The sequence below is a fragment of the Gossypium hirsutum genome, chromosome D10 (assembly GCF_007990345.1).
Source record: "Gossypium hirsutum isolate 1008001.06 chromosome D10, Gossypium_hirsutum_v2.1, whole genome shotgun sequence".
NCBI lineage: Eukaryota > Viridiplantae > Streptophyta > Magnoliopsida > Malvales > Malvaceae > Gossypium > Gossypium hirsutum.
This window is the reverse complement of record NC_053446.1, coordinates 25,761,394-25,833,482: the sequence shown is the minus strand read 5'-3', so window position 1 is coordinate 25,833,482 and position 72,089 is coordinate 25,761,394. Positions and strand designations below refer to the sequence as shown.

The window sequence follows — 72,089 nt, the reverse complement described above, 5'->3', positions numbered from 1 at the left end:
CCATATAAAAAGTCATCCCAACTCTGTTAATTTCCCAAGCTTGAAAATTTACAGCTCCGGTGAATTGAAATTTAATAAATTTCACCATATCCGTGCATGTATCATAAATTCACACTTACTCAACTTCGCATGCAACTTCTAATCTTTCAAAATCTGCAACATAATCCTCAAATGCCTGTCGTGATCCCCTTCAGAACGAGAATACACAAATATATTGTTTATGAAGACAACCATAAATTAATCCAAGTACGAATGGAATACTTGGTTCATCAAATCCATGAACACAAGAGTAGCATTAGTTAAACTTAACGGCATGACCAAAAACTCATAATGCCCATACCGAGTCCTAAAAATAGTTTTCTGGCTATCAGACTCCTTCACCTTCAAATGATAATCCCCAGATCTTAAATCAATCTTCGAAAACTCTATTGCATCTCAGAACTGACCAAACAAGTCATCAATTCGAGGCAAATGATACTTGTTCTTGACAATCAACTTATTCAACTTCTTTACAAAAAAAACCGATGCACCCATAGAGATACACTCGGTCGAATGAACCCCCTGTCAAGCAACTCTTGCAACCGAATCTTTAAATCTTTGAACTCTTTGGGAACCATGCGATAGGGCACAATGGACACCGGTGCAATACCAGGATAAAGCTCAATACCATACTTAACGGTGTGAATATCCTGAACACTCAACTCCTCACTAACCGAATTCATCACATAAGCTAAATAAGCTTCACAACCTTTTTCGATCAACTTCATAGCCTTCATAGCCAAAACCACACTAGAAATAAATCTCAGTCTTTAACCCATAAAAACAATTTCCAACCCATCACTATTCCTCAAAGTAATTCGCTTCATTTCAAAATCTACCTTAGCCTTATGCTCAGTCAACCAGTCCATACCAAGAATCACGTCAAAACCATAGAACAAAAATTCCATAAGATCAATAGAGAAAATGTGCCCTTGAATCATAAGGAGGCACCTACAATAAACTTTGTTCACTACCACACTATCATCAAAAGGACTAATTACTGTCACACCTAAATCAATAGTCTCTACAGGAATCCCTTACTAACAAGCCAATTCACTCAAAATAATGGAGTAGACTACAAATTGAAAATACATGCGATAACATTAGTCGAATCTTGATCCTCTAGCTCCCTAACAGCATAAACCCGAGCTGGAGCTTCAGAATCAACCTTTGTAGCAACAATAAGAGCAATAATCGTTGCCCAACTGGTCTCCTGTTACCTCTACCACAACCACGACCTCTAGTAGGCACAGAAGCAGGTGTCGAACTCTAAGTCTATGAAACCTCAACTTTGTTTGGGCAATCTCTCAAAAAATGTTTCTTTGAACCACATATAAAACAACCACCTATCATCATATGACACTCAGTAGGATGCCTGCACTCACAATGTGTACAAAGTGGCCATACAGAACCACTCGTCGAACCACTAGTACTATCCACAACACTGCTCTACTATCTAGACTGACTTGGTCGAGACCGACGTCTCTCACCTCTATTAGAACTATGATTATCACGTCTTCTCTTAGGTGGTTGACTAGCTGTACAATTAACATTCCTCTTACCAGATTTAGTAACCATAGAACAAGGCAGATCAGTCAAAGTCTCCTCAACTACCTTACCTTTTTCAACTAGCTCACCAAACATGACCGCATCCTGGGCCACTAAATGAACCTGAATCTCATGATTAAGCCCAAAATAGAACCTCTTACAATGTTCCCTTTCAAAAAGAACCATCTCAGGAACGTATTGACTAAGTCGCACAAACTTTGCCTCATAATTAGCCATTGACAAATCACTCTGAACAAAATCCAAAAACTCACGTTTACGAGCCTCCTTATACTACTCGCCCATAAAATTCCTCTTAAAAACCTCAAAGAAATAATCCCAAGTCAAATGATTAGTAATAATACCTTTCTTAACGGTATTCCACAAAGGACGAGTCTCACTGTCGAGTAGGGACATAGTACAACCCAACTTCTCCTCCTCAAAATAGGATATCTGCTCAAGGATCTTTTCAACTCCTTCAAACCAGTACTCAACTACAGTCGGATCAATTCTTTTTACCCCATAAAATTCCTTACCACCCAACGCCCATAGATGTTCAAACGAAAACCCTCAATTAATAAGTGTAGGATTGACAGGTGCAGAAGTAGGATTAGCACCAGCAATCCGCTGAAACACTCCAATCATAGCTTCTATTAAAGGGCTAAGACCCTCATCAAGTATGTTCACTTTATGTGGCGGTATAGGAGGTACAGAGGATGTACCATCCACTTGAGCATTCGCTTTCACATTAACACGTATGGGAGGCATATCGAATCTAATTGAATACACACAAACAAAGGTGTGAGTGGGGGAAAATGATCCAAGTCATGTTCCTGCAAGCAAACTTTACAACTAAAGGCAATTTGTTCATGTTCCTACCTCACATGCAATTCTATCAAAGATATTTCAAATAGTTCAAGCAGTCAAAGTAACTTAAACACTTGGGTTTCGCAACCTCAATCCACACAACAATCACCTAGGTCTAAGTGTTGATGAACCTAGGCTCTGAGACCATCAAATGTAACACCCTATAACCGACCGATCGTCGAGCCTGAATATTAGGATGCCACACCACCATATTATCAACAATCATAGTCAAACGTCTCAACAAACATGCGTTTAATGTCACATTATTAGTCTTAAGCATATATAGAGCTCCTAAGTCATGAATACTCAAGCAGCGTTAAATTAAGCCATACAAACATCAACTGAGCTTATTGCACAATTACAACATCTATATGAACCATTCAGCAAAATTTGAATACAATTCATATAGGTATCGATACTGAAACTAAGGTATCAATAATTTCTCTAAATGGTATCGGTACCGTTTGCAAAATCAATACCAAAACAACATTCTGTTTCTCACTTAAAATTAAAACCTAAGAAATTATCAGTACCTTCCTTAATGTATCGATTATTTTACCCCGAGTATCAGTACTTATTTTATGGTATCGATACCAAATTGCAATACTGACTTCCTGCACTTTCGATACCTCTATTTCAGACAAAAAATACAACATTCAAAGGTATTTAATCCATTATAACTAAAAACTAATCAACAAGCATCTGTTACTTCATCAAACCTTCATCAAAATGACTAAAATAACAGTTTCAAAACACCAAAAACATGTCAAAGCAAGTATCAACATAACAAATTTCAAGTCTTTAAAATCTAAAGCAATAAAGTCATGAAAACATCGTAGATATCATGGAAAAACTAGCAAAAAGTCTACCACATCCCGTTGATTTCCCAAAACAAAAACAAATAAATAAACACCTATGAAATAATGCTAAAGTCTTACTTGGATCAATCCCTTGGAACCACATCGCTCACACCGGAACATAACTAATCTGTAACGGTTTAAAAAAGAGTGGGTGAGCTTTACAAGCTTAGTGAATGATCAAAATAACTACCATGCAAACATGTCATCATGCATTATCGAAACAACCATATAGCACAATCACAACATGTCAACCTTTAATACCATATTACTTACTCATGCATTATTCATTGATCCATTTACATAGTAACAACATACTCATTTAGGCATTTTTCACATTACACATATTTAAATTTTATTATAATTTGACACTTGAGTTATGAAACATAAAGTGGGCTCTATCACTACACATCGGATTCACAGATTTTAACACACCAAATGACTCATAAAGTCGAACATATCCCAAAAAGTGAAGCATATAGCTAGCACTCTCCAATACACCAAACATGTCCTGGTGAATGGTGCTTAGCTCATATTCCTTTATCTTTCCAAATTTGTTCCAGGCCTTAATGCCCAAAATACACAACACTTATAGGTGACTACTCACAATCCGATGGCACGCCAACTATATCCAACGGTCTCAAAGATCAGAAAGCCAAAATATTTGTTATTAAACACACATATTACTTACCGTTTTCTGGAATTTTTACCATATATTCACATTATTAGCACAACATAATCATTGTCACTTGGCACGTATAACATGCCTACAATCAACTCTTTCACAATAGCTATCAAAAGCTTATTTCATATATGATAGTATCACATTTAAATCCATAATTCACAATGTAATACCCCAAAAATTTTTACAGTAAGATATTATCTTTGATATAATAAAATAAGGAAATAAAGCGTCAAAAAGGGGAAATTTTGGAGTTATGTCAACATTGGGACGTATATTATGACATATTAGTTCAAGAAATGATTAAATCACAAAAGTGAGAAAAGTTTTATTACCCAAGAGTAAATATTCAAAATTTGAGGGGTTAAAGTGTAAATAAGAAAAAGTTGAAAGACCAATGGTGTAAATATTTTAAGGGTGGAATGATCTAGAAACTAAGAAAAATGGATGGATTAGGACCAAATTGAAAAAGGTGAAGAATTTTGAGGGACTAAATCATAATTTTACCAAATTAAGTGATGACTCAAGGATGAAATTTTAAAAGATCATGAAGGGCAAAGTGGTCAATTAGAAGAGAGAGAAATCTAGAAGATAATGATGATGTTGGAGATATTTTAGATTAATAAATAAATAAATATTAGTTTATTAATATTTTAATTTGATTTTTTATGATATTTTATTATTTTATTTAGTACATATATATGTGGAAAGAAAGATGAAAAGCCACCATCCCACCATTTTTCCATGCATTAACATGAGAAGAAGAGAGAAAGAAAGAAAGTTTTGCTTTCTTTACAATTTGGTCCTCTCACCAAAAATTCACCATTTTCACTTAGAATTCAAAGAAATTTCCATAGCCACCAAGAGAGAAAATTGAAAAGGAGACTATAAGGAGCTAGAATATCAAGTTAGATTCAAGAAATAGAGGCTGGAGGAGAGAGAAAATCAAGTTAAAGATTGAAATCAATAGAGCAAGGTAAGAACATCAAGATTTCAATATATTTTTGAGTTTGATATTAATGTAGGGTTTTATTATATAAGGTTCTATGTTCTTGATATGTTAGTGAAGAAAAATAAGAGAAAGTGATGGGAAATACTATAAAGAAAGGGAATAAGGGTGTTATAAATTTAGTAATCAACATTTTGCATTAAAACAGTTTTGGACAGCAACAGTAGGTTAACTTTGAAAAATCACCATAAATCATGAAAATTGAATTAGAGGATGGAAAAAATATGAAATTAAATCTTATTGAGTCTAGTTTGTCGTAGAATAAATGTTGTAATCAATGAAATTGTAAATTATGAGATATAATAAATTTTGTAAGACAAAGTCAGAATAAATTTGGGTTCCCCTATTCTGACTTTGGAAAATCATTAAAAATTGTAAAAAAATGATTATGAGTTATAATTTATATGATTAGAATACTTAAAAGTCTATTTTCAAAAGGAACAAACGAGAACATCATCTGAATCCTGTACAAGGAGATAATTAGATTTTAGTGAAGAAATGTTGAAATTGTCAAATAGCAGAATAGGGATGACTTTAAAGAATAAAATCTACTTATTGGAGAAACTAAAAATTCTGAAAATTTTATGGTAAGAATATATGTGAGTCTAGTTTCAAAAAAAAAATTTATGGATCTCAATTTAGAGCTCTGTAGCTTAAGATATAATTAAGTTAGTGACTATGACTCAAGTGAACATTTTGTTATGAGTAAACAAGTAAATAGTGGTAATATATATATCAAGGATGTGGAATGGAGTGGAGGAGGAGGAAAAATAATATATGTGAATATCCAACTAATATGAGTTTATTTTAAAATAGCTAATTTACATGTTTTGGTTCAGGGACTAAATTGAATAAAAGTAAAATTTTAAGGGTAATTTTGTAAAAATGTCGAAAATGACCAAATTGCATGAAATGAATTTTTTTATCATTTAAATTAATAAATTGAATGAAATATTAATTTAGATCAAGATTTGGGTGCAAATTCGAGAAAAAATGGAAAATTACCAAAATATCCTTGAATTTTGATATTTCTGCAATTTAGCTCGGTAAGTTCATGTAACTTGAAATGTATGTTATTGATGTGAATATGATTTGAATGTTCATTGTATGAAAATTGATGAAACATTGATATATTTGATAAAAAAGAAAAAAAAATCCTAGTTGAATGGAAAGAAAATTCGATGGAGCTCTGAAAAGGAATTGACGGTAAAAAGGATCTAGCCCGGTCAGGTGATCCTATCCTGACATAGCCCTCCCAAATAATATGTGTGGAAAAGATCTAGCCCGGATGGGTGATCTTGATATAGCCCTTCCGAAGAATATGTGGAAAATGGATTTAGCCCGGATGGGTAATCTGAATTAGGGTCTGAATTTAGCCTGGACTGGTAATTCAGATCCAAGCTCATTAGAATAATTGTCGTTGCAGGGGATTTAGCCTGGACTGGTAATCCTGACAATACTCTATGAGTTTATATTACAGGGGATTTAGCCTGGACTGGTAATCCCGCTATAAGAAATGAGATTCGCGGGAGTGTGCTCTCTTGCAGGGGATTTAGCCTGGATTGGTAATCCCGCTATAAGAAATGAGGTTCGCGCGAGTGTGCTCTCTGAATTAGAAAATGTGCACACATGAATATGAATTGACGGACCCGAATTTGTACACTAAAGTGTACCCCTGAAAATCCATCGAAATTCTGAGAAATTCAACGGGATAAAAATAGAAAAAGATAGGTACTTAAAATCATGAAATTAAACTTGAAATACATAGAAATAATAATTATTTGATATACTAAAATATGACATGGAAAATACATGTATGTGAAACTTGCCTAATAATTATGCATATTTAAGATTATGAACTGTTACTGGAATAAATATACATTGAACTTATAAAAAAATTATGGTACATGAAATATTGTCATAATGAATTGAAATAGTTTATATTTAAGAAGAAACAACAAGAAAATAATATGTATCATGACATGTAAATATGAGACTATCTTTGATACGTTGATACAAGGAAAATTATGTGTATTAAGACGAGTAATAAATTTAAGTGAGACATGGCGAGAAAATAAGTTTATCAATATTGAAGTACGCTAACCAATGTTGTTACTTGAAGTTTAGGTAAGTGTCAAATTACTGTTGAATGGTAATATGTTTAATTATAAGGTGCATTGGAATGGTAAGTGCTTAGATGAAAATATAATTGAGCTTATGAAAAGATGGAAAGGTTTCAGTTATGCAATTTCTTATGAAAAGATTTGTTATGTGATACGACCATATGAATCCTGCACCTAATTCAGAAATAATAAAAAAATCTAAAATCTATATATACATAGGATTCTGCGAAAAATTCCCTATGATTCTAATTTAATCCTAATAGGTTCCTAGTAAATGTTTTAGGCTTCGAGGGCCCAATAAAGGGACGCTATGATTATTTTCAGAATATGAATAATAAATGATTCAGAATTATTGAAAATGATCAGTCAACTCCGATAACGCCTCGTGCTCTATTCCGACAACGGATACTGGTAAGGGGTGTTACACACAATACGCAATCATATATTAAATCAAAAGTATAAGAAATCTTATACTTTGAATTTAGAGTAGAGGTTTATGCTACTTCTAAATTCCTAATAACGCAATGAATCGTGTTTACAAGCAGTGATTCTAAACACTCACCAATTATGTTTTTTTGCCTAGAGACCAAAAGCTCAAACAAGTCTTTGCCTAACTCAAAGAAGGTCCTAACGAATCCAAAGCTTCAACAAAATAAATCACACAACAACACAACCAACAATCAGTTAAAGACCCACCTCAAACAATTAAAAACATAAGCTTAAGTTAGGTTCTCTTGTAACCGAAACCTTCGACAAAGCAAACTTGAGATTCAAATATCTCAGTTCATACTTAATCTTTTTGCCTCAAACGAATTCCATTCATCTAATTATTCACCTACAAAAAATTCTCAACCTTTAAACTACACAAAACTACCCAATTCATGGTATTAAAATTTTCAACAAGTTTGTGGAAATTTTAAAGAAAATCCATTACAACATTGGAAATCTTTAACGAAACTTTAACCTCAGTTTAGAAACCTTCTAATCTCATCAAAACTAATTGAAAAACACTTTGAAATCATGTTTTTTATTCAAAATCCTTAAATCTACCATTAACAACCCAAATTTCGGCTTTTATTTGAAATATGTGATTTAATGGCTAAAAACTAAATTTAAAAGATTGAAAAACATTAAAAGGAAATAGGAAAATGATTCGATGCCTTTGATTGGAGAAAAAATGAGAGCTTTTGGTTAAAATCTTGAAAAAACCCGAAAGCTAAACAATGGAGAAATCTATGGTGTTTTTGGGTATTTTTCTTGAGATTTTAGGGAGGTTTATGACTTAGGTGATGATAGAAATCAATGGAATTTAGGTTTGCAAAATAAAATTGAGTGGGATGTGTTTTAGGGAAGCAAGGGACGACAACTAAATTAAAAGGGGATGGGGTTTCGTGAATTGTATTAGGTAAAGGGGAAATATTAGGTTGACTTTAAATTTTGATTTAATTACCTTTTAAAAACTCAAAATTCAGACCCTTTTACAAATCAGTCCACTTTCAAAATTATTACCCATGACTCTATTTGACATCGTTGGTAGGACATTAATTATTACCAATTATCATCAAAACATATTATAACAAGAAACATAATTTTATCATAATATGATTCCATAGTCACCAATGTATACACATTCTAACATATTTCAAAATAATCAAGTAATCAAGTTTATATGTACCTTAAGTTTACTCGACACCTTTATCGAAAATAATAAAATTACATTTACAAGGAAATCAACATTTCAAAATCACATTTCAATCATATAACATTATAATATTTATTGATAATCATTTCATTTAGTTATGACATTTAAATCTTACTAAAATTAACAATCTCTGGTAACATTCAAAGCCAACTACAATCTTAGTTCATATTATTTATAATTTTCATCCCATATACTCAATCAAATTACACCATTTTTACTCCCACATCTCGTTCATACTTATTGTAATATCAATTCATACCCAAGCATAATTCTCAAGATCACAAACACTATTATAAACACTTCTAATTCGAGAACATATACATGGTAACTTACCATTCATGTTTAACTAAGTAAAATCCACCTAATAGTAATAAATGTAAGGTATTTAAACATGTAACATCATAATATCTAAAATATAAATATACATATTTCCAATGTTATCTTATAGACTCAAATAATCCATTTTATACATACCTTGGACCATGTGTGACATCAATGTTATTCAATTATATTAAACTACCTAACAAAGTGTAAATTAAAGTTAAGTTACAAAAACACAAACTAAAACTCTTGTCCATCGTCCATTTCGCCTTTGACCCTAGAAATTTTGACTTTGTCTCAAATGTGCGAAATAATTCGATTACAAAAAATTATATTAGTTCACATATGACAAAGGCTAGCCAACAACCAAGTGCATTTGCAATATTTTACAATTATTAGGTCATTTTTTACCTTAATGTATAAAAATCCCGTATTCTATAATCTAATCGATCGAATCTAAATCCAATTTCATAACATTACTCTAGGGACTTCAAAATGTTGTTTTATCATTTCAGTCCCAAAGTTCTTACTTCTTACACTTAGGTCCCTAAAAACTCATAATTGGCCATATAGTTAAAAACTTAAACCAAGTTTTGATATTGCTTAACTCGTACCATCACTGACACGATCTTCTCATTTTCTAAGCTTAGCTTTCAATTTTTCATGGTTTTCAAGTTTCAAACTCTCTAGGAACTCAATAATGGTAAGCTTGGCTACATTCAACAATCATAAAACCTACCTATTGGGTTGAACTTCTTAAGTTTTCTAGACTAAAAATCCATAAAAACATCAACCAAAAAGTTCCCTTACCTTGGTAATTTGAGGAATGGAAATGGAGGCACAATGACTTAAAATTTTCCATTCTTTCTTATGTTTGCCATGGGAAAAAAAAAAGAGAATGACTTGTCTTCCTATTTTCTATCTATTTAACTAATATATAATAACAAGTAAATTTAATAAATAATATCCAATCGTTAAGATTTAATGCATGAAAGGTTAGTGAGATTAGATGGCCAAGATCATGCCTATCAACTAACCATGAATTGGTCATGTTTTATTAGCATTTTAGTCTTTGGTGTAATAACGATATAATGACTTGCTTAAATCCTTAATCAAATTTTACTAGTTTAGTCACCTTTTAATTTAGTCCCTGTATTATTTTTATTATTATATTTAAATAATTACTAAAATAAAAATTTTATTTCTCTTAATTACTAACATTTCTATTTACTAATTTCTTACTCACCTCGTAATTACTATATTAAAATTTTTGAACGATTCGATTTAATAAATCTGGTCTTAAAACTAACTTTTTCGACACTAACAAAAATTGGATCACTATAGAATACCTCACTCTTCTCATGCAAGCTAGCTAAAGAAAGCAATTTACGACCTTAAACAGGCTCATCACACTTGGTACTTTAACAGCCCGAATTTGGGGCTAGTCGAAATAGTGGTTTCAGGACCACAAATTCGACGAGAAAAAAAATTATTTTCATTACATTTTTATGGTCTACGATTTCACAAAATAATTTCTTGAAAATTTCGTTCGAAAATTTTGACGTTTGGGAACTCAATTTAGTCAAAAGAACTAAATTGTAAAAAAGTGCAAAATTTGAGTTCTATATGTTAGAGGTGTCCAATTGTTATGAAATTTTAAATTGGAGGTATTTATATGGTAATTAGACCATTGGTTAAGTTGGTGGACAAAAATGAGTATGGTTAGCCATGTTTCCAAAGTTTTTCATTAAGGGCATTTTGGTCATTTAGTTATTAAAATGAATTAAAAACAAAATTAAAAGTCAATTTTAGTCCATCTTCTCCATAAGGCCGAATTTAGCAAGGGGGAAGCCAAGGTTAGGGTTTTCAAGCTTCCAAGCTCAATGGTAAGTCCATCATTGCCCCGTTTTTAATGATTTTTACGTTTTTGAGATTACCGTAATATGATTTACCTATTTTTACCATTTATTTGAGCTAGAGTTGATGTTTAAAAATTTACCCATGGATAATATGCATGTATTTTGATGTTCTATGGAAAAATATGAATGTTTGGAGTGTGATAAACGATTTGTACTAAGTAAATTTCAATGAAAATGCCTAAAAAGATTAATTTGTAAAAGTTATAAAATATGTCACAAGTGTGTGAATAAGTGAGTATTGTGGACTACTATAGTTATGAAAATGGTTCCGCTAGGCCTAAATGCAAGGAAATTGAGTAAAATTTATTTTACGAGCCTAGGGGCAAAATCATAATTTTGTGAAACTTTAGGGGCAAAAATATAATTTTTCCAAAGCATGATTTTTGACCTGGAATGAATAGTGTGAATATTATATAAGTTAAATATATTGTTATAAATCAAGAAAGACAAGAAATTGAAATTGAAATTGATCGATAAAAAGAAAAGTGAGAAAAAGTGAAAAATTCCCGAATGAACCTTTGGAATAAAAAGGGATACGAACGAAGTGACAGAAATGATCATATGTGTGGCACGGATTGTGTGTAGGCCACTATGTAAAAGTGAAAGTGATGGTCACTTGTGTAGTAATATGTGCAGGCTACTACGCGTACCGGAATGATAGGTCGCATGTGCAGTACTATGTGCAGGCTACTATGCGTACCGGATAGTTTCGATCACGTGTGTAGTACTATGTGCAGGCTACTACGTGTGTCGGATGGTAATGGTCACATGTGTAGTACTATGTGCAGGCTACTATGTGAACCGAACATCATTGATTAGTAAGGTGGTTGCTATGTATTGATTCCACCGGACATCATTGATTAATAAGGTGGTTACTATGTACTGAATCCACTGAGTATCTGCTATTATTCCGAAGTGTTCATTGGGAAATTGACTAAGTGTAATTGAATAATGAATATAGGTGTGGAATTGAATTGAATATCAACTTAGAAATTGAAAAGTGAATTTTGAATTGAATTATGATTGAAAGTGAAAAAGTGAAATTATGAAAGAGTACATTTAGCAATAAAACAGTTTAGACAGCAACAGTTGTGTGACTTTGAAAAATCACCAAAAATGGTGGAGATTGAATTAGAGGCTTAATAATATATGAAATTGAATCTGAATGAGTCTATTTTCACATAAAAGAAACAAATCAAGCAAAAGAGTTATATATTTTTATATATTTTAAGTTTAGTTAGACAAAGTCAGAATGAGTTTGGAATCCCCTGTTCTGACTTTGGAAAATTGTCAAAAATTGTACAAAAATAATTATGAGATAAAGTTTCTATGTTTAGAATCGTCAGTGAATCTATTTTCAAGAGAAACAAATAGAAACAATATCTGAATTCTGTACAATGAGATAATTAATTTTTAGTAAAGAGAGATCAGAACTATCAAACAGTGAAACAGGGGAAACTTTAAAGAATAAACTATACTACTTGGCTAAATAAAAAATTATAAAAATTTTATGGTAAGAATATATGTGAATCTAGTTTTGGGGAAAATTAACGGTTCTTAATTTAGAGCTCTTTAGCTCTGTGTAAAAAAATTTTAGTGACTTTGACTAGGAGAGATAGTTTTAAATATACATGTAAGTGAATAGTGAAACGATAGAAAATGTTATTTCTAAGAGTGTTATGTACATTAAGGATGTGGAATGGAGAGGAGGAGGAGGAAAATTTGAAGAACATATGAATTATTTGTGTATGATTGGTCATATGCTCGATTATAATCGATAAACGATTGAAAAGAAATGATGTTCATAATTGTGCATTATTAGTTATGGTTAAAGTTCATGTGAGAAAATAAAGTTTCATAGTATGTGTATGTGGTATATTTGGTATATGATTTGGTATGTAGCAATGTCAGAAATGGTTTATGAATTAACTCATGTTGATAAGTTTGATACATAAATAAATGTGGTGCTTATCCATGCTTATAATGCTTATACTATATGTTTATTTGGCTAGCATGTTTGGTGTGTATGCTTAGGCTTTGGCCAAGTTGTGGTTGAATTACGCCACATTAAATTTATAAAATTATGCATTGAGATGGTAAATGCCTAGATGGAAATATGCTTGTGATCATAAAAGGATGGTAAGGTTTAAAGTTTGTAATCTTTCTTAAAATAGTTTATCATGTGGTTAGTCTTCAAAAAGAACTAGCTTGTGACTATGGTTGAGTGTAATGTTTATATCATGTATGATATGCATAGGAAACGGGAGGGGAAATGAAATTAAATACTAAGTTCATGCTTGAAGTGTAAAATGACGCAAAAAGGGGACGTTAAGTTAAACGATAAATATGTATTAGTATTGAACTTAATGAAATTGAACTGTATGTGAATTAAATGGAAATTGCAAATGATATGATTTGAATTAAATGAATTATTGTGGTATTGAAATGTATATTCGATTGAGAAATTGAATTGAATCGTGAACATAAGAATCGTGAATTAAATGAAATGGAAATAAAGTATTGAACTGCATGAGTATGTATTGGGTCTCAGAAGCCCTATTTGTTACAAATATAGTATTTTGAAGTTATAACGTGAAGATTTATAAAAGCATGTTAAAAATTTGAAGATTTTAAATTTGAATGAAATTTTATAACTAAGTTTAACATGTTTATAAGTGTATGTGTTCTGGAAATGCCTCGTACCCTATTCCGGTGTCGAAAAAGGGTAAGGGGTGTTACAGGTACACTTAACTTCAAAATTATTTAGCTACTGTGGGTTTTTCAAGGTTCATATTTGACTCATCCTTATTTATCCTTCATAATCATGGATTCATTGCTAATGTGATAGTCTATGTTGGCGGTATTGTTTTTAATGGCAATACTAAAACTGGTGTCAAATCTATTATGATGGCCTTACTAGTCAATCCTCTCTCAAAGATCTTGGGCTTCTTTCATAATTCTTGTGAGTTGAGGTAATTTACTCCTCCACTTTCAATATTTTATCCTGAAAAAATATTCGAGATATGCTCAATGAATTTCATACGGATTCAAGAAAGCCTACAACCACTTTTAAAAGCTCCAACATAATTTTTACAACTCCTACTGGTGCCATTACTAATGGATCTTATTATTGACACATCCTTGGCAAGCTTTAATATAGGTTGTTTACAAGACTTGACATTGGTTTTAGAGTCAACAAACTCTCGCAATTCATGCATTCTCTTAAAGAGTGTCACTGTAACGTCCCTAACACCCCCTGAGATGATATCAGTGTCATTTTGGAGCTTGTACGTGTTAGAATTTTTGAAATAGATAATAGATATTATTAATATTAGTGGAAAAGGTTTTTGGATACCTTAGGGAATTAATAAGCCTTTCGAATTGGGAGAAATTAATTTGAGGTGTTGACTTAATCATAAACATGTGCAAAGTGTTGAGGTAAAAGTGTGAAAATTAAAAATAAAAAATGATTAGATTAGACGGATGGATGGTAAAAAGAGGAAGGACTAGAAGTGCAATTTAACCAAGAAAGCACCATGAATTGTGGATGAAATTGAAAGCAATTTTGGGCCACAAAATGTAAAAGGTGATGTTAGATTTTTTTTCTTTTTCTTTACTTAAATATTTTAATGTTTTCAAGTGTAAAAATTAGATAGAAATTTGTTTTCAGAAAGATTTAGCAAATCTTTCCAACATCATCTTCCACTCACGTCACCTTTATCCCCATTTTAGAAAACTTTAATTTTATTTCATTTTGGTTCCATTTCCACCATTACCAACCGTTTCAAGCTCAAAACTTTAAATTTCTTCCAGAGATTTTTAGTGAAATGTAATAGCCCATTTTTAGTAGTGTCAAAAATAGTGGTCTTGGACATAATTTTGATGAGTGACTTATTATTTTAATATTCATTTAATGTCTATTGGATTATTTTAAGGTCGTATTAAAATTTCGTTAAGAAATTTTGAAGTTTAAATGGTTAATTAAATAAAAAAGACTAAATCATAAAAGGTGTAAAAGTTGAATTCTATTAGTAAAAAGGGCTAAATGGCTATGAAATCTTAAAATAACAGACTAAGATGGTAATTATACCAATTGAGTTTATGGTGGATGGCTTTGATGAGTAAATGCATGAAATTTTGTTAGCTTTTAAAGGACAAAATAGTAATTTAAAAAATATATAACATAAACTAATCAAATAAAACTAAAGTAGCCATCTTCAACCTTTAATTTTTCTTGTTTCAACCGAAAACCATAGCAAAGGAGGAGCTAGGTTCAACCAAGTCATTTTGCTAAAGCATGGTATGTAATTTTTGCCTATTTTTAGTAATTTTTATGTTTTTGAGTTCATTTTAGCTTAGTCTAGCTAGCCTGAGGGTTAATTTGTAAAACTATTAAAGGTTGAGGGACTTGCCATGGATGTTTTTGAATGTTCTTTGATGTTGTTTTTATTGATTTGTAATCTTGGTTGTAAAATAAACAGGTTTTGTTAAGTGATTGTTGCTGAAATTGCATTTAGGAATTTATTTGTGAAAATAGTAAAATTTCATGGTAAAATTAAGAAATAATGATTTAGGTTGGTTGGTATGAGTCCCTATGAAATTTGACTAGCTAGTATAGAGGATTAAAATGGTTAAATTTCAAATTATGAACTTAATGACTAAATTGTAAAAAGTTAATTTTAGGGGTAATTTCATAATTTTTCATAAATATGAATTGTAGATTAAATTGAATGCTAGAAGTACTTAATTGAATGAAATTATCTATTTAGATCAAGATAAACAACATCCAAACTTAAATCAAGGAAAGACTAAAACTTAGGATTAGTTTCGGATTCTACTTCTACGACCCTAGTTATCGAGGTAAGTTCGTATGAATTATGATCATATTAATGTTAGCTAAATGATTATTTACTGTGTTGTTGTAATATAAACATATTTGTAAATGTATATGAATCAATGGTTGAATAATTAATGGGCAACAAATCTCGTTTGAACTGTAAGAATTCTTAGGATACAAATGACATGTCATTAGGGATTTCATGTTTTGGGTGCTGGTCTGGAATGTCCTACCGAAGTCTGAGGTCCAACATTTGTTGCAAATTCTCCACAACTCGTGTGAGCAGTATCGTGTAGCTTACATTCCAACCCGCAACTCATGTGAGCAGGTCAATTTCACAGCTCATGTGAGCATTATTGAAAAGGAAAGGTTATGATTATATTGAAAGGTACACTATGTGTGTGAGTATTCCCGAGTATCCGATGCAATTCTAAATGGTTCAACAGGTAAGAAAAGAAATGGCATGGTAAGTATACAATATGATATTGAATCATAATCTATGAAAAGGAAAATGTAATAAATGATGTGCATATGCAAATCTACTATTGTTATGGATGAGTTCATATGTATCATGGATGAGCTTTCTAACTTGTGAGTTTGATGATTGGTAATGACATTATGCTTAATCTATGAATTGTGCTAATGAAATGGTAAGATATGTTTAAGTTTATATGAGCTTACTAAGCACTCGTTACTTAGGGAGTTACTTTCCTTTGTTTTATAAATTATCGGAAGCTCGTCAGAGACCTATCACACTATCTAGCAACCATTTCGGTAGTTTTTGAGTCATTTGGCCAAAGTTATATATGGCACGTATAGGATCTTTTGTAATGGTAGTTTATGAATGTGTTAATGGTTGACTTGGTATGTAATGCCTTGTTAAGTTAAGTCATTTTGAACTAGGTTATATGCTTGAAAAGTAGCTATGTTGCTTTGGTTTAATCCATGATGTTTTGTTACAATTGTAGTGTCTTTGAATGGCATATTAGTTAGATGAATTAGGATGTTTGAAATAGTATATTTAGGTGTGTTTGAATGATGTTTAAACCCCTTGAATGTGTGCTCAAATGGAATGGTTCGTTAGATTTGGTTTGGCCTTGAAATGGCATGAATTTAGGGTAAAGTTTTGGATCACACGAGTTGTCACACGGCCGTGTGACATACATGGCCTGGCTACATGGCCATATTTCGTTTGTAAAATCCTAGTATTTTAAGTTAGTGATTTACACGACCTGCGACACGGCCATGTGTGGCAAGTCAAAGAGTTACACGGCTGTGTGACCCTACTCAGTGAGTTACACGGGTTAGGACATGACCATGTGTCCCTTGTTTGATTGTTACACAGCCTGGCCACACGGCCATGTGACCTCTATTTTCCAATTTTTCTATCTTTTTCTTAAAACTTTTGTTTTGTTTTGATTTAGTACCGAATCGCTTTTAAGCTATTTTAGGGCGTCGAAGGCTCGATTTAGGGACCAGATGTATATGTTTGATATGATTTTGATTGAACTTAATTTATTAAATGTTATGATGATAAATGTTTTTCGATTTATTGGTAATGCTCTGTAACCCTAATCCGGTGATTGAGACAGGTTAGGGGTGTTACATGAAATCAATAGAAAAACCCCATGGCAATCTAATTTTCTTGTGAAGTTAGCTAGAGTACATTTTTGAGGAGAGAGAAAAGAGAAGTTAGTGATTTGAGTAAGCTTAAGGTAAGTTTGTTGAAGTTTTCTTAAAGGATTTCATGTTTATCTCATTAAAAATCCATGAAAATAGTATGTGATTATTGTTTTGATATTAAATATCGTGTATGTTTGTTATGTTAATGAACAAAAAAAGAAGTGACGTGAACAACAAGTGTAACAGCCCTAACCCATCTCCGTCACTGGATTAGGGTTATAAAATGTTACCATTAAAACAAAACAAAAACGAGCTAACACAATTCAATTTTTCTTAAAAAAATTATTCATTAAACTTGTAATTAAAACATGATATTCATACATAATCAGGGTTAAATTGAGTTTACAGAAGTCTTAAAATAATTCAGAATGAAGTAGGGACTAATTTGAAACATTTAAGGAAAACATGGAAAAAATGTAAAACTGAGGTCACATAGCCATGTGACAACCTGAGGCTAAATGGTGCAAGGCCATATAAAACTCCGTGTAACAAACTAATGTCATGTGCTAAAGGCTCACACAACCATGTCGCCAGGGTGTGTAACAAATTGTGACTATGCGTGCAAATTGGTACTTAAAATACACAGACCACACCGCCGTGCCATCAACTCGTGAATCAGTCCATGTGCACCTAAAGGTCACTTTTCCATCAAGTTAACCCAACTAATCTCTCTTAATCCATAAGCAACAAGATGCAAATGTTCAAACTTGTTCCAAAACACATTAAAACATGTCGAACTCATCACAATATCAAGCATCCGAAGTGCCTAACCAATATGCCATAAAAGGTACCTCAATTCAAACAATTTCAAGCTACCAAAAATTTCCACTTAAACACCATTAAATATCATGTGCATATGGCATACAATCAACTAGAATTATCAAGTACCAACCAAGCCAAAAGTCACTACCATATTTACTTAGCCATAAACACACCATAACGTGAATAAATACATATGAAGTTTAAATCACCTACTACTTGCCACTTATAACCTAAACCAAAACCAATCAAAAGTTCTATCAAGCCATTGAACGGATAGTGTAAGCTCTGACTTGTCTTCCAACCTACCAAAACTTCTGATAATATACAAAGAAATCAAACATAATAGACGTAAGCAAACCATTTCTTAGTAAGCTCACAATAAACTTTAAATCTTAACTTACTGAATATGATGTAACTTAAACTTGTTATACATAATTTCATAACTCAAAAGCATGAGTTCATTATTTTCCTATACATATCATAAGTCTTACAAGGTTAGTGAGTTCATATATGAAACATGTAACTTTATCATGTCAATAAACATATACAAGTAATCACATATGAGACACAACTCAACCATCACATATTCATTTAACATTTCACATTTCCATTTCAAGAATCCATTTCAAATATCCATTTTCATATAACCATTTCATATATCCATTTCCACCTAATGAACCACAGTGAATTAATGTTGGATACACGGGAATAATGCTCACACAATCTATGACGTTAAATGCTCACACGAGCTGTGACGGTAAATGCTCACACAAGTTATGGGTTAGGATGTTAGGCTACGCGATGTTGCTCACACTAGCTATGAATAATCCACAACAAATACAGGATCTTAGCCATCAATAGGTCATCCAAAACCAGCACTCGAAATGATAATAACCCTAATGACATGTCATTTGTATCCTAGGAATTCACAAGGTTCATACGGGCCATGATTCACATTCACATTCACATAATTGAATTATTTATACATTACTTCTTCTCATGAATTCATCTACATAGTTTTCCATTTTCATTCATAACCTTTAACTATAATATCACCACAACTTAGTCCAATTCACCACTTACCATTTATCAAGAAAATAAAGTCAATCACAACATATATAAACAATTAATAAATCATAAGAACAGAAACTAGTTAATTTAATCAATATGAGAACTTACCTAAACCGAATTTGCAGCAAACACAACACCAATGATTAATCCGCTAAATTTCCTTTTCTATGATTAATGCCTAGTTGATTTGTTTCTTGAAAAATCAAACTTATGCATATAAGTCCTTTTATTAACATTTTACAATTTTTCCCTGAAATTTCACCCTTTATGCAATTTAATCCCTATATCAAAACTTGCACAACTTTCCCAATTAAACAAAAAACATCAATGCCAAATTCATTATGGTTCCTCAACAGCCCCTAAACAACTAAATTTTACAATTAAACCATGCAAATTTTAAGAATATAACTATTAAGTCCTTAATTTCAAAACCAACCAAAATTACTTTAGAAAATAGTTTAAAATCATCATCAAATCCCAAACTAAACCACTAACAACAACAAAGCTTCAAAACCATCAATGGCCAATTTTCAAAACTTTATTAATATTGCAAAATAATCCCTGTTCTAGATAGATTAAGCTACAACGATTTCAAAAACATAAAAATCACTAATAACGGGCTTGAATTTTATACTATGCAAGAAGAAATGAGCTTGGTCGAAAAATAGCTTAAGCATCCATGGAAGAATTAGTTTTGAAAAAAATGAAGAAGAAGATGATAGTCATTTCATCTTTTGTTTTATGTTTAATTACTTAATTACTAATTTACCCTTAATTAACTTATAAAATTTATTTATTAACTAAGCCTAAACCGTCAAATTCCATTAAAAATGCATAATTATATTTAAGGTCTTCAAATCATAAATTCATGATCATTTAGCACAATTACCTAATAGTAATTAAATTTTTTTAGCTTTTACAATTTAGTCCTTTTTACTTAATTAACTATCTAAACGTTAAAACTTTCGAACCAAAATTTAATACGACACTATAATAAACTTGTAATTGTCAAATAAATAATATTTACTGACTCGCTAGTCGGAATTAGGTTGTTACAACAAGGGCTTGATAAAGGGAAGGAAGTAGAAAAGAGTGAAAGGAGAATAAAAGAGCTCATTCCAAGCATTTGATTGTAAGTACCTCAAGAATTTTACTTTACCTAATTAAAACCTAAGTGAAAACTTGATAAATTGGTTTTAATGATAGTTATGAGATTTCTTTATATAAGAAAATATTAATATGTATTTTGGAATTTAGTTGAAAGTGAAGATGAATTCTTATAATAAATTGAATAACCTATGTGTAGTGAATTTGGTGAAAAAGGACTAAATTGTAAGTTGTATAAAAATTTGATAAGTGAAATACATTATAAGATAAATCACTTAAGTGAAGTGCTAAATGTTGATAAAATAAATGTCAAGTGAAATTTTATCATTGTTGATTTCTATATAGATAAGGACTAGGTCATAATAAGAGCAAAGTTAGAATTACTTTTATTTGTTGAGAAAATTTAGTGAAATTAAATATGTAAATGCCCATATAGAAAAAATAAGAACTAGTAGGATATAAATGGCATGTCATTAGGGAAATTTTCATGCGTGCAAGTGATAGTGACACTTCGATGCAAGTGACAGTGGCACTCTTGTGCAAGTGACAATGGCACTTCGGTGCAAATTATTTATTTTTCACATATCCTATATGCTATATTAAGTCTAAAATTCGGTTACAAATTTTAAGGGTACGTGTATTTAACAATAAGATTGATAGGTGACTTATGAAATGTAAGCTTGAGACTTTATTGTAGTTATCTTTTAATTAATTTTATTTATGATGGTGTTTATTTCATAAGTTCTTATACATTTGTATTAGTTAATTTTTTAATGAAAATTTTAATTATTGATGTACTCAGACTCTTGATTTGTTTGTGTGTGTTTATAGTTGTTACAATATTCCTACTAGACATGTTAATGCGAATGTGAACGCTTCGGAGGATGGAACATCCTCTACACCACTTGTGCCACCTTGAAGAGGAAATATACCAGATAAAGGTGTTGGCCCTCTGAAGTAAGCCATGATTGGGGAATTCCAGCAAATTGTTGGTGCCCACCCTGCTTCTGTCAGTCGGGGACTGCCACTCAAGCATCTACGAGCTTTAGGTGGTAAGGAGTTTAGTCAAGCGAAGGTTGCCGATCTGACTATAGCAGAGTATTTGCTCGAAAATGTTGAGAGGATCCTTGATCAGATGCCCTACATTGATGAAGAGAAGTTGGACTATACCATATCCCTACTCGATGGTGAAGCATATCGTTGGTTGAATACTATGAGAAGAGGAATTTTTGTAGACCGTTTAACTTGGGATTATTTCCTAGAACTGTTTAAGAGGAAATTTTATAGGCGAGCAGTACATGGAGGCCCGAAAATGTAAGTTTCTTAACGTGATTTAAGGTAGTATGGCTGCGGCTGACTATGAGAAGTACCGATGCAAAAGGTTCTATATTAGGCTGAATTAGGATATCTAGGTTTTTCTAGTGGCTCAAGGTACTTAGATTTTCAATGATATGCTTGAAAAGGCTACGGCTGTTGAGGAGACTCTAATTGAGCCACCGAGACCAGTAGTAACTGAGTCCAGAAAGAGGGCTTTTAATCAGTCTGATGCTTTGGGTGATCGAATAAGAGATACTGAGAAACGCAAAGGTCGGATAAGAGTGTACAACGCAGTTGTGAACAAATAAGTCTTTTCCACAGAGCACGACAGCGGTTACTTCGATATTTCCAATTGATTGGCTGTCATGTGAACATTATAATAGTAGATGCCTCAAAGAGTGTTAAAGGCTAACGGGGTCATTTCTTTGATGTGGATAAATGGAGCATCGATTGAAAGACTATCCGAAAAAGGCCATGACTAATCAAACACAAAATTATGCATCTATTATAGACCGAGATAGAGGAGGTAACGACAGACAGACTGGACAGAAGATCATTGCTCATACTGTAGTTGTTCAGACTAAATCTGAATGACCAACTCGAGTTTATGCTATTAGGGAGTTACGAGACCGAGAGTCAAATGACGAGATTGTATACTTTTACTCTGCAATCAATTCCTTTATTCTTGTTGATAGATTCAAGTTTTACGTACTTGTACTATTTGCTCAGAAACGTCAACTAGAAATAATTTTTTCAGGACCCGAAAAATCCAAAAAACCCTAAAAATCTTAACGTGGGAAAGACGGCGAAATCGCGTCCCCAGGGGTGCGCCACGTTGCAGCAAATGGAGTCCATGTCAAAGCGCTTTTCTGACGTGGACAGATATCGCGTTCTGCAGGCCGCGCTTTGTTGCCACGTCACCAAAGCACACTGACGTGGACGCGATTTAGGGGAAAGGGGCCCATTCCGGTAAATAATAAAATACCGGGCCTATTTCGATAAATTTAAAAAAAATTGGCTTTTTTTGGTAAATTACCCGCATATAAGATAAAATAATGTCACATCAACATTTAATTATATTTGCACCACCACGTTAGCAGTTAATGTTGATCGTTAGTTAACTAACGGACACATCATCATGTTTGTTAAAAATAGATCAATTTGACCCAAAAAACCATTAGGTGTTAAAGTGATCCAAAAAAAAAACATAAAGGGCCAAAGTGACCAAAGAGTTAAACATTAGGGACTATTTTTAACGTTATGCCTAACCAAATTAAATCTCAAACACTTAATTATAATTTCTTAACCTAAAATTTTTTATTTCTAATTATTTTAATATTTTATTTAACTAGTCCTAATTATTTAATTATCTAACATAATTACGGTTTCCTGTTCACTAACCCCCAATTTACTAACCTGTTTCTACTAACCCGATTATTGGGATTTGACACAATTGTACAATTGTCTAAAAACCAAGCTATTTCTCTTGCACATTAAAGTTCATACATGTCTTTCCCATTTCCCTGCCTAATATTTGAAAATTTAACAAACACCAAAACTCTCTGTTTACTTCCAAATCAAACTCTTCAATTTTACTTTCCTTTCTCCTAAACACCAAAATCTCTCTCAATTTTTAAAGAAAACAATCAACAACGTTATTAATTTCTTTATTTTTTTTCTATTGGACTTTCATAGAATTCAATCTTTAGTTCATTTTTCTTCACCAAACAAGGTAAGATTCTGTTTCTTAACTATTTTTATGCATCCTATTTTTTAAAAATCAAGGTTTGGTTCTCTAGAATGGGTTTTTACGAGTTTAATGGATTATATCGAAAAATGAGGTCAATAATAGCGAAATTCATATTTCCAAACTAAACTTTTGTTTCTAAGTGATTTTCAACTTATTTTTATTAGATTAAAATGTTTCTAATCTTTCTTTGACTAATTGTTAAGATATTTGAAAGATTTAGCAATTTTTCATTCAAAATGTTCATAAACATCGAAATTTTTTTGGAAAATTAAAATATGAATTTCTAGGTTCTTTAATGGTTTATATATGTTCTAAAGTGATTGATTAGATGTTTAAAATCAATTTCAAGCAACGAAAATGAGATCGGATTTAGAAATTTAAGTTTCAGGTTAACTAGTCGAAACTTTCGTTTTCAGAGGAGCTAGATTGGATCTGCATTTTTGTTTGATTTTTGTGGTGTTTTTTTCTGTTAATGACATATATGTATTGTGTGTATTATGTATGAGAAGTCTCGGATCCGTCAGAGCCCTTTGCGAGCAAGGCGAATGGCAAGGTGAAGCCTATTTATGCTTTCGACTAGCAAGGGAAAGAAAGATTGGTGAGTGTTATGAAGTCACTGCTGGTATGTGCGATTCATAGTGTTAATTGAGAGCTTAGTATTAGCCTAAACCCCTATCCTAAGTTTTGAGAGTAAGCATTTTTTATACTTTTTGCCTTGTTTGTAAAATCATGCCTAAGAAAGATGAATTGTGCTATATTATGCTAATGCAGCAAGCAATATGAGAACTACATTAATGTGATAGATGATTTATTGATTTTTAATGAACACAAATGAGGTATGATATTTGATAGCTCAATGAGCATTGTTGTAGCACTTGTAAGTGCAATTAAATATGTATCCGATAAGTATGCATTGTGAATGAGATTGTGATGTGAAATTGATGAATACGAATAAAGGTTATGTGTATTAAAGCAGTCAATAAATATGTGTAAATGTGGATATTTTGGCCTTGTGATCTGTTGAAACCATTGGATATAGTTGGCTATATGTTACACGTCATGAGATTGATTGGTGTGTTTAGAGAGTGTTAGGTTCATGCTATACTTTTATGCAACTGGTATAGACTCTATGAGTCATTGGTGTGATAGAGATCCATTTATCCAATGTGTGGTGATTGAGTCCACTTATGTGTTTCATAATCTCAAGATGCCAACCTATCATGATGTGAAATATGTGAGCTATGAAGTGTGTGATTATATTTAGAAGTAAATTCTAAACTTGTTATACATATAAAACATGAAAACGATTCTCTGACTTGATGAAAATGAGTTTGCGAATGTGCCTTAGTATGCTCTTTCTTAACTTATGCTATTGTTTATGCTTGTTAGTACTTTTGAACATTCACAGAGCTTGCAAAAGCTCACACTCTTTCCCCAACACTTGTAGGCTAGTAGTGCAACCAATTAGTGTAAAGTAGGCAAGGAAGTGATTCGCACAAGGCATCGTGGTTAAGTATTTTTTGTGGTTTTGAACACTTTGAATAAAAGAAATGTGGGTTGTTATTTTGGTACTAGACTCATGGACTATTGATACTGTTTTTGGACTTTGATCATGGATATTTTGACGCTTGAGAATGAGGTTAAGGATGCATGCTATGTTTTCTTGATGAATATGTAATAAAGAGGTACATAAAATGGTTAGGAAGTGTTAATGGGCATAAATTGGTATTTTGGAAAATCGAGCATGTTTAAAAATGCCAAATGGTTCAAAATGGACATTTATGATCCTTAGGAAACCTTAAGATACTAATTGATATGTTGAGTAGTGATTTCTTAGAGTAAAAGTTTGGTTGCTAGCATGATTGTTACATCATATGTCAAATTTTTCTATGATATGTTATGGTGTATGTGAGAATGTTCCAATTGGTGTATGATCGTAATATGACTTGTTCACATAGCGTTTAGGCCTCTAATGTACGAAATGGTAAGTGGGGAAGTGTTTAAACATCGGTTTGCCAAATTGCAGGTCTGTTTGCTGTAGAATTCAAATCATGCTTAGCAAATAACAAAGCATACTTAACATAATACAGATCATACTTAGCATATAGCATATTAATCATACGTACATAAATCATATTTAGCACTAACAAAACATCAAAAATCATGATTTATAGCCTAATTTGTATCATACGAGCCCTACGAGAAGCCCACATTCGACTCGTACGATAAATACGGCCATAGGGAAAATTCTCAAAATTTAGACCCACACACCCGTGTGGCCCACGACCTACTTGGCTCTACAAGTCCTGGAACATGGTCTCACACATGCATGTGCGGCCCACATGGCCTAATTAGCCTAGACCGTGTGGCTCACATAGTCGATACACGACCATGTGGCATCAACAGTCCATTTTTAAGCTTTTCATCATTCGCGAGTTTTCGAGTTTTTATTACACACCTGATCTAATTTTGATACAGAAGTAACCACTGGACTTCCAGAACCTAAACACGACAATAAAATCACCAATTGAGATAATTCCAAAACCCAATTGACAAAGATTGATATATCAAACATCAAAATTAAATCGAAGAATTTTGATCTAAATCCCCAAATTAACTCTTTACTTTCAAGAAACAGTAGCCCAACAACGATTCTAGGTCACTAGAGAATTAAATGTCTTGCCAACTTCACTTATAAACTCAAACAATTAATATACGAAACCTTTAACCCACACTAATAAAGAAGAACAACCCACTTACTACAAGAGACACTTAATGGCACTTACACAATTAATAAATAGTATGATTACACTTCAACGACAATCGGATTTGCAAAAATAAAAAAGGGAAGAACAAGGTGTAGAACAGCACAAGAAAGAAAAGAAAGAAATTTGACAATTGGAGAAAAAAATGGACGTGGGAATTGAGGGAGAGGAAAAAAAGGAATATTTTCCTTTTTAAAAAAGTAAATACAATAAAATCCAAATATTTTAACAACCAAATCCCATTCAATAACTAACCTAATATTCTAATATCCTATCAGACCACCTGCAGATAGAATTCGATTTAACCACAACCACCACATGGGCGGCTCAAATAAAAATAGCAAAAATATTGCCACTTTGGTCACGTAGGGATTCAATCACAAGACCAAAGAGTAAGCTAATACCTTACCACTGAACTAACAAGCTCATTCTGTCATAAGTTAACAAAAATAGTGTTTAAGTCAGAAGAACATAGATAGGGATAGGAACAAAATTTGTAAAATTTTCCAAAGGTGAGATTTGAACCCATGACCTCAAACACACAATCAAGGCCCTTAACCACTGAAGCAGATACTTAATTATGATGAATTTAAACAAATCAAAATTTTAAAATTTTGGGGCGTAACAATTACAACTAGGTCCTTCTAACTCATATCTCTGTTTTCAAAACTGTTGAAGATTTTTAAAGTTTCCATTGATGTTAATTGAAGTTTTTGAATGTTTATGGTAGACTTTGAAGCTTAGAAATAAAATAGGATTAATTTGTTAAGTAAATATTGTTAGTTTTGAGTTTAGAGACTAAATTGTGAATATCTTGAAATTGGTATGAATTTTTTTTAAAGCTGTGATAATAGAAGGTTGTATATGGACATAATTAAAGTTGGTTTAAAATTTGAAGTTCAAATTTGGAAGATATGATAAGTTCAATTTTAGAGACTAAATTGAATAAAATACAAAAATTTAGGGGTCATTCAGATAACAAATTTAAACTGATATATACTTATATAGGATGATATAAGATTTTTGGAATTGATAAATTGAATCGAATTATTGAATAGATAAAAAATTGGACCAAATTAAAGATAATTAGGGAAGTGGCAAGAGTTGTTGATTAGTCCTTAGAGAGTCATTTGTTTGCTGTCTTGACCAGGTAAGTTCATACGATATCTTTTCTATTAAATTGTTATGCATTTAGAATTATAATTGTAATTATGTTTAATTGTAATTTTTATTATTTACGATTGATAAAAAAGGTGAGATAGAGAATTAAATTGAAAATGATGAATTGTAAATTGAAATAATTATGAAATTGACCTTAAATTGAATGGGAATAGGATATTTTATGTGTGATGAAGTTCTGATTTGATGAAATCAGTTGATTTGATTTAGACCTTTTTTATAGTGATAAGGACTAATTTGAATATATGTGAAAAATGATATAATGTTATAAACGTGAAATTCAATCAGTATGGTTATGTGATGTGCTATTCTGTTTGAGAATTGATTATTTGGTTGATGGAATTATGTAATGAAATTGAGAAACTGTTACCCTATTAAATGCTTGGGCAGAGTCGGATATAGTTGGAATGTTATAAGGTAGGAAAAGTTCTGGGTTATATGACTACGTGTCAAGGAGTGCTGGGCACCCTATTTTTTCGGCTATACCAACTAGTGTTGGGCACATATATTTTTCAATTTTCCCGACCAACGCAAGGCCCAACATATTATTTTCGGATTTATCCGACGACACTAGGTGCCAAATTACTATGTTGGTTGGATCTGTGTATCCGTCTAAGTTCGAGTCAGGTTAATAGGGACATGCATAATGTAAATGAAATAAACAATATTCAAATTTATTTGATACAGTGATTGGATCATACATATACATATTGAGAATTAGTTATAAAAGCCCAAGGGGCCAATATGGAAACGTTGCAAATCGATGAATGTGAATTGGAATTCGTATTATGAAACGAAGTAGTAATTGACATTGGATTGGCAATTGATATATATTTAGTATATATGGTTGACATTAATTTGAAATGGGACATATTGCAGGTAAATAGATCGTAGGATATGATTAAAATAGTGAATTGATTAAATGATTATTTGTTTTGTGAATGATAATCAAATGTTAAATTAAGTGAATTGAAATGTTATATGATTGAGTTACTATATGGTGTGATAAATGTTGAACTCGCCTTTTGTAACACCCCAAATTTTGGGCCTAAAAGAAATAGGTTTTGAGCAAGGGAACAGTTAGGAACTGCACATAAATACTTAGTTGTGCAAGAAAGTGGTTAAGTGATTTAGAAGTGTTTGGAGGTGTCTGAGAAGTCAGGGGTTCAAGCCTTGGCTTATGCAAATTTTTTATTTTAAGTGAATAAAATCCTTGGATCTAGATAGTAGGTTCTTAAATTATTGTGGTTAAAATATGACACAAAAATAGCTTGTGGTCTAGTGGCAAGGTGGCGTGTTGTGTAACTATGAGGTCTGTGTAGGTAGTGGAGTTGGATTGAAATACTGCTAAATGGAGTTTGAACTTATAGAGGGATATTTGGAGAGATTTAAAGAGAGAATATTGGGATTTTGGGAGGTTGTTGTTGTGGAAAGATATATATCATCATCTCATTTGTTCCTGGTCGAGGTTGATTGGCACATTGCCTGGAACCAAGGGTGCGATGATCATTGATTTTTAGAATAAGAGTGTTCGGAACGAAAGAATCTGCAAATCGCATCAGGTGTATAACCACCCCACTGTATCTGTAGAACGAAAAAAGTCGAAATACGGTGTTGAGACCACACGAGTGTGCCGGGCTTAGGCCGTAATAGGCCACGTTGGGCCGAAATGAGCCGTGTGGGCTAAATGGGCTCTTAGGCCTCACATGATGAAATCCACGATTTGTGGCAAATACTAGACTGGGCTATGTAGATCTCATAGCCGCGGCGAAATCTGGGCTGAACGGGCCGCACGAGTGTGTGGGCCCACTTGGGCCGAGTAATGGGCCTTGGGCCCATTTATACTGTTATGACCATTTAGGTTACCTGAGTCGCTTGAGGAGACTGCGGACCTTCTGAGAGGTCGATATCTGCACCGATACCCCAAAATAGGTAAAATAACCAAAATACCCCTAAAGGGTAAAATGAATATTTTACCTCTAATAGATGAAAATGACAAAAATACCCCCATAGGGTAAAATAACTGAAATACTCCCATAAGGTAAAATGAATGAAATACCCCCATAGGGTAAAATTACTATTATACCCCTAAGAGATAAAATGATTGTTATGGCCTTATGTTATGTATGACTGATTTGCTCTATGATATGTATGACTATGATTGGGCATGACATTTTGCATACATGTATGATATCATGTCACGACATGTTGCATGGGGTTGGGTTGTTATATTTAGAGGAAGTGTACTGTACTATTAAGGTTGCATGGGTCGCCCAAGACGACTATGGACCTACTAGTGGCTTTACCACATATACTATTACTGGCAGCTTTGCTGCGAGATTGGTGTGTTGGCTGGCTGGGTCGATTTTATCCCTACATAATGTGTTGGTGGTACGGAGTGGTGTGTTGGCTGGATTGGGATGGGTTGCATTATTGCACTACACTGTTACTGTATTGGGCTAAGGCCCACACTGTTATTGTATTGGGCTAAGGCCCACACTGTACTGTCACTGAATAGGGCTCAGGCCTAGACTATTACTGCATGCTATTTACTGAGTGACTGATAGGGGATTACACACTGAGTTGTCATAAACTTACCCCTCTGTTTAACTGTACGGGTAATTCCCAATTGTAGGTGGATCGATGCTGCGAGGGACTCGATGATGGCCACACAACCGCATCAGTTTTCATTTTTAGCTTTTTATTTATAAGTAACTGGATTTTGGTATTTTTATGTAAAAAAACCTCTTTAAAGTTATAAAATTTAAATTGGGGTTTTTTAGTTTGATATAAACTGCTAGTTGTAGAAAAAGACGGGCTTTCAAAATAATTATTATTTTCAAAGACACGAAATTTAAACATTAGAGTTTTCAAAAGCTTTCGCGATTTTAGATCAACCTTTTATAACAATAACAGATAACAAGGTAAACGTTTTTGACTAGATGATTTGTTAAATAATAAAGGGGTTTTTAAACCTAGAAACGAATTTTTACCAACGAGTTCAATTTTCGTTAAAAACCTCAGTGTGACACCGCCAAATTTGGTCATAACTCCTAGGTCGGGTTTGGGGTGTTACACCTGTTTTATATTTGATTTTCCATGATGGGTAAACTTTCCAAGCTAAGTAGCATGTAGAGTATATTTATAACTTGAGGTAAGTTACTTGGTTTTATACCTGTGAACTTACTAAGCATTTGTAATGCTTACTCCATTTGTTTTCCCTTTTCTTGTGGGAAGTGTGTCTAGCAGATCGTTGTGGAGCTCACATTATCCTGTTATTGCTTCAGTAGTATTTCTATCGTTTAAAGCTCAGTTTTGTGGCATGTAAATAGGTTTCAATATGGTTAAGTATTGATTTTGAAAGTTGATGAAATGGTCTATATTTATAATACTTGTTTTGAATGTGTGTATAATAGGTATATAAGGCTTAGAGTGTATATGTGTGGTAATTGGTTGTAATGAAAATGCTTGAATGACATATTTGAGGTATATATCTATGAAATGATAATATCATGAAAGTGATTATGGTTGAGTTAGTTGGTTGATATGGTTGAAACATATGTGATGAACGGTTAATGGTATAACATGTTTATAAATATGTGATATAAGGTAATATGCACATAGGATGATTATGCTTTTGCAAGTCAATAAATGTGTTTGGGTATAGTTATTCATGTATAAAAGCATATATGGTAACTTGTTAAATGATGGATGTTTTGTTTCAAAGTTTGGATGATGTTATGCATATGAATTCGTAGGTGCTTGTGTTTTGGCATTTGTTGAGTTTGGACATATATATAAACATGTGCATACGGTAACTTTAGTAAATGTTGAATGGTATTTGTAAATGTGAATGGCGACCTCAAACAATGATATGTATGTGATTTAGCTTGTGGTATAAAATGATCAAGTGTTTTGGTATGGATTGTAAATTTATATTGATGGTTATGTTGGTGTCAAATGCGGCATATTGGTTGTATGTTAGTAATGGATTGAATGAGTTCTTTGCAGGTTAATTGTGTACCTATATGTATCTATAAGCTAAGATATAGGTTGGGCATTAAATGAACTTTTTAACTTGTGATTTTTTATCATTTGGACAAAAGTATCGATACTGATTATAATATCAATACCTATCATAAACTTATTGGTATTTATTCCTTTAGTATCGATACCTAGTTCCAAAATTTTAAAAATTTATAGTTTAGTCCTTTTTCATGCTCGAATCTAATTTATTGTATTTTAAAGCTCAATTTAGTTCCGTTTTCATTTGTAATATTTAATGTGTGTATTAATATGATCATTTAATGTTTTAAATTTCATGTCAGTGTTTTGGAATTATTCTTAGCTTCTCGTAGCTCAGATCCGGCGACTGGACCGGGTGAGGGTGTTACATGAATTCGCTGGCTCACTCAATCTGTAGTTGGCTTGAGAAGGAGTTGAAGGTTATTGTCCAACATACGTTAGGGAAGGTAATAGGTAGTTGATAAAATGGATGTAATGGGGAAATTGTTGAAAAAACGGGTTTGAAAAACACAGCGAAAAATAAATTTAGAGAAAACAGAGTTTTAAATTTTTTTCAAAAATAAAATCTTGGTTGTGATATTTAAAGTAATAAACACTTAATTAAAATTGTACATTTTCAATTCATCTAGGACAAGCGCTTCTTCGACCGAGTAGTCTTCTCCGCTATCCTCAAGCTCACATTTGCCAAGTGTGGGCTCGCTTCGAATCAGAAAAAACTTCACAAAAATTACTAGTGGGGTAATTTCACAATTCTCTAAACTTTTGGGCTAAATTATAAATCAAAAAAAATATCTCTAGAAATTTTCTGAAATAATCTCCTTAGAAAATTTTCTCTTTACAACTTTCTCTTGAATTCAAGTGTGTGTAAAATAATGACCGAATGCTCTTTTTATATAGGGAGAATTTAGAGAGTTCAACTATGATTAAACTTAATCATTTTAATATTAAATTAATATAATATTTATCAAGATAAATATTAGATTAAATTTAATTAAAAATCTTATTAAAATAATAGAATGTTTATCTACAAAGTGAACATTAAATTAAATTCAATATTAAGATAATCACTTTAATATTAAATTAATAAAATATTATTAAGATAAGTATTAATTTAATATTAAATTATTAAAATAATATTATTTTTGGAATAGTTAATTTGAAATCAATTTTTTTGGTAGAGCCTCAATAGGAGTGTAACTCTTCCACTGCTCAGCCACCGAAGATCAATCGCCGCCGACTATCGGGACGTCGCTGTCGCAGCCGCCGGCATTGCCTTGTCCGGTGATGCGGGTGCGACACCCTTACGGCACTATGAGTTGTTTCGGTCCATGTAAATGACAACCCGACCGCTTTAGTCTAACCACCGATTGGACCGTCGTCCAGTTTCACATACCAGGCCCAGTTCAACCAATTTTTGGGTCTTGGTCTCGATTTTGAGCTCTCATTCCCAATTTACTATCTCAGGTCCAACTTTCAAGTTTAATTACCCATTGGGCCAATTGTCTGACTTGAAAATTAATTTCCACAAATATCATATTAAATTTAATTAATTTGATTAATTTAATTTTAATTTATCAAAATTAATTTTCTAAAAATCACTTAAATTTTTCAAATTAATTTTTCAAGAAAATTCTTTAATCAAATTCTCTAGTTGAACACTAACGACCACCTAATTTAATTTCAAATCGAATAAATCGACTCAATTAAATTATTTCCAAAGTCGTAGAATTTTCTTCTGATTCAAATGCAATCCAATCGAGCTTTTGTTGAGCTAGTAGAGGGACCAATCAGACATATACAGTTAGGCTCTAGTAATTGCAATTATGTCCAGAAGTATAGTTTCGATAATTCGCAATTACTTAATCATGGAGTCAGTCCACAAGAAGTACCATAATTGAAAGCTCCTTATTGTATACTCTTTATGAAAGCAATTCATCCATCTACTTTGTGTGTTACCCACATATGATATCTTTGATTCCTTTGAGTTAAATTCATGCACTCAATACAATCTTATTTTATCTCATTGCCACCATTGTGTCTTCTTAATGATTAATATGATCACTGCCAACAAATGACTGTGACAAATTGCTCGTTCGAGAACGAGCAACCCATGGCCATGTTCCATATTTATCAATCCATACAATGCTAATGAGAGAATATCATTAACTCTTTAATTGAGCTACGAATTCCACTATTGCTAGTAAAATTATGCCATACACAAGTCATGTACCCAACATACCGGTTGTGGGATCGATCATCTTTAGAGCATAAGCCTCCACTCATATCAAAGCACATGAGTTGCATACGTATGGTCAGTGACTAACTCAGGATTTAGGTAAATCACACCATGAACGTCACAAGTGAATTAGTTCACAAACGAATTCAGAATTAATTCATCTTGGGTCTAGTCCAATATATCATTCTACCAATGAATACATCTATATCTCTACACGTGAAGTCAATTGCTCCGATAGCCAAGACTAGTCATCTCCCCAATTGGAATTGTAGATGACATAATAATCATTCTCAGTATTTGAATCGAACACTCACTTCGATTCTTTTATGGGATTACAAACTTATTTAGATTATCTATTGATGTAAGTTGTCTTTCTCACAATGTCAGCGTTCTTACAATGCCACTTATCTTCAGTTTGAACTTAGACAATCAGTGAGCTAATATTTGCTTGTCACAATTTCGCTATGCATGCAAAATATAAAAGACAGAAATACAAAAGACATAATAGTGAAATGTGAAATTAACTTTATTTATTTATCGTTCAAATAAATAGAAAACAGTTACATATTTACTACAATATGAACATATTTCCCAACAGAAATGACTAAATCTAGGTTTTTATGTTTTTAATTTTCCTCCTACATAGTTGTTACATGTTTTGCATGAGGATATTGTCCTCCCGGCCATACCTTAAATGATTGTGTTGTAATTTGTTCTTTTTCTCTTAGTTACCAAAAAAAAAATTTAATAAATTTATTTTGTTAAATTCATATTCATTACAAACATCATTTAGTATTTTTTTTAATTTTAAAATGTAACACCAACAAATTTAACAACAACAAAAGTACAACATTAACAATTGGATCTAAATTTTGAAATTTAAAAAGTAAAGAGACTAAATTCCTAAAAATAAAAGTGCAAATATTATATTTTAAATTTGTGAAGAATAAAAAAAATTATGTGATATCTTAACTAATTATAATATAATACAAGCTTGTATTATTCATTGGCCAAAAATTTCCATTAGTGAAATTTATCCATCGATCATGTATAAAATATTTTCTTTTATATTTAAAATGGAAAATATTCTAATTATATCATCAAACTATCGATGTTATATCAATTTGGTCCTTTAATTGTTGAAACCATTAATCTAAGTAAAATGTTGCTAAGTAAGTTTTAAGGAAAAGTAAAATGTTGCTAAGTAACTTCTAATAAAAAAAGAGTAGACAATAATTTTTGTAAAAGTTTCAAAAACCAAGATTTTTACTACATACATTTTTATAATATTCATTTTTCTTTAAAATTTTCATTTTAAGTTAAATCACATAAGATTTAAGGTCTCATTTGACAGTTAAATTAATGATTTTAGTAATGAAAGGACCTTATCGATATAACACCATTAGTTTGAAGATATAATTAAAAAATTTTAAAATTTGAGAATCAATTTAAAATATAGATCATAGCTTGAGGAAGTTTGGTCAAAATAAAAAATAAAAACTATTATATGCATCGGATCCAGTCCGGCCCGTTAGACACGTCTCTAATGGACTGACTTTTCCCGACTGATTTAGGGTCAATTCTTCATTGCTTTTGAAAAGTGCTTTTGAAAAGTGCTTTTGAAAAGTACTTTTGAAAAGTTTGGTTTAAAATTTGGGTGTTCAGCATTACTGTCAAAAAGTACTTTTGAGAAATAAAATGTCCATTTTAGACATGTTATTATCAAGTAACAAATATGCATTTAAATAATATTTAAATTAGTTAATATTATTATATTTTAGTAATAATATAAAAATTTATTATAACTTGTTAATATTTTAATATATGAAATATAAATTGTAAATATTTTTAAGCAATAAATATTAATTATTTATAAAATTTAATTAGAATATATAAACTATATTTTAAATATTTAAATATTTGTAATTAGTATTTTAAAAATATTTTTTTTATTTTTAATTAATGATTTTAACACAATTGTAATTAAGCACCAAAAAAATATTATGTTCTTAGAAGGGTGAAAAAGTAATTAAGCACCAAAAATACTTTTAAGAGAAAAAAAGTTAAAATTTTTAACTTCTATTTTTCAGCTCATTTTCAAAAATTAAAAATTTCAACTAAAAATAACTTGTTTTTATAAAAGTTAAAAATATTTTTTTTAAGCAACTGACCTTTACTCAACTTCATAGTCTGTGGACACGTTAACTTTTACCTTCCAAAACTGGACCTAGAAATCCCCTACGACCCTTACTATTCCTATGCTACATGGAATCTCTTCTCGAAACTACTAAATACCTCTTTTAAGTATATGAACAGTGTGCAACGTGGTGAATAACCATTGCATAGTAGTGGAACTATAAGCTCAGAGAGTTCACACGTCACAATTACCGATTCAATGTTAATATTTCTGGTTCTTAGTACGAAAGTTTGTATATGAGAGGTTGAGAGACATCATAATCGGAAAAGCGGGGTTTTCTCTCAATATTAGAATTTAGAATTTTCTCGAGAAAAAATTAATTCAAATTCCTTTTACTTCTCTATTTTCCTAGAAAGTTTTCTTCGTGATCCAAGCGGGAAAAAGAGAAATGCTCTCCTTGCAGAGCGATCCTCGGCTGCAACAGTATCACCATAACCAACTGTTTCAACAACAACAGCAACAGGTTCAATTGTTTCTGTATAACAATGACTCATCGAGTCTGAACTCGGATTTTGGTGGCGCCGTTGCTGCTCCTGCTCCTGCTTCTTCCTCTTCTTCTGCTGCTGCTGCTGCTTTGTCTAATGTTAAGCTCTCTGATCCAAATGAAGGTTCGTTTATTTTTGGCCTTTAGCAAATTTTCCATGCTTTCAAAATTTTCACTTCTAGGGTTTTGCAAAATGTCTTGTATGTAGATGCATGGAATAAACTATACTGCTATATTTGCATGTAATTGTGCTTTTATGTTTCGCTTTACTAAAATTTTCTCTTAAAAGAAGCTTAGCTTACGGATTTCAAGTGGATGCTTGAGTTTGGGCGATTATTTTTACTTAGCTTTAATATTTCTTTCTTGATTACTTTTGCTATTTGCCTTTTACTTCGGATAGGAAACAAACAAGTTTATTTGAAGATAAAAAGAACATTAGTAATACTTTCTTTTCTAACTTCAAAATTTTAGATTTATTCGGTACGATTATATAAATATTGATTATACGTAATGTATTAGCCATTTGCTCTTTTTTAATCAGATGTTAATTTTCTTCAACTCTTAGTAATTTTTTGAAACTTTTGAGAAAGCAAAAGGCTAGTAATAAATGCAATAACTCGGCGAGTCTTAATTAGTCGGCTTTTGATTGAAAGCTATTTTTATTCTAAGATCTGTGAACAGTCTCAATCATTTCATATTTATGGGTGAAGATGTTTGCTTTTGTTTAAGCTCTTTTATAGCAACGGTTACAGAGTCCTCCTATGGTTGGTATGATCTTTTGAAATTATAAATTTGTTAGTCCTGATCTTGGGATTTCATCCTGAGTTAACCATTGTTAGGTTGAGCCTTCACTTTTCTTATAATTAATCAAGGAACTCTTGTGTTAAAAAGTGGCATTTTTTAGGTTAGATGGTGCACATCTTGTTATTCACTTTTAATTGATGGGAAATTTTCTATCTAGAAGTAACTTTTAGATTTGGAAATGTCATATGACTAACTTATGTTGTGCAAGAACTAGATGTGTAACACATAATAGCAATTAACAGATGAAAAATTGAACACCAATATGACGCCAGACTTGGGAGTTAGGGCACTTTTCAGTTCATAAATTTAAGGACTGCTTCTTTTAATGACAAAAATCACTTCCATAATCATACCTACTTTGGCTTGAACTACTTCAAACTTTTGGAAATTTTGACCCGTAGAATTTTTAGTTGTTAAAGATGCATTTATATCAGGATGTGATTATGGTAGCCGAGGAACTCTGGGGCTTTTGGTTGATTATAGTGGTTGGAGGTTTTGTCCCTTATAAGGTAGCTCTTCTGCTTGGTAAGATAGCTCATGCTGGACTGAATTTTAGAATTCTGTATATCATCCTTTTTGTCCCTATTTTTATACTTGCTTTAGCATTAAAAAAATCCAATAATTAACCATTGGGGTTGGGAGTGTAAAACCGCACATTGCCCTTTGACAATGTTGGATTTTGCCCGAGGGTGTGGCAATTACAATATTCATGTCTATTTGGAAGAACCTTCTAACATATCATATTTGTTTGTCTTTTCTTTTCTCTTTACCTTTCCTTTTTGGGTGAAGTTTAGTTGACATGGTGAGGACTTAAAATTTGTCAATGCTGAAGGGCATCTACGTGTATGTGTTTCAGTTGATGACAACACACTCATGGCACTTGCTCATCAAAACTACAAGGCTGGGAACTACAAGCAAGCTTTAGAACACAGCAGTGTAGTCTATGAGAGGAACCCATGTCGTACTGATAACCTTCTTCTCCTGGGTGCAATTCATTATCAGGTTGTTTCATAGGTTTTGATTGATTCCTGTCATGTATGGGTTTTGTTCATAAGATTTATTGCCTTGACTGGTCATGCTGTTGTTTGTTGCCAGTCATTTGTTTATCTCTTGACTTCTCACCCTACTCCTTTCAGGAAAAAAGAAAAAATGAATAGAACCTACACTCTTGTTCTGAAATTTTTGGATATATATTTTTCATAGAAGCTTTCCGTCTTAGCTCTAGTTGTAAATGCTTTCTTTGGAGAGGATCCTTAAATGCCTCTGAAAGTGGACACTTTGTTTGATCTCAGTTGCATGATTATGATCAATGCATTGCAAAGAATGAAGAAGCTCTTAGAATTGATCCACACTTTGCGGAGTGCTACGGAAATATGGCCAATGCTTGGAAGGTATCTTCTGAGTGTCTTTGATTTTAGATGCTTTTCATTTTATAGTCCTTTGTTGGTGGTATATGCATTAATAATGCTTTTTGCTGCAGGAGAAAGGCAATATTGACACTGCAATCCAGTATTATTTGTTTGCTATTGAGGTTAGTAAACAATATTTGTTTGCTTTCTGTTCCCCATCATGCATTCATTGTCCTTTTCTTATTTGAAGCATTTGTAAACTAATAATTTGATATTCTTTATTCTTTTACTGTTTTTTTTGTGTGTGTGTGTGTGTGTTTTGCTGCTGTCTTTTATTTGTTACACTTCATAGTTATTCTTTCCTGAACTCTGATAACAAGGTGGAGCGATAACTGGCTTTTACCAAACTGTGACAAGAATTTGGAAGCAAGGTTTAGAACCATATTATTATCAAATCAGGACCAAGATAATTAACATTTGGTTTGAGGAACCAAGACAATCTAGATCAAAGATATATAAGTTCATTTCAAATACTTGGATGTGGTTATAACTCTCAGTAGAAGTGTCACTAAAATAGAGCTATGTTTCTAAGAAGTATTATCACTAGAACTATCAGATCAGAAATGAAATATGGCTGTTTTATTTACAAAAATAACTTATATGCAAGCATTGCACTTACTTTTTTTTTTTTTTTGAGGAACAGTTTATGGTTAGGTTTTAAATTATCTTTATTTGTTTACTTGTAACTTTATGATTGTAATTTGAACTGCATGTTATTTACCATATATGTGTGGGGGGGTGGGTTTGGAGAGCAACAGATTAAGCATGGACAGCTACATGTCAATAGTTCTTTTTTTTTTTTTGTACATTCTCATTTATGATTGATTATATGGCAATTGGTAGAGTTTTATCTTTATCTCTTTACTTCCACTCAACAATATTTATGTTTGGTCTACTTCATATTAAAATTTTTCTAGGTTGCTTAGTAAAATTGATAATTTTGTTAACCCAATGATTTACTGATAAGAACGCTGTTTGTAAAAGACACTTTCATCTAATGAAGAGCCTTGACCTTTTTCTTTGGTTTCCAAAGAGGATAAGATCATAAAATTATTCTAATGAGCTAATGGTCCACTATTATTCTCTCTCAAAATGTTTGTGTGGCTGATAGAATAGGCAGCTTGTATTTTAATTTTTTTTAGCGTCTGAACTGGTAAACAGTATGCATGATTTGTAAACTTCTACATATATTTATGACTGAATTCTATTATTGATTGAAAGCACGTTTTAAGCTTATCAAATTTTCATATTATGGAAAAACTAGTGCACCAATTGATGCCAACATTTCCTTTGGTTTCTTTCCCTCACGATATCTTCATAAGAACTAAAAATCAGCAATCTCATGAGCATAATGATCCATTATTGTGCTTTTATTATTAGTGGTCTGTTAATGCTGACTGCATAATGTAACATTTTTCTATTCATTAGCCTTGGTATGTCATTCACCTCTGTTTGAATTTTGATGTGAAGCTTCAACCCAATTTTGCTGATGCATGGTCAAATTTAGCAAGTGCATACATGCGAAAAGGGAGGCTTAATGAGGCAGCCCAATGTTGCCGCCAGGCACTTGCATTAAATCCCCGTTTGGTACATCCTTATTTGCTTTTTTCATCTTCATTTTCTGCGTATACGGCTGGGAAAATTCTGAGGTTTCTATGGGATTTCACTTGTTGATGCAGGTTGATGCTCACAGTAACCTTGGCAATTTAATGAAAATTCAAGGTTTCGTGAAAGAGGTAAGGCAAAGGGCTTGTCGTCTTTTTTCCCTCTGATTGCTTGATGCTGTTTGTTTTGTGTTTCTCCGGCTACACTGCAAATGTTGGATGTTGTTTGTTTGACTATTTGGGTGATAAACTAAATCATCATCTTCTGTTTAATCATGATTATTAAGCTCTTTTGTGAGTTTTATTTAGATGTCCTTATTGACGCAAGGAGAACAAAATCATGTCTGCTTCAGAAAATTTATTTAAATCCCTCTTCATGTTGATTGGAGTGCTGTGTTGTGCCATTTGCATCTTTCTCCTACTAAGTAATTCTTATTAACCCTGAACTGGTTTGAATGCTAACTTTTGCTACATAAAATTCGTCTATATACTTCTATTGGGAAAGGTTTAGATCCTCTTATGTTTATGTTAAAAGATGGGTTGCCATGTATTGTATGTTGTTCATCATGGTGACTTAAATCCTTCCTGTTAAATATTAAAGCCTTGGAACCCTCACTGACCTGGAGATTTTGAAGACACTACTCTTTTGTTTTGGTTTGTGTTAATCTGTTTATCATCTTGGTATATATGCTTGACTTCTGATGTGTTTATATTAACAAGCCAGGGAAATGTGCTACATGATTTTGTTTGGTTTGTACTTCGTTGCTCCTTTATTTAATTGTTCGATTAGTTCTACTTATAGGCTTACAATTGCTACCTTGAGGCGCTACGTATACAACCTAATTTTGCAATTGCATGGTCCAATCTTGCTGGTCTTTTCATGGAGGCAGGTGACCTTAACAGGGCACTTCAATACTATAAGGTATGTGTTCCATACTGTAATGAATTGTGGGTTTAATCTTCAAGCCACAATCTATTCCAAAAGTGCTTTTATAGTTTTCCCATATTGGGTTTAACAAGTGATTTTAGGTCTCTTGCTTATTATTTTTTTAATGTGTATCATATTTGGTTTTTCCTTTTTTCCTTTTAAATTTTTGATCTCTTGCTTGCTTATGTCATTTGTATTGATTGGTGTATGGCTTTGAGTTTGAATTTATTGAAACAATTCAATAGTTTTGGTTGAAAAACTATTTAAAACTAATATGTTGGATAAAGAGGAACTAAAAGTAAAGAAAAAAATAAATTTGGTTTTGATTAGGCCAAAACTTTAAAGGCATTTATTCATATATAAATATAATATATTTTTTCATTCCCTTTAAAGGATGTATCCACATACTTCTTTCGTTTGGACTCCTTTTTGTGCAACTCTGCACGTCCAAAATTAGAGCAAATGACTACTCAGATCCATAGTCTCATATCCAAGTTCCTGTATCTTCATTTATAATCCTTTCACAGTTTTTTGGCTAATTTATAGTTTTACTATATTCAATCCACTATTATGTTTGTGATCTTTTTATGTAGAATATGTCTACCAACTTTTAGGTGAACCGAAGCAATTTAATTGCATCATTGACATTTACAAAACTTTCAACTGTGTAATTATACAGCCTAAGACAATGTTCTTTGCTGTTGTATTATAGTATCTATATGGGGAATAAATACCTTAAGCATAGTGATTGGAACTGTAACTTTTTATTCTGGGCTGTAGAGCAGATTCCAATCCTTGTACAAGAAACAGAGAAATCATTTTACTTGAAAACAGAAAAATTAGTTTACTCTTTCAGGTATCCTTTAAGCTACAGGATCATGACTGAATGCATTAATAAGCATTTTATCACTAGCCTTTTGACTCGGATCTAGCATTTTCCTGCTATCTTGAGGGTTGGAACCAGTTCTGATAACAAAATAATTAAGAGCTTGGGTAAGTTATGAAAGAGAAAGCAAATTGTTTTCTAAGAAAAGTAAGAGAGGAGCAATCAAGATTGAAACGAAAAGACTGCAGAGATAGATCTAACAAACTTGTGACAAAAGGAGGTAAAATAATCCAGGGGGATTCTCTCCTTTTGTTGGTTGTACTCACGTTGCAACTGTGTTGTTAATCACACAACTTAACTTGCTAGATAATATAGTCACTTGTTGTGTTGAAACTGAGGCCTACAGTTCTAATTTTACAATAACAGAGGTTGATTTTTCTCCAGAAATAATAAAGTATTTATAAGCATAAGAGCTATATTACCTATATCATTGTTGTCAAGGGTGCAAGGTACACTCTAGGTGCTAGAACCCCTGTATTGCCTGAGACGAAAAGGAAGTGCTTGCCTGAGTGAAGCTAGGTGTAATGTGTATGTATGCGTATATTTTGCATGTCTAGCTATGTTTATGTATAAAATAATCTTAGGATGTATAATTATGATATTAAGCTCTAAAGTGATCAATTTATTATACAAAACATGTGAAATTCTTTTTCTTTCATTGGCTAATATGCGCGATTTGTTATGGTCCCATGTCTTTTGTTGAGTAGTTGAACATTAGAAGTAGAAAGTTTGATATTATCTCGTTTTTACTACTAAAGGTGTAATTAATTTTAAAAAAGTTAAAGAAAACTTCAATTAGGTGGGCTTTTTTTGTGTGCCTAATATCTTACAAAAAAATCTCTCCTAAGAGCACTAGGTGTGTGCCTGATCAGATAATAATGGTTGGGCTAGAAATGTTGGATAAATAAGTAAATTGAATAAAAACAACATAATTTAGATACCATAGTGCTCAGTTTTTTGTTCAATTACTAAATTAAATATTGAATCAAATATATATATTTATGTCATGAGTAAATGCAATTTTGCATTCAAAGCTGTAGATATTCTTTGAGTTCTATGTTGTGTCTATTTGTGTCTGATCTTTTAGCTAATTTTTTTGTGAATTCTTGTCAATTTACAGGAAGCAGTGAGACTAAAACCTGCATTTTTTGATGCCTACTTAAACCTTGGAAATGTTTATAAGGTAAGCTATAATCTATTATGCTAGTATGGTCGGGTAGCTGCAATGTGGGGACAGGTATCTGGAGAAAAAAACACATTCTTTTGCCTTTTCCAGGCTTTGGGAATGCCTAAAGAGGCCATTGTATGCTATCAGCGAGCTCTTCAGGTGCAACCGGATTATGCTATGGCCTATGGTGAGTTGTAATGTCTTTGTGACTGTTCTTCACTATGGGCACGTATGTACTTTGTAGTGTAGCTGGCACTCTAAAAGTGTTGATTTTAACTTATACTGATGAGATTTTTATTGCATTAGCCTTGTTTTTATTGAATTTGAATGCAACTACGAAAAAGTGTAGGCCATCTAAAAAGTCTTGGGCAATGTAAATTCATCTGATTCAAGTTAACATCTTTCAGCACGATGTACGAGGACAGTTTTGTAAAGAATAACTTTGAGGCTTTAGAGTTACATTTATTATTTAGAGTTTTCCAGTGGATGGAGTTTAATATTTGAATTAGCTCAATCAAGGATCAAGGTTTGGACTGAAATGAATGTAGAAAATCAAATCTTGAGTCTGTCTTGTACTAATTGTAGCTATAAATAGCAACTGGTTAGTGTTGGAATTTGCTTTATTAGGTCTTTTCTAGGAACTATTGGGGTGGTTTACAGGTCTAAAACAATGGTAAACTTCAGGGAATTGCTAGAGAGACCTAGATTTTTCCTTGTAGATCTTGTGTGGTTGATTGCATAGCACAAGTCTCTGGTGCATAATTTTCTTGAAAGTATCTGTAAAAATTTCCTTTGATTTGGTGAAGGATTAGGGTTCTGGAATGAAGGAAATTGTAGCATGTGGACATTTAAAACCAAAAATTTGTTGACCACAGTAGTGTTTATCAAAGTAAAAACTACCAAAACAGTTTTAAAACCTGACTAATATACAAGTAAAACAGAACCTCGCATATCTATCATCAAGTTAAGAATTTTATTATCAATAAAGGTGCCTATTCAAAGCCCTTACCATGTCATCGTAATTTTCTTTTGGCTAGCATGTCTCTTATGCATCTTTGAATGGTAGCAAGTTAGGCCATGCATATGTAAAACTTGTTTTGGCATGACTTTTAAATGAAGTTACGACAAGATGCTGCAGTTTGTGTCATTATGCAATGCTATCAAACTTATTAACAATGTTATGCAATCATGCCTTTTTGCAGGTAATTTGGCTAGTGTTTATTTTGAACAAAGAAACCTGGATATGGCAATTCTCAACTATAGGAGAGCAATTGCTTTTGACTCAGGATTCTTGGAGGCATATAACAACTTGGTTGGTCCTATTATACCTTTTGATTGGTTGCTAATTTAGTACTTACTGATTCTTTATGATTTCTGTAGTTACTCTTTCTTGACATGTTAAAATCAGGGCAATGCTTTGAAAGATGCTGGAAAAGTTGATGAAGCAATGCAATGCTATAGGGTAGGGTTGTTTTAGCCATGTGGTTCTGTTATCATTTTGATTTCTTCCTCTATCACGCCTTTCCAGATTTTGTTCTGATTTTATGTCTTTTGTCCTATGAAGCAATGTCTTGCCCTGCAACCTAACCATCCTCAGGCACTTACAAATCTTGGGAATATATATATGGAATGGTTTGTGCTGATTGACTACACTTTTTTTTTGAATGATTCTGGTTGATTGGTGCATTGGTAGGATCTCATAATGAGATAATTCTTGTTTGTAGGAATATGTTGAGTGCTGCTGCTTCATGCTACAAGGCAACTTTATCTGTAACTACAGGACTTTCTGCTCCTTTTAACAATTTAGCAATCATTTATAAACAGCAGGTAGGTGCATCTTCTCTTTTGAACACTCATTTTTTTCACGCTGCTGATGCATGGTTGTCTTTTCTCTTCTTTTATAGGGTAATCTTGCAGATGCTATATCCTGTTACAATGAAGTTCTCCGTATTGATCCTATGGCTGCTGATGCACTTGTCAACCGGGGGAATACATATAAGGAGAGTGGACGAGTAAATGAAGCCATTCATGACTACATACGAGCAATCAACATTAGGCCAGCAATGGCTGAAGCTCATGCAAATTTGGCTTCAGCTTACAAGGACAGGTATGTCATACTTAAATGGAGCTATTTGCTTCTATGCGGAAATCTGTTTGTTTCAATGTGTCGTGCTTTCAACATTTTGCAGTGGGCATGTTGAAGCTGCAATAAAAAGCTACAAGCAAGCGCTGGTTCTTCGCCCTGATTTCCCAGAAGCAACCTGTAACCTTCTGCACACATTACAGGTAAAGGCCACCAAGGAACAAAATTATGATTGCAACTGTAGGTCAAGTGTTGCTTGGTTTTTGGTTTGTAAATGTTGATAAGTTCGAGATAGTGTTCCACAGGATGTCATCTATTGGTGGTAGTAATTACATGAGTGCTTATTTTAACAAACGGGGAAGATTTCATTTACCCTTTGTTGGGGAATCAGCAGATAGTCTACTTGAGCACACATAGCAGTAAGTTTTGTTGATTAATGAGTATTTCTTTCTGCACCCCAAGTTTTTCTCTCCCAAGTCATTAGGTGATAATGTAATGCTATCTTAAAATTCATGGGTAGACGGGTTTCAAATAAATTGTGGTTCATAAACAAAAAATATTTTATGCCTTTTGTCTTGCTTAGTTTTGTCTGATGAATTTGATCAAATGGTCCCTCGTTTACGTGATAGTACAAAAAGAGAACAGAGATCCACACTTTTATCTGTCTGGTTATATGCAAAATAGATGAATGGCTTGACCGTCCATCTTTCTTTTACCTGGATTATATTATATTAGTTGCCCTGGGTAAGTCGGTTTACCTTTTTCTGTTTGCGTTTAATAAATTTGATACATCCTTGGTCAGTGTGTTTGTGACTGGGAGGATCGGGAGAATAAATTTCTTGAAGTTGAAGGCATACTCAGGAGACAGATTAAGGTTCATGCTCAATCTGCTGTAAGCTCTACTCCTTTTTCTTCGGCTTTGATGTCTTGCTTTAAATTTCTTTCCTAGTCAATTCCTTGCCAAGAAGCATTGATGGTTTTGTTTTACCCTTCAGACATCAGTTATTCCTAGCGTGCAGCCTTTCCATGCAATAGCCTATCCTATAGATCCAATGCTCGCACTAGAAATCAGGCAAGTTGTGTGATTGTTTTGAATGTAAGTAGAATGTAAACTTTACAATTTTGAGTTCTGATTAATTTTTGTTTTTTGTAGTCGTAAATATGCGGCACACAGCTCTGTTGTTGCTTCCCGTTATTCTCTTCCTCCTTTCAACTATCCTGCACCCTTCCCTGGTGAGAATGGGAATCGACGCCTTAGGGTGGGGTATGCTTTGAGATCTCTCTCTCTTCCTCTACACCTCTCTTTTCTCCCTCTCCCTGGTCCTTTAATAGGCACTATGGTTTTCAGATATGTGAGTAGTGACTTTGGCAACCATCCCCTATCTCATCTCATGGGCTCAGTGTTTGGCATGCACAACAGAGAAAATGTTGAGGTTTGTAAATTGTTCTTCTCACATATGACCCTAATTATTTGATTTGGCTGTTCGAATATTTTCTATGTTTTTGTCAGTACATTCTAGAATTACTTGTTTGCAGGTATTTTGCTATGCATTGAGTCCAAATGATGGGACAGAGTGGAGGCTGCGAATACAGTCAGAAGCTGAGCACTTCATAGATGTATCGTCCATGTCCTCTGATATGATTGCAAAGATGATAAATGAGGACAAAATACAAATTCTTGTCAATCTTAATGGTTATACTAAGGTAACCTTTCTCTATTTGGTAGTCCAATTGAAACTCGTGAAAGATACGGAGAAAAGAAATATTTTTGCTTTCAGTTGGTTCTGCTTGATTGGTTGGATGAATACTTTTGTGAACCAAATTTATATGAAGATACCTGGTCTACCTCTTATAACACTGCTTGTCATTTCTGTTCTGATGTCATTGGGATTTTATTTTGTTATTTGTTTGATTGCTTGATATTTCAGGGAGCAAGGAATGAAATATTTGCTATGCAACCTGCTCCTATTCAGATTTCTTACATGGGATTTCCTGGGACTACTGGTGCATCATATATACACTATTTGGTCACAGATGAGGTTAGAAATCCATAGGTCATTGTTTGGTTATGCTTCCAAGTTCATCCTCTTGTGTTTTTCCGTTTTACATCATTTGCCTCTTCGTATTGCAGTTTGTTTCACCTCTTCGCTTTTCTCATATCTACTCTGAGAAGCTTGTACACCTTCCTCATTGTTATTTTGTAAATGACTATAAGCAGGTTAGAGTTGATTCCTTGTTTCAGCATGTTTTTAGTATCATGTTTTTGTCTGGGTTCCATAACTTGCTTCTTTACATTGCAATTGTCACTAGAAAAATCTTGATGTCTTGGATCCAAATGGCCTGCCTAAGAGATCTGATTATGGACTACCTGAAGACAAATTTCTCTTTGCATGTTTCAATCAGCTGTACAAGATGGATCCTGATATTTTCACCACGTGGTAAATATATGTCAGTTTCTTAATCCTGTTTTACTTGCCTGTTTTATCTTCATACCTAAGTCGTCTTGCAATCAAACTTAGGTGCAATATTCTTAAGCGTGTTCCAAATAGTGCTCTTTGGCTGCTTCGATTCCCAGCTGCTGGTGAAATGAGACTTCGCGCATGTAGGTGGCATCTGTATTCTGTAAATTTTCTAGTGGCATCTGTTTCTAGTGATCTCTTCTGCACTGTGAAATATGCCTTGAATTATTGTTAGTGTTATTATTAAAACAATTGGTTCTGGTGTAATTCAGATGCAACTCAACAGGGCGTGCAGCCAGATCAGATTATTTTTACAGATGTTGCCATGAAAAGTGAACATATAAGACGCAGTGCCTTGGCAGATCTCTTCCTTGATACGTAAATATTTAAATAAATCCTAGAACCTCTGTTCTTTTTCCTCCAAACTTGCGATATAAATTGATTCAGATTTCCTCTTAAATTTTTATCTCTTTAGGCACATTAAAATCTATGGCTTACATATCATTGTACTTATGCTTTTTTATTTGTTTTTGAGTAGACCATTATGCAATGCACACACCACAGGCACCGATGTTCTATGGGCTGGTCTTCCAATGGTGACCCTTCCACTTGAAAAGATGGCTACTAGAGTTGCTGGTTCTTTGTGCCTGGCTACTGGTGTTGGGGAGGAGATGATCGTCAGTAGGTATGTGACCAACTATCTAATTAAAGGAGCAAAGAACACTTCTCGTTACTAAAATAGCATGGATTGGATGTTAATTGATTTAGCTTCCTAGCATTCTTTGACGGAGATAGTGGCACATTTCTTCTTAGCTTCTTTTCATGGTCAACATACCCCCAAAATATAGAATAATAATAAGAAGCTGTGGCTAATGATAAAAAGAATTTTGAGTCTTAATATTGACAAAAGGTGATGGGAGTGAGTGGTTTACCTGCCTGCACATAACTTCTTGCCAGGCTAACATTCCACTTATAAACCATGACCATGAATTTTAGCACTCTGCCATTTTAGGTTCCTTGAATGAAATGGGTTGCTGATAAAATTAAGGGGTCAAGGAAGCATTTTTGGGAATAAAATCGAGTTGTCTTAATCCATATGCGCTTTCCTGAGTTAAGAAGCATTCAATGCTGTTGCTTTTGTCTTTTTCCTTTTTCTTGCTGATGATGGTGCCTTTTCTTTTCAGTTTGAAAGAATATGAAGAGAAAGCAGTGTCGCTTGCTCTAAATCGTCCAAAGCTTCAAGAGCTTTCCGATAAATTAAAAGCAGCCAGAATGACTTGCCCTCTTTTTGACACAGCACGCTGGGTGAGATTCTTTTTTTTTTTTTTTCGTTTTTTATCATTTTAATTGGTACAGAGATCTTTATATTTCATGCTTGAACTCAAGCAAAGCTTACCTCAACAAACTTTGGATCTGTATTCATGGTTTAGCATAGAAGAATGAGTTCATGATCAATGCTAACAAGATTTGAGTTAAAATTCATAAATTCAGGTTAGGAACCTTGAACGGGCCTACTTTAAGATGTGGAGTGTGTATCGGTCAGGTCGGCAACCCCAACACATTAGAGTAACAGAGAATGATGAAGAATTTGCTTAGAGGTGGGGGTGCATTGTAGATAACGCCGAGGGCATTGGGGTAAATTTATTTTGTAAGGTAGAAAGGATGTTGAGGACTCCTGAGTGTGATTTGATGTGGATACTCACTTTTCAATGATTAAGATAACCTATGTCAACACCTTCAATTCTGTAAGTTTCATTAACCCTCGTGTTTTTTATTATTATCTAATTTTAGGCTTAAATGTAAATTAGTTCTCAAACTATAGTGTGCTTTTATGTTTGGGTTAAAAATGAGACTTTAAACTTTTAGGCATTTACATCATGAAATGTTGCATTTTTATTTTATTTTATTTAAAATAAAAGTTAAAAGAAAAGGTGGAACTAAATTAAATGAAGTTAAAAAGAAAATTAATTACGGTCACCGACTTTCTATATGAGTAGTTAATGTCTTTCCTTGGAGTTATTTTTACGGTGTATAAAGTGTTTGCTTCTTTGTATTAGAAGTTTTAGGAGAAAGGTTTAAGGCTTCCTCCTTACTATGTTAGATGTAGATAATATTATTCTGTAGTCTTTCAGGCGACCATTTGTCCACATGGATTGCCATCTTATATCTGCAAAATTCTTAAGCAACTCAATCTATAACGTGCACCACTTATTTTTTTGTAGTGGAAGTTGGTCATAATTTGTTTGTCCTTGCTTTGGAAAGAGCATCCTTTTAAGCTTAGATTAGATGAATTGTTGATTTATTATTTCTTTCAAACAAAGTTCAGAATGGAAGATTGTCATGTCAAAGCTAAACTAGTATCACGAGTAATGGATTGTTTTGTATAAAACCGGTTAATTTAGCTTCTAATATTATTCATCATGTTTAAATTATAATAAAGCTTAACGATAACTTTGGATCTTGTTTTTTTACTTTGGTATTTAAATTTAAACTATTATTTTTTTACTCGGCTGAATTTTTTCTGCAGCGGTGGTAAAAAAATTGATTTGTCTTATGGTGCTAATTCGGTTCATCTAATTACTCGTTCTATGTTATGTGATAATTAAGATTATTTAAATAAAACCATTTAATTTTAAATATATCTATTTTGACTTCTAACTCATTGGCATTCATTACGGTCAAAAAAGTTGCCATCTCTATATTTTCTAATATTATATGAATTAAAAATGGTAAAAAGCATAACTCAAAAAATTTTAAAATTTATAATATATAAATATAAGTTTTTAAAAGTCAAAATAAGGTATAAACATTAATAAAGTTTAGAAACATTTTCTAATTCTAATAAATTGCAAAAAGAAAAACTTAAAAGTTTTCAAAGTATATATTTTAGAAAAATGAAGTTAGGCTTTCAAGTCTTAAAATTTTGAGTTTTTCCTTTTTGCACTTTTTGTAGACTTAAATATTTTTTTTTAATTTTTCTATATTATTTTGATTTTTGAAATTTATATTCATATATTTTAGGAATTTTTAAAGAAAAATTTTAACTTTTTGAATCATTTATATATTACATTTTTTTATTATTTTTAATCAATATAACATTAAAAAAACATAAATGACAGGTGTACGTGGAAGGTTAACTTTAGTCAACGATGATTAAGATCTAGTCGATAGTGTACTAAAGTCAAAGTTAATTTTTTTAAAAAAAAATTAAGATTAACATTTTTATTTTAAATAAACTCAATTGTTATATGATACAATGTGATTGCTTAGATGTGTCACGTTGTATATTTTAATTGGTGTCACATGACAATAAGTTATTTTAAGTGAATCGAATAATGAAATGCTAATTTAAATATTAGTTTAGGATAAAAGAAATTTAGATATCAAAGTGAAAAAACAATGACAAGTTGGGGTTAAATTTAGGATTAAGCATTATAATAAAGACGAGCAAACATGAATCTTAAGAAGCACTCAAAACGATTTGGGGCTTTTTTACGATAGTATTATAAATAAAAATTAATACTAAAATGGTATGTCATGGTAATTACATATCAAAATGGTATGTTTAGGGGTGGTGTCTTTCTCATAGGCGATATCATCATTTTTTTAATAATTTTTTTATTTTTTTTAAAAAAGATATAATTTTACTAGTCGTGTCCTGTACATAAGCGGTACTACTTTATACTCATTATATACAGTTAAAGCATGGGTCAACTTTGACTCATGACCAGCCCGCCCAAGTGAAGCCTTTTGGACTGGCAGCACCAACTTACGGGCGGCATTGGTGCTAGTCACTAGTCCCCTCCGTCGTGCCTAGACATTGTACTTTGCAGTGATGAGTCCCTTCAAAGGGGAAAAAAAAAAAGATGATGAGAGACCTTATAAGCATGTTCCCCTTTGTAGAAGAAGGGTTGCTAGTGAGAAAAAAAAAGAGGGAAAGAAAGGAGAAGAAGGAGAAGAAAGAAAGGAAAAGAAGAAGAAAGAAAGAAAAAGAGAAAGAAAAAAGGTAATTAATTTTTTAAAATTTAAAGGGATTAATTTTTTATTTAGTTTAGTGTTTTGTGATTTGTTATGAAAGTAAATTTTTTATTTTTTAATTATTTTAAAGTTATTTTTGTTAGTAATGTTTTATTAGGTTATAAATTGTTTGTGTTGAATTTAGTGTTTTGTGAATTTTTATTAATTTACATTTTTTGTTTTCTTAATTATTTTATATTAATTTTGTTAGTAATTTTGATTATGTTATAAATTATTTGTGTTTAGTTTAGTGTTTTGTGATTTCTTATGAATGTAATTTTTTTGTATTTTTAAATTATTTTAAAGTTATTTTGCTATTAATTTATGGTTAGGTTATAAATTGTTTGTGTGTGTTTAGTTTAATGTTTATTGTGATTTTTTATGAATGTAAAATTTTTTGTTTTTTTGTTTTTAATTGTTTGAAAGTTTATTTTATTAGTAATTTATGATTAGGTTATAAATTGTTTGTGTTTAGTTTAGTGTTTATTGTGATTTGTTATGAATGTAAATTTTTTTAATTATTTTAAAGTTATTTTGTTAGTAATTTATGATTAGGTTATAAATTGTTTGTGTTTAGTTTAGTATTTTTTAAATTAATTTAAAGTTATTTTGTTATAAATTATTTGTTTAATTTATGATTAGGTTATAAATTATTTGTTTAATTTAATGTGTATTGTGATTTGTTATAATGTAATTTTATTTTATTTTTTGATTTATTTGTTTGGCAATTTTTACTAATTTATTGAAATGTGATTAAATTTGTTTTTATATAATTTTATAGGTTGTTTGAAAGAAACTAAACAAGTATGTTTCTATTTTATTTTTTGTCGATTCGTATGTTTTTTTTTTGTTTAGATAGTTTATGTTTATTTTAATTATGTTATTATTGTAAACTAACATAATTTTTTTATGTAGGTGAAATATGGGAAATTATGAGATTTTTTTATTGTGTTTTTTACTGTGTTTTTTGTTACTCGCGTATTTACTATGTTTTTACTGTATTTTTTTATTTCTCAAATTCCATTTATTGTGTTTTTTGCAACAAGCTAAATAGATTTTTTTTTAATTACAGATTTGCAACAAATGGGTTCTTTGATTAATAATGATGATCACATATCAAGTACTATTAAGGATATGATAATAAAATTGTTATTTGTTACTCACGTCATTTACAGAGTTAAATTAGATTATATTAACTATTTTGCTACTTTAATAATGCCAGGGTACATACTGCGCATTGAGGGATTGTGTTAATAATGTATGCTTTCTGCCAGATGAATGCGTAATGTCATACTTGGAGTTAGTCGGATTCAGATCAACGGCATTGGTTCGGACCTTTGATCTACGGTACGACTTAATATCCGCTTTGGTTGAGCGATGGTGTAAGGAGAGCCATACATTTCATTTGCCGTGTGGGGAGTGCACCATCACTCTATAGGATGTTGCACTGCAGCTCAAGCTCCCCATCGACGGGATTGTGGCCACGAGCATAAGTTCAATCTTTAGGTTGGCCGTCATTTGCTATAACTTATTGAGACGCTCGCCCAATGAGAGAAAATTTACGGGTTTGAGGTTTTCATGGCTAAAGACCAATTTCGAGCATTTACCGAGTATTGCCAGTGAATGGGAGCTAATGCATGTCGCTCGAGCTTACATTATGCACATTATAGGGGGTGTACTCATGCCGAATGCAAACGGCAACAAGGTCCACTTGATCTAGTTGCCCATATTATCTAATTTGCACAACATTCATTCGTACAGTTGGGGTTCAGTAGTGTTAGTTATGTTGTATCACGAACTTTGTTGGACGAAAAATTCCTCTGCGGTGGACATAGGCGGATGTCTCATATTGCTACAGTCTTGGGCGCTTTACCGGATGCCATTCTTGGCATCGATTATTTCCACTCGTGAATAGGTGATGAATTTTTACTCATTATATCATCATGTTATTAACTGTGCAATTCATTTGGATGTCGTATTCTGTCTTAGAAATTATGGTGGTTATTCCCTCGTTTGTCTACGTCCACTCAAACCTATGGTACATTAACGCACCCATTATCCATTTCCAGACAGTGGAGTGGTATCATGGTGATCGAGTACTCCAGCAGTTCGATTGCATACAGTATATCCCGATACTGTCAGAACAGTTGGGGGACATCCATGGGATTAACAGAAAGGGGAAATATGGAAATAATTAGGTAGAAGTGCATGAAGAATATATTGCAATGTGGAACAACCAGTTGGGGCGGATACCTCAGATGGATCGTGCTTTGGATCTACAGCTCTCGTTAGTGTACATACAATAGTACTTTGAGATGGGGAAATTATTTTTGTTCGTTGGGCGGTCGATGGTAGTCCCCCCAGACATGACACGACTTGGGCAACCCTTCCATCCCCTTCCACATCTGCCTTCTACACTTGAGCCAGAGCCGGAGCTACATTCTGGAGGATAGTTCTTATCATCCAGACTTGGGGCGCAATGGCTATTTCTCGGGCTCGTCAGGCTACGGATATTATTTAGAGTTTGATATCTTCAGCCCACTACCATCGCAGTACTCCACTCTTCCCGGCTCAAGCTCATCGATGGCATTTGAGGCATATGATTTTTCATTTATGTTTTGCACACCCCCATATGCAGGTGAAGAGAACGTTGATTGCCGCAATCACTCGCAACGTGAACGTCGACCTCCACAAAAATATACCCCTAGGACCACACCATCAAATCATCAATTTTAGGGGTTTTGTGCAATTTAAATAGTCAATTTTGTATTTATTTAATGATTTTTTTGCCTAAATAATACAAATTTACATAAACTATTCTCAATAAATTTTAAAATTTTATTTTTTTTATTTAATGAACTATTCTCATCAAATTCACATCAACATAAAATGCGAATTAGTTTATATATTTTTTAAATAAATTTACTTTGGGTAAAATATATTTACTTTAATATTAAAATAAAAGGATTTTATGAGTAAAAATCATAAGTTAAGGGCTTATTTAACTACAAAAATAGGTAAGGGCTTGTTTAAACACAATATAGTGAGTTGAAGGGGAATAAAAAGAAAATAATAAATAAGGAGGGCTTACAAGGCAATTAATCACATTTAAAGAGGGCTTATAAAGCAATTAGCCACATTTAAGGTTTGTTTAAACTCAAAATGGAAAATTTCAGTTATTAATCTTGTGGGCATGCCATTTTAGTTATTAATCTTGTGGGCATGCCATTTCAGTTATTAATTTTATTTTTTGTATTATTTATGTAAAAAAAGTCTTATTTAATTCTACAAAAATATAGTTGCAATAAACTTTAGACTAACTTTGTAATTCAAATTAGATTAATTGCAACAAAATTTAGAAAAATTTTAGATCCAATCCTCTCTACATGTAGTGAATGTAATTAATGCGAGCATTTACTCCGATTAATAGGGGTTGATGAACATCTCACTTCCTAATCGATCGCGATGATTGTCCAATATGATAGTTTCGGTGCAGGTATTTACTCCTCTGCATACACTACACAGCTTCTTGTCGGATTTCTCCCTAATGTCTATTTTATTATTGATTCTAGATGATTATGAACAACCTTTCAGGTTCCTAAGCAACCATTTGTCTGGGACAAGCTCGAAAGTTGTCGGAGGCATTTCCCATGTAGTCAGGTCAAGTAGGACAAGGAACTCATTCTCCCAAACATGAAACGTGCGTGCAAGGGTGTACACATCATCGATAAATTGTTTAACATTGAGCGAGACTTTAGCACAAGCTACCACGACATGTGCACAGGGATAATAAAGTGTGTGGAACCTCCTATAATCGCATCGTCTATTTTAGAGATCAACTCTATAGGACCTATGTGGTATATCGGGTTGACAACCAATGGTCTTTGTAACTTGAAATGTTTCATTACATCGTGAATATACTTCTACATTCATCGACCTTGCCATCCGACGATTTGCAACCATTGCATCCCTAACATCTTCAACAAACACGTGTCTCACCTCCATCTGGTTGAATGTTGCTGGCCCATTCTTGGTATTAAGGTAGCCAACCTATAGAATGTAGCTGAGAAGACAGATGAAATCGAAAGATATTGTGTTTTCATCAATACAGAGTTGACCTCCTTCGCCAAGTTAGTGATCATATGACCATAACGAAAGCCCTCGTCGAAGCTTTGAGCCCATTACCGCGCTCCATGGTACCCAACTATTGTCGAAAAGATGTGTTTGTTTGACCCTCTATGTCACTCTCAAGTCGAGTCATCTTTTGCCGGAAAATATGTGCATTTAGCTCGTACACTGTGTATGTATTAAGAAAATTTAACTTACAGTCTCGCCCTACAACATTAGGATATATATTGAAAAGATAAGATTATCCTTTACCCATTCTCACAATTTGTCTCCGCCAATTTTCCTTCTTATAATCTCGATGGAAGTTAGCCGTGATGTGCCCGATGTAGTAAACAGATCTCCATGGCACACTGGAATGCCTAATGGTGGTAAGTAATCATTTCTCTCTATCAGAGATGATGCAAATATTATCATTACTAATAACATACCTCCGTAGGTTCGTAAGAAAGAATTCCTATGATTCCATGTTCTCCTTATCTATGATGGCAAATGCAATTAGGAGCATGTTCTTATTCCCATCTTGAGCAATCGCAAGAGGTAGGATCTGTGTATATTTATTGTATAGTCAGGTCTCATCTATTTGCAGAAATGACTTACAGTTGGGAAATGTACGCACGTATGAATCAAACGTCCAGAATATCTGTTGGAAAATTCTTTTTCTCGGTTGTAGTTGGTCATCCGAGTTGTAATAAGGTCGTGTCTGTAACTTAATGACAGTTCTCAGCATGTATTATCGCATAGTGACTATCCATCCCTATAGCTCATTGTATGACACATCAAAATCTCCGTACAATTATTCTATTATCATTTGTTTAGCTATTCATGCCTTCCAATATGATACTCGTTACTGGAATCATGCCTGCATTTTGGAAATCAGTACCGAAACTTTAATGGTCGGCATGTCCTTTACCATTGGAATGATGCACGTACAGATAGTTTTAGAATCAAGTTTTTGATGATCTTCTGTCATACGTGTTGAAGTGCATGTGTGAGGCCCAACAAATTTTTGTATCTCCCACATCTGTGACTTCTGGATAAATACAGCTCGTACTCGCCAATTGTAGCCTTTCGCCGACCCCCAACACCCCCAATATATAATGTCAATTTAGACACGGTGACTTTGTAGTCCACTGATATATTCATGCTATACTGCTTAATGGAAAATACGTATTCTTCTTTACTTTCGAATCTCTGGCACATGAGCAACTCCTCAGGATCAGAATCTATGGTCACCCGGTGAGTAGGTAGTATTTCAAGGTACTCCGTGAACTCGACTGTGTGCGCCATATCGGGGTCTATGAGCGACATGTGTGCCCTATGATTATTGTGTATCACAATATGTCAAATATGGTTCCCGACTAAATACACGTTAACGTTTTCATCATCATTCACACCTTCATCATCAATATCATTCGGGACCTCGTCTGGATCGGGATCACTATCACTATCGACCTTATAATCAAAAGGATCACTACTATTGTATATATCATCACCAACCACATTAGTCTCGAGTGCAGCATTAAGATCGATGTCGATCCCGTGTACAGTCGATTGACTATCAACGTACGATATCGGAACCACTATACACAGCTCTTGAGCTCTATGTTCTTCACCTAATGAAGTGGGATCTTCAGCTGGCTCCACACCAGCTAACTCAGCAAATAACTGAATCGGTGCATTTTGGTCGCTCTAATTCCCATAATAAAGAGCGATCATTGTCTCCACATCATCTACAAGTTCCATTTCAGTGAATTTTATGGGATCTGTCGAAACTGGAAACTTGTAGAAAAGTTTCGAGATCCTTCTCCCACAATATCTAACAATTTTTGCACTAATCCTTTCCTTCATATCATCAAGCGAGACATTTCTATTAAATCTCATTGCTATTTGTTAGCGACATTCAAATATACATCCCACGGTTGTCGTTAAAATTACTCCATCAAAATAAACGCATACGAAAAACTGATTATCCATATTCATTATTAAATCTGTTAAAAAAATAAAAATTCTCAAAACAATTTCGAACAGCAAAAAAAAATTACTTACATAAAAAATTTAATGAATAAAAAGAGATCAAAATTATAAAAATATGCAAAACTTTTCATTCATAAGCTTAGACTTTTTCAGTTCTCATTTCGTAGATGTACAACTATATTTATTCATTTTTTTCACATTCTGTACTCTTTAACATTTATCCTTACATTTAGCCACTTGAACTCATTTCCACGTTTTCTTCTATCTCGATTCTATATCTTCATCTAGGAAATTCTCTATATTAAATTCTGAATTCTCTACAAATTCATCTTCTACAATCTAATTTGGAAATTCCTCAAGATCTTCTTCCTCTTCAATCTTTATAATGGGTATTGAATTTATAAATTCTCTTGGTAATTTCCTAACAACTAATTTATCCTAATCCATGGCATGCCAAAGACATTTTGCTTCCCAATCACCTTTCGCGAACCTACACTTTGTCTCACTATTTTCCTTGCTCCATAAGAGATTATAAACTTTACGAAGTATATAACTATATTCCAATAGGTTTGTGGTACCAATGTCTTCCAAAGTTTGTCTAAAATGAATTGATGTTCCCGTTCTATTAATGTCCCTATAAGGGTCAAGTATTGTGCTTTATTCTTTCTAACCAGTTCATGACCTTTCCATAATAATTCTTGCATCTTTTGATTTACAGTAATAAGGCGTTGAACAATGTTTTCTTCTGGTTCCATTCTGTAATCTTGCAATTCTCTTATCATCTTATCAACTTTCTCCTTTTGTACTGAAGTTGTTATCTCATCAGACAATATCAGATTTATTGTCATTTCTACCAATATCTATGACAAAAAATATTTTTTTTTCTATATTTTCAGTTTTTATCTATTTTCCTCTAATGTCATCACTAGCTAATAATTAATTTATAATAGTTACTAACAAAATAACTTTCAAATAAATTAAAAAATATTGAAGATTACATTTATAGCCTAACAAATCACAATAAACCCTAAACAAACAATTAACCTAATCACAAGACTTACTAACAAAATTAATAAAAATTTATATTCATAACCTAACAAATCAAAATAAACATTAAACTAAACAAATAATTTATAATACTAACTAACAAAATAAATTAAAAATAACAATAAGCAAACTACACAATACTACCAAAATAATTTATCTTCATCATAATCTATTCTATATAAAAAAACAAAAATACATTATCTTTCTTTCTTTCTTCTCCCTCTCTTCTTCCTTCCCTTCTGCTATTTTTTTTAAAAAACCCTCATTCTCATCTTCACTGGGACTATTAAATAGGGTCCTAAAATTGGACCATTGGTGCCACCTATCAGATAGGGGTCACTAGTGCCGCCTATCAGATAGGCACCGCCCCCTTTTATACCATTTTTGTATTTGTACACGGGCCGTGTACTAGATCCGAATATTTTCTACAAGTAGTGCCGCCTATGTAAATGGCACCACAAATAAAATAATACTTTTTAAAAAAAATTAAAAATAAAATTTATTAAAAAAATCGTAATACTGCCTATGAAAAAGACATCACCCCTAAACATATCATTTTAATATATAATTATACTGACATACTTGTCGAAACCATTTTTTAAAACAAAAATGTTATTGTCGACTTAAAAACAAAATGAAAATTGGAGTCGCCACCGATCTTTTATTGAAGTGTGATCGGTTCACCTTAAAGACAATTTTGGTCTGCGAAATTTTGAGAAAACATGTTCGGGAGTCGGTTACGCACGAGGAAGAGTTAGCACCCTCGTAACGCCCAAAATTGGTACCGAATTGATTAATTAAGGTCTTAATTCCGAATATCAAAAATTAGTGAAGAATTTTAAAAATACGATCCTCCCTTTTTAATGATAATTTTATAAAAGATACTTGGATAAATCGAGGCGAATGCTAAAGACCTTCTCGTCTCAGAGTAATAAAATGTCACACCCAAAACATTAGGACACGACATTTTTAGTCCCCGAGAATAAGCCTGTCTTTTGATTTTCAAAACTCTTGCAGTGAAGTTTAAAAAGGATATTCAATTGCTTTAAGTCAAATGAAAAATCGAAACCCAATACGTTAGGGCACAATTTCTCAAAATTCCTAGCGTTGAATATAACCTTTATTATTATTTTTTAAAAATCTTCATTTCGAGAATGAGTTTTTCTTTATGTGTCTTGATTAAAGAAAATTTTCGATTATTCAGATTCAACGAGAAAAATTGGAACCCAATACGTTAGGGCTCAATTCTCTCGAGAATTCCAAATTTCGAGTATTGCGTCATTTTGAAAGACTTTTGTATAAAATGATTTTGATATTTAAATAATATGAAACATAACCTTTTAAGCAAATAAAATGCGATAGAATGATGATGTACGGCGTGAAATGATAATTCGTAAGCCAAAAAGTACACTAATGAATACAAACAATCAATTGATACAAACAAACAATACCGTATACATAAGAGCAATGGTTACATGTAAATACTATCGTTTAAAAGCTAATGAATTAAAAATCAATAATATACATATATTAATTTAAATAAGTAGTACATATGGGATGAAAAACTTAATATAAATAATATATATATATACGAGTTGAAATAAATTAAGTGTATAATAAAATAAAGTTTAAAAATAGGTATGCAGAATAATTAAAATAGATGATAAAACTAAGTAAACAGTATACATAAACATGTTTTAAATAGTGAATATAAATCAATTTCAAGTAAATAGTATAGGTTAATTTTAAATTAAGTAATATGTAAAATAACTTAAAATAAAATAATATATAAAGTAACTTAAAACAATAATCTATGAAGCAATTTAAAATAATAATATACAAATTTAACATTATATATACATATATATACATACAGGAAATTTTAAATAAAATAAATCAGAAATAAACTAATTTTAAAATAACATATAAAATAAATGGCTTAACTAAATAATATATGAAAAAATATATATGAAAAAAGGTATTTAATATTTGGAATTCAATAAAAATTACAGGTAGTCAAATAGCTAAATAAATTAATAAACAAAGCTTAAACAATTTGATTGGGTAAATAGGGATTAAATTAAATTTAAAACGAAATCAGAAAGGAAAAAAACGAAAATAGAATAAAGTTGAATGGCCAAATGAAGCACACACATTACGTAGGGGACTAAATGGGAAATATTCCCTATCCCTCCAAACGCATCACAGCAGTCTGGGCCAAAATGAAACAACATCAAAAAAGCGGGGCAAATTTAGAAAATAAGGGAAAACCAGATTAAAATATGAAACAAATCAGGAGGGTTAATGGCGCAAATATTCCCTTTGAGACCGAAGCGCGCGGATCTAGCCGTGCTCGGGTCGGGTCATCGGGTCAGTGCTAATACGACACCGTTTTAGAGCTATTGAAACAAGCCCTAAACGGTGCCGTTTCTTATACCCAGTATAAACTAAATCAAAACCCTAAAATCCCTAATATTTATCCCCTCTTTTAAACCATCAGAAAAAGAAAAAGAAGAAAAAAAACTAAGTCTTCTCGACCTCCTCCGCCGCCTTCAAACCCAAAACCTCATCAGACTCCGACTTGGACGGAGCAAACGAGGTTTCCACGGCGCCTACACGAAGGTAAGTACTTCCCCTTTTTTATCTTTTACTCAGTTCATGAAAACGAATCAAAAGAAAAAAAGAAAAAATATAAAGAAGAGAAAAAGGAAAATCGGAACCGGAAATCACCTCAAAAGTATGCTCTATTTGCTGTGTTTTTTTTGAAATTCTTTGTATCTTTCTATATTCTGTGTCCCCTTACAAATTCTAGAAAATGACTTTATAGCCGAAGATAAAAAATTACAACAAAATATATTTCGCTCTTTTTTTATTTGCTGCTGTTTTCTGTTCGTTTTTGCTTGTTTGCTTGTGTGCAGGTACGGCCGTACGGAGTAGTGGGCATGGAGGCGTGGCACATGGCGGTGGCGCACGTGCGAGGGCAGAGGCTGGGTTCTGGTTGCTGCGGTGCTGGAGCAGTATGCGGCTAGGGTTTTTTGGTTCCATTTTGGTGTTAGGCCGTTGGGCCATTAGGTTTAGGTTAGTGGGCTAGGTGCACTGGGCCTTTGTTTAGTTGGTTTTGGGTATGTAATTTTGGGTTTTTAAATTGGGTCAATGTAATGAACACTTGGACTTTGGTTTGTTGTTTTTTTTTTTTTTGTTTTCTATTGGTTTTATTTACTTTATAAAATTGGGCTGGGCAAATTGAGTATTACATACTATTTTTGTATTTCTACATGGGCCGTATACTAGATCCGAATAATTTCTACAAGTAGTGCCGTCTATGTAAATGGCACCACTAATAAAATAATATTTTTAAAAAAATAAAAAAATAAAATTTATTAAAAAAATTGTAATACCGCCTATGAAAAAGACATGACCCCTAAACATATCATTTTAGTATATAAATATACTGACATACTATTTTGGTATTAAATTTTTTGGTTTATAATATTAACGTAAAAAAGGCATGATTTGGCTTTCAAAGTCAAAAGGTAATGAAAGTACAAAAAGAAAATATTTATTAAACGAGAACCTATCAAGTAGAAAAAAAATCTTGACATATAAGTTGCATACAACTCTATAAAAGATTTATCAACAATTATAGTTTAGAGATACGTTAAAGGTATAAAACAACAAATTACTTAACTTTAATTTATGTCCAATTTATAAAAATTAAATAAACAAATTATGTGGCCGTCTCCATTATTTTCACCAAGTTCGTAGTGGTTCACTATTATTTTATCCATTTTCTACAAGAGTGTTTAAAGTTTATTCATCATAATTTTTGGATAAAAAACACTACTGGTCCAAAAAACTGATAAAAATGTTTTTAGGTTTAGAGTCATAAGCAATACTAAATAGATAATTTTAGGAGTTAAGAGTTCTTTTTAACTCAAAAGCAAAAAAAAAAAAAAAATTAGTTTTTGTTTTTGGCAAAAATATTTTTCAGGACCAAAGGATAATTTTAACCCTTATAAAGTAATTTATATAATATTTATATTAGGTATGTAATTTCTTTCATATTGAAATTTATTTTAAATATTTAAATTTTTATTGGTTATATTTTTATATTTAAAATTTAGTTTATATATTTAAATTAAATTTTATAAATAATTAATATTTATTTTTTAAAAAATATTTAAAATTTATATTTTATATATTAAAATATTAATAATAAATTATTTTTTATATTCTTACTAAAATATAATAATATTAATTAATTATTTAAGTGACAAATTTAAAATTGGACGTAAAAGGGACCCATTTTTCATTATTTATCAAGCATTTTAAACAAAGTTCCTCGATTCTAAGTAAACTCAGACTATGAGCGAAAAGAAAATGCGGATCATCCTCTTTAACCTCACACAGGTCTAGTGGACCACACAAGTCGAGGTTCGCCTTCGATCGATGTAGATCCTTGCATTTGTACATTCTTTGGTTTATAAATAGGTGGTTGGGAAGATTACCTACCTTGATAGAACAAAGATCTCGGAGGTCTTTGCGTCACCCATGGCGAATGATTGCAAACAACCTCCCAAATCCTTTCCATTAGTAATATTAGCTTCATCCGGATTTCCTCCCTCATTAACTACCACGTCCCGAAATTCAGCATTATTAAATACCCAAAATCTGTATCTATTCCCTACATTCCCATTCCGTCCCTCCTTCCTTGCTTACGGGGTTTCCTTCTATCAACAATCATCCAAGCCCCATACTGTCCTCTAGCCGGCGAGCCATTCCCCCTCCGGTGACTTCTGTTGGGGTTTCGTATTATGATGGCCATCAGTATCCGATTGAAACCCACAAATATCCTGGTTATGCCCATATCGACCACACCCAAAACAAACAGTGGGAAGACCTTCATATCTACCCTTTGAAGAACACCATTGATTCGTATTTTCGACGCGAAAGGAGAGCAAAACCAACACAGATAGCCATGCGAGCAAAACAACCTTTCGAACCATTATGCTTGTTAGTCCACCTTCACATCGCGACCAATAATGTTAACAATTGTTTTAAGGATGCTTCTTTTACAAGAAGCACCAGAAAGTCCGGGCAATTGAATCCATACCATTACGTATGGATGATCTTGAGCTGTTGAAAAGAGAGGTGATCATGGTTGAACGGTCAAATACTATCTGAAAACCACCTAAGGTCCTTCCATCAGCGCTTTTGTATAATCCTGTTCATCCTTACACTTAACAAAGTAATAGACATTCTCAAGATCCATGAGTTGAATAGGAGTGTATGACTTAATAAAGCACTGAAACCAATACGTCTCCCTAAAAGCTTAATAACAACAGTCAATCTCCTGTACCCTCTCAAAAGATTTATGGAAGGTAACAAAATCACCCTCTTGTAAAACAATATCCTCCTCCTTAGAGCTTTCAGCATTATTCTTATTACCACCACATAACATATCCTCAAAAAGAAGCTTTCTGCACAGGAACAACATTCTCCTTAACCTCACACGGGTCTAGCAGATCATCCTCCCGGCCAACTCCGACAGGCGGTAAACAGATTCCAGATAAAGACATCCCCAAATCAAATTAAAACTAACTTCACTTATATTTATTCAGACTTAAACTCATTTGATAAAGATTGTCCAATAATGCCTTTCAAAAATTGTTAAGATCGTCCCGATTAAGCAACAAACAAATAAAAATAGCGGAAGAAATTGAGAAGATGAACACACAAATTTAACGTGAAAAAATTCCTCCAAAGAGGATAAAAAATCACGGGTAAAGATAATTTTACTATAATGGCAAAAGAATGAAGAGTACAAAAGATGGAGATAAAACTAAACTCCGAAATCCCGAAAAACAAAGAACCCTCAAAACGTAAACACAAAATTTTCTGAATGTGTTATGAGTTCTAATCTAATGGGTGTATTTTCTAAGGTTGTACAAGAGCCTATTTATTGGCTAAATTCATATGTCAAATAATAATAAAATAATCTAAACTAATCAGTATTTGACTGAAATAAATAAACAGAGTTTAACTAAAAGATTATTTCTCAAATTTGACTGAAAATATGAGTCATACTTAACAAAAATAAACTAATAAAATATATTTATCTGAATACAATTATTATGTAAATTATATAAATATTAAATTATGTCAAAAATTAAATATAGAGATAAAATTTTAAATTTTGAGCTTAATATAAAGACTAAAAATAAAATTTGATCATTGTTTAATAATAATAATAAAATAATTAAGATTGAAATTGGACCATCATCTTATAATGGAGAGAGAGAATAGCAGAACATGTGCCTATTGAGATACCAAATTATGTTAAAAATTAAATAAAAAATTAAATATTGAATTTAAGTATAATATAGAGAGTGAAATTGAAATTTAACCCTTATTATATAAATTAAAGAAATCTTAATTGCAATTCAATTATTTTATAATGTAAAAAGCAGGAGATGTCTCCTGTTGGAAAGTCCTAAAGCCTTCTTCATATTTAAAATTTGAACGTAATCTAAAGACTAAATTGAAATTGTACCATTGTTTTAATTTTTTTTTTAAACTTTGTTTTTTGGACAGGTGTCAAAAAAGAACGGTTTAAACAATATATAGCTTTTATCGGAAAACCATTGTGCGACAGTCCGAAAGTCCTCTTCTAACTTACCGACCGCCACAAAGCTTTTGTAACATAATCCTTTTTTTTAAAGGTTATAGGTTTAATGTTTTAAGATTTAGTATTTATGGTTTATAAATTAATTTATTATTTAGTGTTTAATGTTTATAATTTAAAAGTTTAGTGTTTATTTCTAAATAAAAAATAAAAAATAATATTTAATTATATTAGTAATTAATAATATAAATTATAAATAAATAATAAACTTTAAATCTAAATATTAAATACTAAACCTTAAATCATATATATTAATTTAAAGATAAACTATTAAAATAATCACTTTTGTTTATCTCAAATTATATTTTAGTTATTTATATTTGAAATGTTATGTTTTAGTATTTACATTATCATGTTGTAACATTTTAGTCACTAAGTCATTAATTGTCGTTAACGACGTAACGGTAAGCTGATATGACATATTAAATCATCACTTCAAACAAAAAATTTAATTTACACCAAAAAACCAAAAATTTTAAGTTAATTTATACAACCGGTTCCCATATTTTTTTTCTTTTATGTTTTTTTAACTTCTTTTTTTTCATTCTCTTCTGCGTCTCCCTCTTTTTTTCCCTTCTCTATTTTTTTTAACGTAATTTTTTTTATGTTTTTCATTTGTTAAAACTAGTCCCCATACTTTTATTTTTTTTGAACAATTTAATTTTTTTGAGTAAGGCAAGCTTATGGACTAGCTTTAACAAATGAAAAACATAGAAAAACTATGTTAAAATAAATGAAGAAGAGAGAAAAATAGAGAGAGAAGCAGAAGAGAATGGAAAAAAAAAAAGAAAGTTAAAAGAACATGAAAAAAAATTAAATTGCTCACAGTGAAAAAAATATAAGGACCAATTGTAGAATTTAACCTAAAATTTTCATTTGATATGATGATATAACGTGTTACATCAGCTTATCGTTACACCGTTGACGGCAATTAACGGCTCAATAACTAAAATGTTACAACACGATAACATAAGTGACTAAAATGTAATCTGAGGCAAACAAAAGTGATTATTTTAATAGTTTACCTTAATTTAAACATTAGCTCTAATTTAAAATCTTAAAGTAAATAAAATCAATGGTTTGATTTGACTGTAAGTCCCAATGGAACCTAAGGTCTGTGAGGATAATGTTGCAGGCCCATTTACTCGGTGGCCCACTACCCGTTACAAGCCCAAGTGACAAACGGCCCAATAAGCCCAACCGGCCCCAAACTCAGTCAGACTAGGGCGGAAACACTAGCCAAGCCTAGCGCCGTGCCCATCCCTCTGCCATCGCCTTGTCCCACGCCACCACCAACTCCCTCACCTGCCCTCTAACTCCCTGCAAATGAAAGAACACGCAAAGCAGAGACGAAGGGGAGAAAATAACATTTTATTGTATCATTTTCGGGGGATAAAAGGGGGGCTTCATCACGGGATTTAGGGGGATTTTTTCTTTTTTTGTAAAACCCACATCAGAAATCAAAAGGGAATAGAAATTTTAAAAGGTTGAATCCTTGCTATTCTTCTTGGTTTTCTCTTATTTGTTTGATCTTATTTTGTTTTTTTTTTCTTTGCAAATCTATTCTAAAGTAATTAAAAATCAAAAAAGAGAAAAGAAAAGAATACCTGAATCGGCCCTTGGACTGGCCGGCGATGGTCCTTTGCCGTCGTCGGATTCGGCTCGAGAGGGGCCAAAGGTCTTGTTTTCTCCTCGACTCCCCTTTCAAAAGTTCAGGCCCTCTGAATATGCTTCAACTGCGCAGACCGGGAACTCCGTCGCGTGACGCCGGCCACCGGCCATGGCGGTGATTTGGAGCGGTCGAGAAAAGGGATTGAGGGGTATGGGATCTTCAGTTCGTCTAAAAGAAAAGAGAAAGAAATGGGGGCTGATTTGTTTTTTAGGGTTTTATTTATTTATTTATTTTTATTTATAAGATTCCATACGGCGCCGTTTAAAAGGGAAACCTGCGCACTTTTGCCCTAATGGGTAATTTGCGCCTTCGGTCCCTCCATTTCGCGTTGAAATGCAATCTGACCTTTTTATTTATTTAAATTTGGGATGCGAGTTCTGTGCCTGTTTCAATTGGGTCCTCTGACCATGTGTGCCCTTTGCACTGAAACGCCGCGCACAAGGGGGCTTGGGATATTTTCTCCTTCGCTCCCTCATACTTTCAGCGTATGGCGAGTTGGTCCCTCTTTCCTTTGTTTCTTTTAAATTTAACCCATTTTTCCTTTATTTTTTGGTTATCTTATTAATTAAATTGATAAATGTGATATTATTTTTTTATTTACATACTGTTATTATCCTTATTTTTTATTTTTATTTTACTTCAAATTTTACTATATATATACATATTTAATATTTATATACACATACGCTTACATTTATATATTATAACTTACATACATATATGTATTTGCCTGCATACTTTAAAATTTTATATATGTACATACTTATATATCCTCTTTTATTTTCATAAATATATATACACGCATATTTATACATATTCTTTATATTTTAAAATTTATTTCTTTTTATGTATTTTCTATTTTTTATAATTCATAAGCATACATTTTAATATATATATATATATAAATATACGTTTTATTTTTTTTAAAATAAACATATATATATATATATGCCTATCTTTAGGTTTTATTTTATTTATTCATTCACTATTTTAAATATTAATTTTGTTTATTTTAATCCTTGCCATTATTATTGCAATTTCATTCTATTAATTATTTATTTGTCATCTTCAAATGTTTTAAAATCTAAATCTATTAGAATTGTATTTGTTTTGTTATTATATTAATATTATTGTTATATTGTTTCTTACATTATTATTCATGCATTTCGATTTATTTGTATCTATGTTATGTGTATACTTTATGACGCATATTATGTTATGGATTTTAAGTCTATGTTGCATATTCATTATAGGTCGTGTACGGTATTCTTTTCCTTCTGAACAATTTTTTTTTTTTAAATATAATCAAAATCGCACGCATTTGTTTTTTAAAAAAATTTCCACTAAATCATACTCAAAATTCAAAAGGGTAAAATTTCAAAGATAAAGGCAATATTCCGTATTTAGAAGATTCGAGAAATCGTGCCCTAACTTTCTGAGCTTCGATTTTTCTCGCGTTGATCTTAAATAATCGAATATCCTTTTAAAATTAAAATAAATGAGGTTTAAATAAAAATGAAAAAGCAAGCTTACTCTCAAAAATACGATGTGTTGTGTCCTAACTTACTGGATGCGACATTTTGTTACTTCGAGATAAGAAGGCATTTTTCCATTTTGATTTATTCGAGTAATTTTAAAATAACATTAATAAGAAGGATCGTATTTTAAATTCTTTAAAGTTCTCAATTTCCGACACCAAGACATTAAGTAATTAATTAGGTACCAATTTTGGGCGTATCGAGGGTGCTAATCCTTCCTCGAGCGTAACCGACTCCCGAACCCGTTTTTCTGAATTTCGTAGACCAAAAGCGTTGTTTTAATAAAAATTAAATTGTTTATTAAAAACAACCACTTTTCGAGGTGACCCGATCACACCTCATCAAAAAAGATTGGTGGCGACTCCCATTTTCGTTTCCTTTTTCAAAATCCAAGTCGACCATCCGAATTGTTGCTAATATATCTCTTCAAGACTAAGAGTAACTGACTCTAGGTTAATTAATTAAAATTTATTTCTAATTAAAACCTCTATCATCGTTTTAACTTGATTTATGGATTCCCTATTAGATTTGGCTCTAATCTGGTAGATTTATGCTGTCCTATTTCTAGGATTGCATGCAACTTCACTCATTTACGCTAGATCTACTCTTAAATAGGGTTTATTCCTCCTCTGATTTAAGCACATCAAACATGGATTAATAGCCTAGAAATATTAAACCAAGAATTAAGCACATAATTGAGAATAAGATCTAAGTCTTTATTGCGTAAAAATAGAAATCAAATAACATAATTCATGATGGGATTCATCTCCCTAGGTATTTAGAAAATTAGTTCATGATAGCAAATAAAAACATCCTAAAGACAGTATAACCACAATAAATAAAGAAACTCATAATAAACTTCAAAGAAATCAAAATGAGATCTTCAATCTTGATGAAGATTTGCTTCAAAGTTGGCTTCAATAGTGTTTTTCAAGTTGTTTTCTTTAATATTTTTTGACGTCTCTCTCCCCTCTTCTTATCTTTGTCATGTATAGGTATTAAAATGCTTAAAAAACCTTAAAATTAACGTGTTTTCACGCCGTTTGGAGTGTAATTTGTGATTTTCACACAGTCTAGCACACGGTCGTGTGGCTCACTCGGTTGTGTGTCCAACCCGTGTGGCTCTTGATACTTGCTCCGATTTTTTATTTTCACTCGTTTTTCGCTTTTTTTGCTCCCAAATGCTCTATTAAGTGTAGAACATAAATTGAAAAGTTTAGGAGCATAAAATTAACCATTTTATATCGAATAATCATCCAAAAACACATTAAGAATGAGACTAAAACATGTTACTTTTAGCACCTATCATTTTCAATATATGAATTTATAGTGTGCATCAATAACTTTAAATACAAGTTTATCATCGGTCTCAAATAAATAAATAAATTAATAAATATATATTTTAAAAAAATTCAATGGATATAATACAAATTTTAATTGACTCGCGAGTTAGCATATATACAAACCCTTTAAATTGTTATACATAAAGTAAAATAAATTTAATAGAAAAATAATTAATAGAAAAATATCCTTTAAATCAATCATGTAAATAATTTAAAAATTATTTTTAAATTTTTTAAAAGAAAAAATACTTTTGGATTTTTAAAATTTTATTTTATTTTTAAATTTTATTTTAAATCCATATGTAAATTACTCCAACATGTATTGTTTAAATCAATCATACGTACATTTCTCGTGCATATATTATTTATTACTAACATATTTTTGGTAACAAAATTAAGATACAAACTATGATAAGGAAAATTACATTAGCAAAATCTGGACCCTGATAAGTATCAACAACAACCTTAACCATTGATTCTTTTCCCTAAATTAACTCCACTTGATATGTATAAATAATCATAAAAAAATAAAGTATAAAAATATCATTAAATTATTTTCCACGTTCTACTTTGGTCATCAAACTTTTAAGTTTTTTTCTATTTTGGTCACCAAATTATTGAAATAAAAAATTTTGGTCATTAAATATTAACAGCGGTTTGAAATTTGAGAAAGCATTAACTTGGGCATTTCTTTTATTGGTCTAATAATAAATTTAGTCTTCTAATGTTTACAGATTCTATCAGTTTGGTCTTAAATAGAAAAAATAAACAAATTTAGCTTTCAATGTTTACAAATTTTGACATTTCAGTTCAAATTTTAAAAACTTCAATAAATTTATCCCTCAACATTTACAAAATAAAAAATGATAATTTTAAAAATTTTGTAAATTCCTAAAATCTAAATTCCTTTATATTAAACCTCTATCAAATGGTTATTAGAGGTGGCGAATGAGCAGCCTCAGATCAAACTTTTTACAGCTTCAGATTTTTTTGGACTCGGATCAACTTAGATTTAGATGTTTTCATTGAAATACAAAATTATAAATTTTATGAAAAAAAGAAGAAGTTAATTTTAATGTCTCATTGAAGGTATTATCTGTGTTGATTAGTTAAAATGCAGGAGCTCACACATGGCCATGCATGTATACACCATCAAAGGCAGGGAGAAATATTGTGTTTTTAGAAAATTCAGGGAGTAAGATTTCATGTTTTTAGGTAATTTTTTTGAACAATATTATTGTAGGTTTCAATTATCTCTACTCTTTTAATACAATATTTAAAATTATTCATAGCCCCTCCTCAATTCATCAATAAGAAGATAATGTGTTTCAGCGCACTCGAACTCACTTCCTCCTATATTAATAACAATATTCATGTTAATCGAGTTAAGACTCAACCAAAAATTATAAAGTTCATTTCTTTATTGTGTGGAGGCAAGACTGATTTGAAGCTCAGAATCAAAACCTCTGAACTTATCAACTTTGTCAAACCTTTCATTGTCAGCTGCAGTGACATCTAACTATATATATACCATTCATTCCACAAACTAAATAAGAAGAAATTAAACTCAAGACAACTTGGTAAAGAATTCAAGAAAATCCATTTACATGGAATCCCATGAGGTGGAGAATGATGCTTTATATTTCAGAAATTTACAAAATTTTAAAAATTAAAATTTATCAATTTTTTTAATGTTGAGGGTTAAATTTATTGAATTTTTTTAGAATTTGAATTAAAATAATAAAATTTGTAAATATTGAGAATTAAATTTGTTAAATTTTTATATTTAGTATCAAATTAATAAAATATATAAATATTAGAAGGCTAAATTTATTATTAAATCAATAAAAAAGTTCACATCAGTAT

The 72,089-nt window shown here is 32.1% G+C and overlaps 1 protein-coding gene across 1 annotated transcript; it reads left to right on the top strand.

Annotated features, from left to right (window-relative positions):
• The first annotated feature begins 36,097 nt into the window (after nt 1-36,097).
• LOC107914766 (probable UDP-N-acetylglucosamine--peptide N-acetylglucosaminyltransferase SEC) lies at nt 36,098-49,635 on the top strand. Its single transcript, XM_016843787.2, has 28 exons — nt 36,098-36,602; nt 38,139-38,284; nt 38,575-38,673; nt 38,763-38,813; nt 40,162-40,278; nt 40,371-40,427; nt 41,098-41,217; nt 43,230-43,292; nt 43,386-43,464; nt 44,480-44,589; nt 44,686-44,739; nt 44,842-44,909; nt 45,002-45,104; nt 45,182-45,384; nt 45,467-45,563; nt 46,163-46,252; nt 46,356-46,432; nt 46,514-46,624; nt 46,709-46,793; nt 46,897-47,064; nt 47,289-47,399; nt 47,492-47,578; nt 47,671-47,798; nt 47,880-47,962; nt 48,092-48,197; nt 48,358-48,504; nt 49,004-49,124; nt 49,311-49,635. The coding sequence occupies exons 1-28, from the start codon at nt 36,383-36,385 to the stop codon at nt 49,413-49,415; spliced, it is 3,006 nt and encodes a 1,001-aa protein (XP_016699276.1). The 5' UTR covers nt 36,098-36,382; the 3' UTR covers nt 49,416-49,635.
• Nucleotides 49,636-72,089: the final 22,454 nt, after the last annotated feature.

Coding starts and splice junctions, on each gene's coding strand:
- LOC107914766 (XM_016843787.2), top strand. CDS start 36,383: ATGCTCTCCTTGCAGAGCGATCCTCGGCTGCAACAGTATCACCATAAC. Junction 44,590..44,685: donor TGGAGGCATATAACAACTTG/GTTGGTCCTATT, acceptor TGTTAAAATCAG/GGCAATGCTTTGAAAGATGC. Junction 47,963..48,091: donor TGAAATGAGACTTCGCGCAT/GTAGGTGGCATC, acceptor GGTGTAATTCAG/ATGCAACTCAACAGGGCGTG.